Source organism: Centropristis striata, chromosome 1 (assembly GCF_030273125.1).
Source record: "Centropristis striata isolate RG_2023a ecotype Rhode Island chromosome 1, C.striata_1.0, whole genome shotgun sequence".
Classification (NCBI taxonomy): domain Eukaryota; kingdom Metazoa; phylum Chordata; class Actinopteri; order Perciformes; family Serranidae; genus Centropristis; species Centropristis striata.
Genome location: NC_081517.1, coordinates 7,156,743 through 7,228,831, shown reverse-complemented (window position 1 = coordinate 7,228,831; position 72,089 = coordinate 7,156,743). Strand labels below are relative to the sequence as shown.

General features: G+C 38.5%; 1 protein-coding gene across 2 annotated transcripts; it reads left to right on the top strand.

The window, feature by feature from the left end:
- The first annotated feature begins 52,355 nt into the window (after window positions 1-52,355).
- On the top strand, window positions 52,356-62,331 carry pcdh18a (protocadherin 18a). 2 transcript variants are annotated; one of them, XM_059337001.1, is made up of 4 exons: window positions 52,356-56,149; window positions 56,849-56,904; window positions 57,535-57,707; window positions 60,651-62,331. In XM_059337001.1, the coding sequence occupies exons 1-4, from the start codon at window positions 53,663-53,665 to the stop codon at window positions 61,493-61,495; spliced, it is 3,561 nt and encodes a 1,186-aa protein (XP_059192984.1). In that variant the 5' UTR covers window positions 52,356-53,662; the 3' UTR covers window positions 61,496-62,331. The 2 variants fall into 2 exon arrangements, with proteins under 2 accessions (XP_059192984.1, XP_059192992.1); XM_059337009.1 differs by having other exon boundaries at window positions 56,816-56,904.
- Window positions 62,332-72,089: the final 9,758 nt, after the last annotated feature.

Sequence of the window (72,089 nt, the reverse complement as noted above, 5' to 3'; positions counted from 1 at the left end):
CCCAAACAGTTCTCTCTACAAGGCCTAACCTAAATCCTAACTCCAACCGCGGAGGTGATGCTGTGGAGAACACCATTCAGGAAACATCATTTGACGGTAACAGATTTCAACACAACACCTGTATTTTGAAGTTTGGTCACACGAGTTAGTACTGTAGGTAAATATTGTTGTTTCTCCCGCTGTCCTAGTCATTCTTTGTTAAGTCGAGCCATTTACACACGTTCTTCTGGGCTTTGTAATTAATTAATCAAAATTAATCGCATATAAATATTTGACCTGAGAACAGTGAGAAGTAATTTTTTTCACATGGATTTTTAGTATACTATTGAATAATGACTGAATACATAAGCCATTAAGTGTAGCAATAGCATATTTAGAAATATAGTACATTTCATAAATTCAGGTAGCCTATAGGTAGGTAGACCTTCTGTAAACTATAATACTTTGGTTTTTTAAGGAAAAAGCAATCCATGCTAGCTACCACACTAGCCGCTAGCTGCTATATGTTTTGCATTGAGGTGATACTTGAGGCTCGATGTGCTGCGGTGATATGCGAATTCCTTGTTGCATAGCAACACAACCATGCTCTTATCGATGCTTCCATCCGTTGGTTTTTTATAACAAAATGTCCCATCATCCACGGGGCCAACCAAAGCGTCTCATCAGCTTCTTCCTTCATGTTCACTGTGGTTTGTTGTTGTCTGAACTCATGAATGCCCTATTATTAGCCGGGTCCCAAACTGATTTTATATTAATAGAAGCCCCGGCTACTAGTTGAGGAAATACGGTATATGTTTCAGATTCCTTCTCTTCTCTTCTCTTCTCTTCTCTTCTCTTCTCTTCTCTTCTCTTCTCCTTCCTTCAATCCCAAGAGTTTTCAAATGACCCAAGGCTGAACCCGTAAATTACTACGATGGTCTTCAACACACCAGGAACTAATTAAAAAACGAGAGCAGGAGAGAAAAATGGGGGGGTAACTGGGGAGAAGACGTTGCATATTTTTGGCCTTTCTCACACTTTGGACTTCACTGGAAAAACATGGGATGCTTTCACTGCCAAAATAGAAGAAGGGGGGTTTAGAGTTGAAAGCGAAAGAAGTATTGGTTTGGCATAAAAGAGAAGAAAACAATTAAAAAGCACAAGTGTGACACAGAAAGACAAACTTTGTCATTCTCCATTCTCTGTGTCTAAAAGATGAGTGCTATTGTTTTGTCAGCGTCGTCTAACTTATCCTGTTTTTCAGTAAGTACCTTTTTTCGTCTGCTTGTCATTTTGTAACAGGAATCTTTTTTTTTCCTTTTGTTTTTACAAGGGAAGGTGTCACTTCTTTTAAATCGGAGAAATTTCATTTTCAAAACAAAACTGTTCAAATTGAGAATGGCAGTGGAACAAGCGTCGAATCAGAAATTCAAAAGCAGGAGAAAGTAAAACAAGTCAAGAATGAGGCAGAGATGCCTGCGTTAAAACCTCCCTATCCTGAGTGCACATTTGTTCTTGGTGGGTTTTTTTAATTGCGTTGCCTTGACAACCAGAACAATGCTGAAAGGCTCTTTCACTCCGATGCTGGCTTAAAATGATTTTCTCCATCATGCATTTAGCAAGCAATTAGTGAGACAGACAAGGAATTTAGCTTAAACCCGGTGTATCATTCCTGCTTTCAGAAAATGGAGGGGGTAGATGTGGGTGGGAGGGGAGGCGGAGGACTGGAGAGTGGAGTGGAATTTTAATTTACGATATAAAGCAGAGCGCAAAAAAGGAAAGAAAGCGAGCAAGAGTGAGTAAAACAAAGTTGAAAGGCAGATAGAGACAGAAATATGGGAATGACAGGAAAGAAAAATCTATGTTTTTGGACAATGCTTCTCTTTACAGTGGATGTGTAAGTGTGTGTGTGAATGTGTGAATATACACCACATGAGTATATTCATCATACTCAGTGAGACGGCTCGGTTTTTTTTCCACCTCAGGGTTCAGAGCGGCTCTCTGTCTTTGTTACAGCGCCGTTCCCGTAGAGAGATCATCACATCATATTTCTTTGTTAAGCCCCTGAAAACAACAGGTCCTGTCAGAAAATTAGGGGAGAGAAGTAAAGCATGACACATGACGAGCAGCGAGAGGACACCGAGTCACAAAATACACCACTGTACGTGTTCCAGATGAATGCTGGGATGCCTGTCGTTTGGATTAGTTTGTGCAGTTTTTTGAGGATGCCTCCATCATAAAAACATGATAGTGTCTAATTGGCTCTCTCTGAGGAAATTGCAGCAGGGTCATTGCCGTGCTCTGCACACTGTTCCGAGGAAGGACACAAAAAAGTAATTTGAAGTTGAGGCAGAAGTAGTTTTCAGTGTTTATTCTGTTGAGCATTCTTGATGGGAGCTGTTGAAATACTCTCTCTCTCTTTGCACCTGCATATATTTCATTAGTACAAATGTGTTAGAAGCAGCAGTGATACATCCTGCAGGTTGGATGTTTATTCTGCATGCAACGTACAGGTGCATCTCAATGAATTAGAATATCATAAAATGTTTATTTATGACAGAAATTCAATTCAAAATGTGGAAATAACACATTATATAAGTCCATTACACAGAGAATGAAACATTTCATGTTTTATCCATCCATCCATTTTCCTCCCCTTATCTGGGGCCGGGTCGCGGGGGCAGCAGGATAAGCAGGTCTTCATTTTATTTAATTTCTTCTAATTATAATGATTATGGCTTACATTTAATGAAGAGCTAAAATTCAGTGTCTCAAAAAAATTCTAATATTACAAAAGACCAATTTTAAAAAGTATGTTTACTATGGAAATGTTGGAAAGTATGTCCATCTATATGACTCAATACTTGGTTGGAGCTATTTGACTTGAACTACTGGAAATTGACTTTTCCATCATATTCTAATTTATTGAGATGCACCTGTATATGCACTCACAGTAAACTCATTGTCGTGTTCAAGAACCCAGTTTGAGATGATTTAAGCTCAGTGAGTATTCTTGATGGGAGCAGTTGAAGTACTCTTTCTCTGCACCTGTATATATTTCATTAGTACAAATGTGTTAGAAGCAGCAGTGATACTTCATGCAATGTACAGGTGCATCTTAATAAATTAGAATATCAAAAAAGAGAAATTCAATTAAAAAAGTGGAAATAACACATTATATAGGTCCATTACACACAGAATGAAACATTTCATGTCTTATCCATCCATCCATTTTCCTCTGCTTATCTGGGGCCGGGTCGCGGGGGCTGCAGGAAATGCAGGGCCTTCCAGACTAGACGTCCCTCTCAATGAATTAGAATATCATAAAAAGGTTTATTTATGTCAGAAATTCAATTCAAAAAGTGGAAATAACCCATTATATAGATCCATTACACAGAGAATGAAACATTTCATGTCTTATCCATCCATCCATCCATCCATCCATCCATCCATTTTCCTCCGCTTATCCAGGGCTGGGTCGCGGGGGCAGCAGGATAAGAAGGGCGTTCCAGACCCCCCTCTCCCCAGCCACAACTTCCAGCTCCCCCCCAGGCCAGACAGGACATATAATCCCTCCACTGTGTTCTGGGTCTTCCCCGGAGCCTCCTACCAGTTGGACATGCCCGGAACACCTCTTTTTTTTAAAAATGTTTTTCTTAATTAACGAATAAACAAAAAAGAACAGTGGATGACTTATTAGGAGCCACAATATGAAAACAAGACACTAAAACATAATTCTAGACAACAAAGACTCAGAAACATATTTACAAATTAGACGTAATGTAAACACAAATAATATACATAGAATAATATAAAGGACAACCACAACAACAACAATGAAATGACCAGAACACCTTTAACAGGAGGCGCCTGGGAGGATCCTTACCAGATGTCCAAACCACCTCAGCTGGCTCCTTTCATGTCTTAATTTCATTTAATTTCTTCTAATTATTAATGAGTATGGCTTTCATTTAATAAAGAGCTTAAATTCAGTGTCTCAAAGAAATTGTGATATTACAAAAGACCAATTTTAAAAAGTATGTTTACTATGGAAATGTTGGAAAGTATGTCCATCTATATGACTCAATACTTGGTTGGGGCTATTTGACTTGAACTACTGGAAATTGACTTTTCTATCATATTCTAATTTATTGAGATGCATCTGTATATGCACTCACAGTAAACTCATTGTCTTGTTCAAGAACCCAGTTTGAGATGATTTAAGCTCAGTGAGTATTCTTGATGGGAGCAGTTAAAGTACTCTCTCTCTGCACCTGCATATATTTTATTAGTACAAATGTGTTAGAAGCAGCAGTGATACATCCTGTAGTTTGGATGTTTATACTGCATGCAATGTACAGGTACATCTTAATAAATTAGAATATCATAAAAAGGTTTATTTATGGCAGAAATTCAATTCAAAAAGTGGAAATAACATTATATAGATCCATTACACACAAAATGAAACATTTCATGTCTTATCCATCCATCCATTTTCCTCTGCTTATCCGGGGCCGGGTCGCGGGGGCAGCAGGAAAAGCAGGGCATTCCAGACCAGACGTCCCTCTCAATGAATTAGAATATCATAAAAAGGTTTATTTATGTCAGAAATTCAATTCAAAAAGTGGAAATAACCCATTATATAGATCCATTACACAGAGAATGAAACATTTCATGTCTTATCCATCCATCCATCTTCCTCCGCTTATCCGTGGCCGGGTCGCGGGGGCAGCAGGATAAGCAGGGCGTTCCAGACCCCCCTCTCCCCAGCCACGACTTCCAGCTCCCCCCCAGGCCAGACAGGAGATATAATCCCTCCACTGTGTTCTGGGTCTTCCCCGGGGCCTCCTAGCAGTTGGATGTGCCCGGAACACCTCTTTTTTTTCTTTTTTATGAAAGAAATAAACAAAAAAGAACAGTGGATTACTTATTAGGAGCCACAATATGAAAACAAGACACTAAAACACAATTCTAGACAACAAAGACTCAGAAACATATTTACAAATTAGACGTAATGTAAACACAAATAACATACATAGAATAATATAAAGGACAACCACAACAACAACAATGAAATGCCCAGAACACCTCTAACAAGAGGCGCCTGGGAGGATCCTTACCAGATGTCCAAACCACCTCAGCTGGCTCCTTTCATGTCTTAATTTCATTTAATTTCTTCTAATTATAATGATTATGGCTTACATTTAATAAAGAGCTTAAATTCAGTGTTTCAAAAAAAAGTAGTATTACAAAAGACCAATTTTAAAAAGTATGTTTAATATGTCCATCTTTATGACTCAATACTTGGTTGGGGCTATTTGATTTGAACTACTGGAAATGGACTTTTCCATCATATTCTAATTTATTGAGATGCAGCTGTATATGCACTCACAGTAAACTCATTGTCATGTTCAAGAACCCAGTTTGAGATGATTTCAGCTCAGTGAGGTGGTGCATTATCCTACTGGAAGTAACCAATATAAGATGGGAACGCTGTGGTCAAAGAGAGATGGACATAGTCAGCTTAATTGGTACTAGGGTACAAAGTGTGCCAAGAAAATATCCTTCACACAATTACAACAACAGCAGCAGCAGCAGCCTGAACGGTTGATACGAGGCAGGATGGATCGATGCCTTCGTGTTGTTTACACCAAATTGTGACCCTACCATCTGCAGAAATTAAATTCCAATCTCCCATTGTCCAATTTTGGAGTGTCCAAACCAATTTTAGCCTCAGCTCCTTGTTTTTAGGTGACAGGAGTGGTACCTGGTGTGGTTTTCTGCCTCTGTAGCCTGTAGCCATCTGCTTCAAGGTACAATGTGTTGTGTGTTCACAGATGGTTTTCTGCATATCTCAATTGTTGGAAGTTACTGTTGTGTTACTGTTGCCAGGCGATTAAATATATTCGTGAAGGAGCAGGTGACCAGTGTACCTAATAACGTGGTTGATGAGTGTGTGTGTGTGTGTGTGTGTGTGTGTACAGGTGCATCTCAATGAATTTGAATATCATAGAAAAGTTTATTTATGTCGGTAATTCAATTCAAAAAGTGGAAATAACACATTATATAGGTCCATTACACACAGAATTAAACATTTCATGTCTTATCCATCCATCCATTTTCCTCCGCTTATCCGGGGCCGGGTCGCGGGGGCAGCAGGACACAACGTCCAGCTCCTCCTGAGGGACCCCGAGGAGTTTATTTATGTCAGTAATTCAATTCAAAAAGTGGAAATAACATATCATATAGATCCATTACACACAGAATGAAACATTTCATGTCTTCGTTTATTTATTTTTCTTCTAATTATAATGATTATGGCTTACATTTAATCAACACCACCAACACCACCAAACTTGTGTCTCTCCAAAAAAAAAAAAAGAATGTTACAAAAGAACAATTTTAAAAAGTATGTTTAATATGTAAATGTTGGCCTCTGAAAAGTATCCAGTAGTCCATCTATATGACTCAATACTTGGTTGGGGCTGTTTGACTTCATATCCATCATATTCTTATTTATTGAGATGCACCTGTATATACAGGGGGCTGCAAATGTAAGTATATAGTGATGAAAAACAAAATGTGCACACAAAACATATTTTATTGATTACACAATCAATAATAAACACATTAATCCCTCAAGTGTTCGAACTGTTTGCCCCCAGCATTCATACACTCCACCAGTTGAGTTCCAACACTCAAGACACTCCGGCACAAAGTTCTTTATCATCTTTATCAATTTCTTGGCAACCCTCCTGTATGAACTGAATCATGGCATCAACAGAACGTGGCTTGCATGTGAAAACCTTATGTTTTAAAAGCCAATAGGAGTGAGATCATTCGCCTGTGACATCTGGCATCAACAAGACATTTTGGCTCTTTGGATATTTGCTCTTTTCGGACTATTCTCTGTAAACCCTCGAGATGATTGTGCGTGAAATCCCAGTAGATCAGTAGTTAAAAGTCACTTAACCCTCTATGGTACACATTATGATGTGTACACACTTTTTAAAAATAATTTTGTGTCTTTTTTGGTAATTTTGTGTCTTTTTTTGCTCATTTTGTGTCTTTTTTAAGTAATTTCATTTTTTTTCTGTCATTTTGTGTCTTTTTTGGTCATTTTGTGTCTTTTTTGGGTCATTTTGTATCTTTTTCTGGTCATTTTGTGTCATTTTTTGTTATTTTGTGTCTTTTTTTTGTAATTTAAACATTTAAATTCTGTGTATTGAAATATAATTTTCAAGATCAGATTTTATGTTTTCCTTTGTTTCTTTTGGGTTCAAAATTTTTCTCAAGTAATTCAAAGTTGAAAATTAATTATCAGGACATATAGGTGAGGTTGCACTAAAAAAAATGATCCTAACATATCATGGTAAGGAGTTTTTGACTGATTATTTTAAAGGACATAATAGCCCAAGATTTCAGAGGGTTAAATTGATGATATTCTGAATTATCGTGGTATTATGTTAATTTCCTGCTACAGATAACATGTTTTTTTTCATTCATTGGTCTAAATGTATCTTGTTTTCAGTAGAATGAATACTGCCATGGCAACATCTGCACCTCTTCTCTGTCTCCCCCTCCGTTTCTCCTCCTTATGCCCTGTTGGCACTGACTAGAACTAAGAAGGGGCCTCATGGGATTTAAGAATTTACCACCCATGTCTGTGTTTAGTGTGGCGCATTCGCCTAGAATAAACATAGTCTCTGTTTCACTCATTTACTGACCAAATCCTGAGGATTATCTCGATTGTAATGGGTCTCCATGCTGAGTAGCTGGATGAGCTTCTCAAATGTGCTCCCAAAATGGTCTTATTAATAATTTCCACTGCACCAGATGAATTCCTGACCCAAAATAATAAGGGAGAAAAACCAAGAAATACTATGAGATGCCAAATTACACAGAAGTAGCACTTTTTTGTGTGTTTTATGTTAAAAAAATAAAATAAAATGTGTTGCTCAGACATGGCAGCATTGCCTCATCAAGCACCTTATTTACTGTAAATGCAGTATTTATCTCACAGTGTCTGTCACAATGTCTTAACATCCTTAAAATAGGTTAGTGTGCCTGGTTGCTTCCCTGTTGCTGCTACCTTGTTTACCTGCCAATTCTACTGGCTACTGTTCCCTTAATTATAGTGTCTGAGTGGACAGCATGCATGGCCACCAACAGCAGCAGAAACTATAAACTGAATCATGCACTGAACATTCGTGTCCATTATGATACAATAAGAAATATAGTAACTGATTATGAAGACATACAATAGGATATGTATGAAATGTGCTTGCTTTCTTTAAATCAGGGGTCTCAGACTGAAATTACCTGGGAGCTGCTGGAGGCAGTATCAAAATGACCAAAAAAAGACACAAAATTACTAAAAAAAAGACACATAATGACCAAATAGAGACAAAATGACACAGAAAAATACACAGAATTTCCAAAAAAGACACAGAATTTCCAAAAAAGACACAAAATGACCAAAAAAAAAGACTCAAACTTATTTAAAGAAAGACACAAAATGACCAAAAAAGACAAAATTATTACAGAAAAGACACAAAATGACCCAAAAAAGACACAAAATGACAGAAAAAAATAAATTACTTATAAAAGAAACAAAATGACCAAAAAATGACACAGAATTACCAAAAATGACAAAATTATTAAACAAAAGACACAAAATTAGTAGTTGATGACGGGATATGACTGTCATTAACTTGCATTGTAGCGAAATCCGTGTCAGTTTCACTGAAATTTGAGTGATTCCGTGGCTATTCCACGGATTTTGAGTTAAGCGAATCCGTGGCTATTTCACAGATTCCTGTGACCATGTTCACATTAATACACATGAATAGCCATATTATTTATGAACAAACACAATTTATTATGTGTATGCCTCTGGCCCTTCCTGTAGACATCTTCAGAGTTCTTAGTCTCTTAGCTACGCCGCAAACTATGTGTATAGGGTGCTAATTTATGATTAAATATAATGATAATTCAGCTCTCATGGACAGTAACTGAAAATAAAGTTGGTCTTGTTGACGAACCAGATGAACATGCCATTCAAAATAATCTTTTTTAATCTCGATTTATCTTGGGTAATCATAACAGAATCTGTGTTAATGCATCAAAACGATTCGTGGCATTTAAATTGTTGGTGTTAATTTGAGTTAACACATTGTTATGGCATTAATCATGACAGTCAATTTATCTTTTATAGTGGAGCCAATCACCTGGCTGCTGTATGCTAAGAAATAATTAGCATGCAGTGTCCTTTCAAAGACACAAATTTGTCATTTTTCATTTCTTTGTGTGTAAATTATACAAAATAAGGCTAAGCTAAGCTAATGGCCTCTTGGTTCCAGCACCATACTTAGCAGACAAACATGAGCGGTACTTATCTTCTCAACTACTTATTAACAATTGAATAAGGATGTTTTTTATCTTATATGTATATATATATATATATATATATGTACATATATATTTGTTTCTGTTGCACAATATTTGAATTTTGACAGATATTGATGCCACTTTTGTTCCAGTAATGCTGCTATTACTGAGACATTAGTATGCGACAGTACATTTCATTGCATTACAGCCACTGTTCAACAATTAATTTACTATTTGAATAAAGTAAAACACGGCCCCAGAGCCTTCTTAAGGCAGTCAGCCTTTTAATCACATATTGTAGCTTCATACTGTACATCTGATAGCATGCAGATGGTAATGCTGATGCAGTATGATCACATTACAGCACCAGTGTTATGCAGCTATTAATATATTTTGTGACTCAACCTCAAAGGCTTTATTACAGATCTGAAGGAGTTAGTCATGTTTGGTCTTCTTTTTAAAAAGCGTATTAAATTGTATAATGGTTACAAAACATAACCTGTACATGACTGTGCAGCCTGTATGACACATAATGTCACACAGTTCACCAGCAGCCTTTTCATAGGACTGTATGTTTAAGTCGCTTTTGTTCACAGTTAAGGTTGCTTGGTTTTTACCTTCAGTATGGTTCATATGGTCTTTTTTATGTGCTGCAAGATGTCATCATGAGAGAAAATAAGCCATCAAGGCCATGGCTGAGCATTCCTGTCTTGAAACTCTAGAGTGTCCAGTAAGAGTCTCAGAATCATGAACATAGACTGTGTAAATAATAAAAAAAATGAGAAAAAAAAGACACAAAATGGCCAAAAACGAAACAAAATGACACAAAATGACTAAAAAAGGACACAAAATGATCAAAAAAAGACACAAAATTACCCAAAAAGACACAAATTGACCACAAAATGATCAAAAAAAGACAAATCTACGTAACTTACCTAAGAAAAATGACCAGCGACTCCTTGGAGTGTCTGTTAGTCCAACCAAACGCTGAACAAGATATTTAATGAACAAAACGTTCAGATAAACGGTCATTAAGTGAAAATAGAGTGAAAGGGTCAAAGTTATGAGACCAAACCACTAAACGTCCTGTTTTACACACACACATATATATATATATATATATCTATATATGTATATATAACTTTATTGACACGTTGCCGTGGATACGCATTGTTCTGCTCGCCTTGTTAGTGACCTGTCAATCAAAGATAGCCTGGCCCCAAATCATCCGATTCCTTATCTACTATTTTCTTCTAAATGGGGCCATTATTTACACGATTAATATTAAATTGTCACCAAATATATTTTTTATTAGCAATTGACACCATAGACTATAAATCAAGAGAGAAGTTTTCTCATTTTGTATTGAAATGAATGGACCAAAATGCTTCTGCAGCCACCGTAAGCGCCTCCTGTTTTTTTTCCGGTAGGATGCAGCCTAAGGCACTTCCTGGTTTGCCTCCCTACTCAGACCCGGAGGTTGACGCCTGATCATTGTGGCCAAATGGTAGAATTACAATTCCTTTTCTTTTTTTCCAACGCCACAACCCTTGTGTTTCACTTTAAGAATATGATTCATTGGGTCCAGTAACATTTCGAAAGTCTCGAAGAGCCGCATGATTACGACTTTTTATTCTCTTTTAATAAAAACAACTAGAAGTAGCCAGCTCAGCCAGCAGAAGTCTCAAGTGTGCTAACTCTGACCCCCATAGATGTGGTATTTTTATGCTTGGAAGTCAAACTTTTTTGGCCCCATGCACCACTTAGGAACTTTCATACGAATGAACAGGGCTGTATCCAGTTCTGTTGATACATCCATGCTCAAAACATGGATTCAGACAGCCAGGTTTCATAACACTTTACAATAACCATCATTTATGAATGGTAAACAGATAGTTTATTAATGTTTACTCATCATTTAGAAGCCGTATGTAGGCCATTTAGAATGGTAAATACATAATTTTATGAATGTTTAACTAACTAAATCATTTATAAATGACAAATAGATGGTATATTAATGTAAGTTTATAGTTACTTTACCATTAACAAACCAATAAATTATAATTAATAGTTTATTAATAGTTTTAGTTGCACTAGTTTTAACATTTTTAACACCATATTAAGTATGTTAATGCTTTTGAAATGATTCATATACCTTTAAGAAATTGGTTGAAAACATTTAAAGATTAAATATGTATAGCACTTTGTAAATGGTTAATAATTGGTTTATAAACCATCTATAAGCACTTAGAGGGACGTCTGGAATGCCCTGTTTATCCTGCTGCCCCCGCGACCCGGCCCCGGATAAGCGGAGGAAAATGGATGGATGAATATCTAAGAAACACTTACGTCTCTTATTAACATAATGTCACGGTGCATCAGAGGAGGAACCAGGTTTTACTACATATCGGTATGTTGTGGTATATAATATGTGACAATGTGAACACACTGTAATATAGTAGAAGATGTAATTGTATGTTTCACAGCCACTAATGCTGTTTGAGCCACTGCCAGTGGCAAGCTAACAAGCTTACGAGAGCAGAAAAAGGGAGAAGGGAGAAAGATTAGACGTTCTTCTAGACACTTTTCAGAGTGTTTTTTTAATGATTATTTACTTTTAACTTAATATTAGTAGAAGATTATTTATGTATGTAATATTATAATATGTGTGGAGTTGGACTTAAAAGATAAGGTTTACAAACACCAGCTTTTTATGGTCCATCTGCTTATATCCACTCTACATCATAATAACAATGCTTTGGCCTTTTAGTGTGCGTGTGTGTAGTTTCTGTCGTACTGAAGGCAACATTTGGGTACAAATCTTACACCTCACACCACTGGCGTAGCCAGAAAAAAGACATTGGGTGTGCACCAGCAATACTGGGTGTGCCAAATTTATTACACCTCCACAAACATTCAAAAGAATGTGTCTCTGGAATACAACATTATTAACACAACAACAACAACATATCCACACATTCTCTTCAGTAATAGTCAACAGTTAGTTCACAGCAGGTCTAAACATTCACTTGTGACGTGCTCTCAAATAAATCGATAATGCTACCTATACACCAGAAGACTTTGAAAAGATTTGGAAAAGACTCCTGGAAGACTATCAGCTCACACCTGCTCACATCTAAAGACAAGTGTTCAGAGTTTTTAGTCCCAGCCTAGTCTCACACTGAGATTCTACAAAGACTGTCAATCTTTCAGGGTCACTATGTTCAAGACTACAACTAGATTCTTTTAGCATTTTTTACCTACCATGCATTTTTTTCCTCATCATGCTCTAAGTAAAAATTGACTAAATGGAGGAGAAGCAGCTTTTGGCTCCAGCTGCTCTAGTGTGTGCAGTGGTTTGTGTTGAAAAAAAACAAAAACAATAAAAAGATGAATAGACGCCACAGAATGCCCCTCACAAAGCTGAAAAAGGGTTTCTGTTTTTCTGACATGAAAAGTTGACTATTTTACAGTAAACAAAATAGATGTAAGGAAGAATAAAGGAATGGAAAAATTATAAATGAATTCATGATATACATTTATGCCCTATTTAATTATGTGTTGAAATGAAGTCCATAATGCCTGCATGGCGCGCGCAATGCGTCCAGCTGGCAAATTGCGTCAGACGCAGGCAGCAGTGAGGCAGCAGCCTTCATTATTCCATTAGAGTCACTCTGAAAACGGTTGTTCAGTTCGACCAGCTGTCTGTCAAGGATCATAATCCACAAGGAGTGCAAATCAGAATCACTCCTGATGGGTGCACACCTGCCCAGGTGTCGCAACGCATCATCTGACGGCATTTTTTTGGGTGTGCCAGCTGCCTCTGTGGGTGGCACCGGCACACCCTGGCACATCCGTGGCTACGCCAATGCCTCACACTATTTAATTGGGGAGGTCTGATATAATTGGAGACACAATTGGTGTACCTCATTTGATTTCAGTGCAGTTGCATGGAGCACAATGTAAAATGGCTTCAGTCCTAATTGGGGTTAGGTTAAAGTGTGTGTGTGTATGTGTGGAGAGATTTCACAGAAGAAACACTCTATGGGAAGGTGTAAGCAATCAACTTTTATCCCTTACGTTTACAAAGATCAAAACAAATCCTGACCTAATTTTTGACTCTTTTACCCCTAATAAGCTTCTTTACCCACCAAGGGATCAAACATATCCAGACATATCCTGTCTCCACTCTGGGTATTATTTTTCATGAGAATAAAGCAAGTAGAGAATTTGTCATTGTGAAAAATATATATGCATTTAACCCTTTATCGGGCGAAGAACCGTATTTGGTAACTTCAGTGGATTTACTTAGTTTATTGACCTTCACCTTGAATGTAAAAATGAAATATTTAGAAAAAAAATCTGCAAGAAACAGACGTGTTATTCTTCAATGATTTGTACGACGAGAACTTGACTATGACAGCATATAAGGGCAAATTAAGTATGAATAAAAATACAAACCTGTGGGGGGGGGGAGTAAAACAGTTGCAAATTTACTAGATTAAAGTGGCAAATCTACAAGAAAAAAAGTTGCAGATTTAAGAGATTTAAAGTGGCAAATCTGCGTGAAAAAAGTAACAGATTTACGAGAAAAAAAAGTGGGGGAAAAAGACACTTTTTTCTCGCAGATTCACCACTTTAAATCTTATAAATCTACGTGTTTTTTTTCTCGTAATATTTCGAGAAAAAAGTTGCAAATTTAGTAGATTAAAGTGGCAGATCTACAAGAAGAAAAGTCGCAGATTTAAGCGATTAAAAGTGGCAAATCTGTGCGAAAAAAGTCGCAGATTTACGAGAAAAAAAGTGGGGAAAAAATACACTTTTTTCTTGCAGATTCACCACTTTAAGTCTCGTGAATCTACGCCTTTTTTTCTTGTAGATTTGCCACTTTAATCTTGTAAACTTTTTTCTCAAAATATTCCCCCCCTCCCCCGGGTCCGTATGTTTGTTTGTTTTTTACACATTTACACATTCTAGCAGTATTTAATATCCTCCAATATTAGGGTTGAAATTTGGAATCTGCATGTATTTCAATGAGTTCCCTATTAAGGGTTAATGAGTGTAGTTTTAAGAAAATGTTCATTCTGCTGTCCAACAGAGCAGAAGGCTCCCTCGCACCCTGAATGTGTTTACAACAAACACACATATGCTCATGCACAAACACCTAATACCCAAACTAACAGCACAGACACAGCACACTCCGAGACAGACAATAAACAGACCAACTGTCCCGCTGTCTATTTAGCGATGTTGGGTTTTGTCCACTGTAAAAGAGGCGATGGCTCAGGCCAGTCTGCAGGACAAAAGGCAACAGAAGTCGGGGAGGTGGGCAGTCGGAGAGTTGTGTTCTGCTAATAATGGGAGGGAGGGTGTTGGCATTCAACCGCATGGACCGGGGCCACAGAAACAGATGTGAAGGAGGGAGCGGGGCTGGGTTGGTGGTGGTGATGTGTGGGGGCAGAGAGCTGGGACTGAGAGTGATTTGGTGGCAGAGAAAAGCACAGAAGATAAGAATTAGAAAGCAATAGGACAGAAAATAGATGATAGTGAAGCAGAGATATGGAAAGGTAATGCGGGGCAGAGAGAGGGAAATGATAGTCACAGCTGCTGAGCAGACAAAAAAGAGAAAAAGTAGGTAGAGGTACTGTAAGTTTGCACAAAAAATAGTCAAAGAATCAGCTAATATATTAACGTTGTGGAAAAATATCTAGACGGAGAGGGAGGAAACTGCAAGATAAAACACTAAATCTGAGGGAAATTATCTTTCTGCATTGCTGCATTATTTTAAGCTTTAATTTATCTTGTTTTAAGAGTTATTATTAGTACTTATTTTAAGCATACAACATGCTTATTTCTAGATTTAATAATCTTAATTCAAGAAATCTTGTCAAGTGAAATTATCTGTCCATGCAGCAAGATCATTTCCCTCAGATTTTGTGTTTTTATCTTGTTTTTAGACACTGCTTTTTTGCAGTGTACTCCCAACCTCTCCTGTCCTCTCCTCTCAGCTCTGTGTCAACAGCCTGCAGTTCTGTCTGATTTTCAGTAAATATTTGTCACGTGAAAGTTGGTCTCGGCAGAATCAATCATGGCTTCACAGTGTCACTGAGGAGCAGAAATGTTTTTAAAATGTTTTTTAACAGGATCGAGTGATTCCAAACTGTTTATTTTTTGAGACGTTTCAAATGAGACATAAAAAAGAAAGTGATTTGAACAAAAATATCACAATTTGCTTCTTATTTAAGCATGCATTTAAGCGTTCAACATGCTTATTTCTAGATTAAATAATCTTAATTTAAGAAATCTTGTCAAGTGAAATTATCTGTCCATGCAGCACGATCATATCCCTCAGATTTAGTGTTTTTATTAGGGCCGGCACTTTAACGCGTTAATTAAGATGAATTAATTACAAAAAAATGGACGCATTTTAATCGCACTTATTTTTGCACCGCGGAACGTTTCTCACTGGATGAGTTTCAGGCGGACCGATTATACTGGAGCACCAACTAGCGTTCATGAGTTCAGACAACAACAAACCACAGTGAACATGAAGGAAGAAGCTGATGAGACGCTTTGGTTGGCCCCGTGGATGATGGGACATTTAGTTACAAAAAAACAACGGATGGAAGCGTCGATAAGAGCATGGTTGTGTTGCTATGCAACAAGGAATTCACATCAACGCAGCACATCCAGCCTCAAGTATCACCTCAATGCAAAACATATAGCAGCTAGCGGCTAGTGTGGTAGCTAGAGTGGATTGTGTTTTACTTAAAAAAACAAAGTATTCTAGTTCACAGAAGGTCTACCTACCTATAGGCTACCTGAATTTCTGAAATGTACTATATTTCTAAATATGCTATTGCTACACTTAATGGCAAAAATTGCACTGGTCTGTTGGACTTGAACAAAAATAAACAATATTTTTGTTGCTTAAGCTTATGTATTCTATCATTATTCAATGGTATACTAAAATCCATGTGAAAAAAATTACTTCTCACTGTTCTCAGGTCAAATAGTTATATGCGATTAAAATGCGATTAATTAATTACAAAGCCTCTAATTAATCAGATTCATTTTTTTAATCGAGTCCCGGCCCTAGTTTTTATCTTGTTTTTAGACATCCTTTTTTGCAGTGTGGTCTGTGTGAGGAGCAGGAAGCAAAGAGGGGGCAGAGGCAGTGAAAGGGGGTCTTTGTTTCTCATCTGTTATGACGCCAGAGTCCGAACCATTCATTCTAAAAGGCAACGGTGGCCAGCCACTAAACACATGCAACGTAGATGACAGGGCACAATCACACCTCTCTCACATTCTCTCATCTTCTACCACTTTCACACACACACACACAGACACACACACTCCCCCAGCTAGTGCCAATGCAGATACACACACACAATCAGCAGATAGTTCTCTTGGTGGTGGATATCCTTCCTCGTAGCCTTATCTATCTTATGCAACGCTGTGTAATAGTGTGACCATTGTGGAGCAACCGCGGTGACGGCTGCACTGGGTTAGTGGGAGCAAAACTGGCAGCAATCCCTAATGTCTCCATCGCTTTGGCTTGGCCTATTTTCTCTCCTTTGTACTCGTTGCTGTCTCACAGAGCTTTAGCCGCTTGCTGTCATTAAAGTCAGAGGCACTTACATGTATATGTGCTATTATTGAAGTCAGAGGCACTTACATGTATATGTGTTATTATTGAAGTCAGGGGCACTTATCGGGAAAAAGAGTTTTAGTTCTTTGCTCTCATTTAAATAAGAGGCACTTTATAAGCAGCGTTTTTGTACAAGCTTGCTTATCGGCACTCATCTGCATAGGATTAGAGTGACGGGAAGTGTTGGATCAGAACTGGGGGAGTTGTTGCTATTGCTAAGAATACACTCGTGCAATTTCATGCAAGGATGTGAAACATTTTTGACCAACTTTAGCACACATCAGCTGACAGATGCATACATGAAGACTTCATTTTGGTCAGAAGTCTTTAGTCAATTTGCTGCTTTCTGTGTTTAAAAGCAGAGCGTATCATACTGGCAACACTTCCAGCTGGTGTTAGTTTAAAATTAGTCTACAATTACCAAGTCAGAATCTTGAGAATCACAGCATTAAAAGAAATGGCAATAACTACAACTTGTGGAGAGTGTGACGCACAAAGCCAGGATGATGGAGGTTGATGGTGAAAAATGATAGAAAATTATAGCTATAACAGCATAGATGATTGGCCCCCGGCGACCTGAGCTCGAACAAATGGTTAATGATAATGATGAATCAATGGATGGATGGTTAGTCACCAGCCTTTTCAAAGAAGTCATTTACTACCTTCAAATACTAGCAGGAGCTTTTCTAAAAGTAGAACCCTTAGCACATCTACACATTCTCATTTTAAAAGCAAAACTATGCAGTATTTCCAGCTTAATAAAACCGGTTAGAAATCATTTTGATGGTAAAATTACCTGTTTGGGCGCCTCCGCTGCTGCCTCCTGGTGGAAAAAAACAGTCTGGTAAGATCTGTACTTGCATCCCGGCATTGGAGGATTGGAGAATCTCGTGAGAAGAGAGAATGAGCGAGAAAACGAAGCGCTTTGCGGCAATTCTACATACAAACACACATCTCAAGCACCGGTTAGCCACGCCGGCTAGCTATAAGAACAATCTGTTCATGTTCATCATGGCTGAGCCATCAAAAAGACGTGAGAAACGGTTGTCACCAGAAGAGGTGAGGATCCAAAGCAGATGCTGACCTGGAGATTCTGCTCATGAAATTCTAAGTATCACTTCGTTTTCTGCTTATTTCTTACAGTAGTGTTTGTAAATGTGTTCAATCCATTACCATCAGCTATCGCACTAGCTTGAAGCAAACATGTTTGTTTTGAGTATGGTAAATGGGATGGACCTGCACTTATACAGCGCTTTTCTAGTCGCTTTGCGACCACTCAAAGTACTTTACACTACAGACTGCACTCATTCACCCCTTCACACACATTCATACTGGTGGCAGAGGCTACCTTATACGGTGCCACCTGCCACCATTGGGAATTCATTCTCACACCGATGAACACAGCATCGGGAGCAATTTGGGGTTCATTATCTTGCCCAAGGATACCTCAACATGTAGGCTACAATGGTCAGGGATTGAACCACCAACCCTCCGATCAGTGGGCAACCTGCTCTACCAACTGAGTCAAAGCCGCCCTGTTGCTGGACTGTTGCATTGGGTTGTTGCTATCTATGTGGCAACTGAGGTTATGTATTTGTCTCTTATATGAGACTATTTCAGAATTGCATTTCACTTTGGGCTTTACGGTGCTACATAATAATGTATGCTAACTCTGACTCCAAGCCAGCGGTAGAAAGGGGGAGGGGTGCCACAAGTGAGTTTTTGTATGACAGTGTTCTAAAATATACACCCCAAACCTGTTGGGGGAGCTCCAAACTACCAAGTAAGCCTTTGGGCAGCTGTGGCTCGGTTGGTAGAGCGGCCACACACTGATTGGAAGGTTGGTGGTTCAATCCCTGACCATGGCAGCCTACATGTTGAAGTATCCTTGAGCAAAATAGTGAACCCCAAATTGCTCCCGATGCTGCATTCATCGGTGTGTGAATGCATTCCCAAGCCTCTGCTAGTATGAATGTGCGTGCACTGCACAAAAGGGGTGTATAAAAACGAGGGAACTGAGGGAAATTATCTTGCTGCATGGACAGATGTTTTTTCTTGACAATATTTCTTGAATTAAGATTGTTAAATCTAGAAATGCACGATGAACACTTAAAATAAGAAGTTAACTCTTAAAACAAGATAAATTAGAATTAGTTTGAGACCCATGGTATAGATCAGGGATGGGCAACTGGAGGCCCGGGGGCCGCATACGGCCCGCACCCTCACTTGAAGTAGCCCTCAGTACAACTACATGCATTTGAGCATGAAATCTTAAAACTGCAGTGTAAAAATGCACAAAATTACTTCTTGCAATTAATGTTGGTCTGCTATTCCTCCCTGTGGAAGTGTCCATGAAAATTGTGGACACCTGCAGCATTTAAGTTGCCCATCCCTGGTATAGATGTATATGTCAGCGTATTTATTATACATCAATTTATGCATTAGCCAACCTGCTATTTATTTAACAAGGTATTTACTTATTTTCTCTGCGGTTATATCCGTTTGGAGAATTTTATTGCATATCATCTTTGTCATAAGTTGTCAACTTGGAAGCAGAAAATTGCATATATGAAAATGATATTGGAAAAATCATTAAAAAAAAGAAGAAGAAAGAAAAACATCAGAAGTAATAAGAGGATATTTCGTTACACTTCCTGACCTGCTACCTCACTGTGTGCTCCCTGCTTTGGCTGTCAGATGTGGTTAATGAGAATCTGTCTGCTCCCATAGACTCCCATAGACTGGTGTGTTCCTATAGAGAACAGCCTGCTGGGATACACACACTTGTGCATATACGCACACACACGGAGACGCTCGCGTAGGACCCCGAGAGCCTTGTCATCACACAGAGAGGGACCTGCTGGCCTATTGTAGATCCCCGTGGCACAGGGATCACCTCATATCCCCCGCAAACACACAGCACACAGCGGGCAACCCGGAGCCACAAACACACATGCATGCTCCCTCCACACACAGTCCTAAGCCTACACTGTAAAAAAAAAGCTGTTGCTTTTACTGGGCTGGTTCGCATCAATGTATATTGCATAATGCAGCTATCATTTTGTTGTGTAAACTTTTTTATTTTATTTTTTTATTTTTGGTTTATATATGTATGTATAAATATGTGCATACGCAATATATCCTGTTTTTTTATTTTTTTTATTTTTATTTATTTAATTAATTTCTTTATATATTTTTTTAATGTATTTTTTATTATTATTATTATTTTTTGTGTGCCTGTTTGTTAATTCACTGTTAAAAATCAATAAAAAAAATGTTGAAACAAATGTAAACAACTTTACAGAACAACTTGTAAATTTTACTGGTATTCAGTGTACAATAAATAATAACTAAATGTTAATTTACTGGTATTCAATGCACAATAAGCCATATCTGTAAATTTTGCATAAATAATTAGTATAAAAGCAGCATCATCCTGTTAAATTAGCAGTAAAGGACGGTATAATCTACTACTTTAAAATGTATTACTACAGTTTAAGGATGTAAAATTTACAAGTTGTTCTGTAAAGATGTTGACATATGTACACTGTAAAACCCAATGTTGCTTGTTTGTTATAACTATTTTCTCCTTTTCAATACAACAAAGATTTGTGCAAAAAGTTGTTTAACCTAAAATATTGAGTCAAATAGCAAGATTAATTTGAGTCAACTGGGCACTCAAATATTTAAGTTTAAACAACAAGTTGGGTTTACAGTGTACTGTATTTTTTACAGAAATATTCTGGTAACCACAGCTGCCATTTTTTTTTCTGTAAAACAAAAACATTTTTACAGTGTATGTAAGCTAAGCACACATTTTGACTTATTTCTCACTTTCTCTTCAGCTCTCATTTTAATCACAGCTTCCTCCCCCCTCCTTCCTTTCTCCATCTACCCCCTGTCTTTTTCATTTTCTCTCTCCCTCTCTTAATCCCCCCTAACATCCATCTTGCTAATGCCCCCATCATCCAAACACCAGCACCTCCTCCTCCTCCTCCTCCTCCAGCACTGACCCCCTCCCTCCCTCCGGAGACGACTTCTCCACAGCTTCTGCTCTCCCATTCAGCCTGCCTTGTCCCCATGTATTCATAGAGATCATTGATGGAGTGGGGAGTCTTTGTGAGAGGGTCAGCCAAAAAATACAGTACAAATGTAAACAACTTTACAGAACAACTCGCAAATTTTACTGGTATTCAGTGTACAATAAATAATAACTGATTTTTAATTTGAACATGGTCTCACAGGAATCCGTGAAATAGCCACGGATTTGCTTAACTCAAAATCCGTGGAATAGTCACGGAATCACTCAAATTTCCGTGAAACTGACACAGATTTTGCTACAATGCAAGTTAATAACAGTCATATTATATATAGTCATAGGCTATTCCATGGATATTTTTTCCTATTGGTTTGTTCCAAGTCACGTGACTTTCAAGGTCCCGGCGGTCAGAACAAAAAACATGGCGGACAGTTCTCTCATTTTTAGTGAAAAAATCAATATTTTCATTTAGTTTCTGCATAAAAATGGATTTGATCACATTTCTAGCGAGAAATATATGTTTTATTTTCTAAATATTCACTCAGTGAATGTACATAATCACTTTGTATGTTGGAAAAGCCACGGTATATGACTGTCATTAACTTGCATTGTAACGAAATCCATGTCAGTTTCACAGAAATTTGAGTGATTCCGTGGCTATTCCACAGATTTTGAGTCAAGCAAATCCGTGGCTATTTCACAGATTCCTGTGAGACCAGGTTGGTTAATTTAGTGGTATTCAATGCACAATAAGCAAAATCTGTAAATTTTGCATAAATAATTAGTTTAAAAGCAGCATCATCCTGTTAAATTAGCAGTAAAGGACGGTATAAACTACAACTTTAACCCTCTGGAGTCCAGGAAAGCGCCGGAGCTCGACTTCTTCATGACATCACAACGTAAAAACTTCAGCAGCATGGAGCCCTGCTGTCAGCTTTTCTCTAAAGTTTTGGCTTTTCCACAAGTTTTCCATGTCCAATTTAATGCATTAACCCTTTTTTAGCAAAGGTAAAAAAATAAAAAAAAACACCTCGAAGTGAATTAACATGATTTTCCTTTTTTTGCAGAGATTTTTCAAATTTAGCTTTGTGCATTTAGCATTTGTAATGCAATCAAACACCAGCACCTCCTCCTCCTGCAGCACTGACCCCCCCGCCCCTCCCTCCGGAGACGACTTCTCCACGGCTTCTGCTCTCCCATTCAGCCTGCCTTGTCCCCATGTATTCATAGAGATCATTGATGGAGTGGGGAGTCTTTGTGAGAGGGTCAGCCTCCTATCGCCCCCCTCCCTATCTGACCCCGCAGACTAATCACACACACACATTCGCACACACACCGGAGCCTTCTCACTTGCCATATGGCATGGCCAATGAAGGGCTAACAAAAGAGAGCTAAAGAGGTGTCAGGGAGGTTTGTATGCATGTGTGTGTGCTGCATCAAAAGAAGGCTAAGCAGCCAGCTATGGGGCAGGGTCCAATAGATGAAATTGATTTCTGTTTTTTTGGACGCGGCGAGGAGAAGGAGGCGACTTTCCACCTTTTCTTCCTGCCGTCAAACCCATCGGCTCAATGAAGAGTAATGAGAGGAGGCCCTGATTGGAGCACAATGGGGGCACACTTGATGGAGTGTTGAGAAATGCAGATCTATCTTCATCGCCCGAGTGGATGTGTTGTTATGACAACAATGCCATGACTGTGTCATCATTGTGTCATCATCATAACGATTGCGATTTTCGGCATCAGAGTGTCGTCATAGACGTCATCTTTATCTTCATTCTTGCAGTTTTTCGTGGTAGAATGGCAGCTGTCTTTAACCCTTTGATCCAAAAACATTAACGCCTTTTAATGCACTAGAAGGTGCACTAATGCATTCATTTCCCATGTTATTTCATGCTGGCTGTGTGTTTGAATATCTTTTTTTTATTATTACAACAGATCATTATATCCATTTTTCCTTTCATACTTTATGAAGAAAAATAGTTTTGTATTATTAAATGAAGTTTACACACATGGGTGAAAAATGACCTTGTGCTTTAGAAGCATAGTGATACAAAAAGTGATTCACTGAATTAACAATTTGAGTATATGTATAACTATGTTTGTCTTATTTTGAAGGTTTAACTTTAAAAGAGTTGTCAGAACCAACAGATTACATTGGAAAATCACATATTTTAACATTTGAGACTCATTCGAGCCACCAAATAATAATTCCCATTGGAAAAACACCAATTTAACAAAATAGGATCGTTAATATTTGTGTCTTCTTTGTCAGGTTTTAAATTGGTGACAACATATAAACACCTTCTAATGCACAACATGGGTCAAAAATGACCTTGTGCATTGGAAGCTTAGTGATAAAAAAAAAGGGGTTTATTCAAAAAGTAAGAAATGAAAACAAGAAAATAGGATGTATGATGATCAAAAACACGTTTTTTTAGGAAAACCTGCAAAACAGAATGATGAAATGAATTCATTGCAAAGATATAGAATATAAAATCTTAGTCGGGTCACTTTAGACCCATGTTGTTATCTTTCTTCAGAGGAGAGAGGTGGTTTTCCAGCTTGTTTTTGAATTTTTTGGCAATCTGGTTATACTGGAAGTTATTTGTTGAGATCTGGGAATATGGCGACACTGCTAATAAGAAGTCTAATGGAGCAAGAAACACAAGCAGTCAGACAATCTGGCAGGTTTAAATACACATCCCCAAGTTAACCAAACACATTTGGAAATGAAAACAACAGCAAACTGTGAAATTATTACCCAAACTGCCCATTAATTGTGCAGTAAATGACAGATTTACCTTCAAATGAAGTGGTTTAGATAATTTGGCTACAGTGCTTGTTTTCTTTGTGTCTGATCACATGAACATTATTTTTTCTGACTTATTAGTGCCAATGTCGCTGTGTACCAAGATCTGAGCCATTACTGTGATGGCCAAAACTTTTAAATTAACACAAGTTTTAATAAATCACATCTATGCATTAAGCCAGTGGTTTCACCACTGTGATATAACTGTATCAGACGCTTGAAGTGAGACATGACAGACAAAAACATGCACAGGTCAATTTAGAGATTTAAAGCTATTTTGCCTCCATGTCTTATTTTAGACTTGTCTTGCATAGCCAGACCTTTTGCCATCTCATTATCAGTTTGCTACAGTGGTGGAAGAAGTATTCAGATCCATTAATTAAGGAAAAGCACTAATACCACACTGTGAAATTACTCCACTACAAATAATGGTCTTGCATTCATAACTTACTGAAGTAAAAGCACAAAAGTATCAGTATCAAAATGTTCTTAACTCTATGGAGTCTCTTTGGGCTATTTTGTCAATTTTTTAATCATTTTCATCCTGCCTGTATACACCACTTAAAACATGTTTAAATGCCATGTTGGTATATTTTTTTCAGCACAACCTCACCTATATGACCTGATAATAACTGTATTTTGGTCATTTTGTGTCTTTTTTGGTCATTTTGTGTATTTTTTTAGTCATTTTGTGTCTTTTTTTGGTCATTTTGTGTCTTTTTTTAGTCATTTTATGTCTTTTTGTGTCTCTTTTTAGTCATTTTGTGTCTTTTTTGGTCATTTTATGTGTTTTTGTGTCTCTTTTTAGTCATTTTGTGTCTTTTTTAGTCATTTTATGTCTTTTTTTAGTCATTGTGTGTCTTTTTTGATCATTTTGTGTCTTTTTTTAGTCATTTTATGTCTTTTTGTGTCTTTTTTTTTTTAGTCCTTTTGTGTCTTTCTTTTAGTCAGCTAAATGTAATGGACTAGAAAGTATAAGTACCTGTTAGAATAATTTGTGTGTCTGTCTCTGTGTGTAAGTCACTATCTGTGTATGTGCCCTCTCCTTCTGTATTTAATAAACCATAGTTTAAAAACAATATTAGCACATGAGCATTGTAGCAGAGCAGCTTGCATGATTAATCTATCTGCTTAAACTTCCTCTGCCCTATTAAGTGTAAGATTCTATTATCACAAAAAGTTATATTTTATATAGATATTGCAAAGTCTGTGTCTCCAGTAATATCTCTGCAGGTTGTTTGTGATTTGAAAGTTTGTTGCAGGTCAGGTCACGGGACATGATGTGCTGAGCAGAGAGATATATGACAGCTCTGCCTGGTGACATGACCGTGTCCACATATTGAATAAACTGACAAATCAGCGGATCGAAAGGAGCCGACTTCTGGAAACATCAACCTACATTTTTAGTAAACCTCTGTTAGGCTATAAAACGGGTCCAGGGAAAACAGACTGGGTCCAGACTTCACGTACTGACCAGCCTATGTGTTGTCAGGGAAATGTAGATTGAACCTAGAGACTCTGTAAGTGCACATTTCTTGACGTATCGTAATAAAATGAAGTTAAACTGAAGACTTTACCCAAAAAAACACACAAAATGACTAAAAGAAAGACACAAAATGACCAAAAAAAAGACACAAAATGACTAAAAAAATACATGAAATGACTAAAAAAGACACAAAATGACTAAAAGAAAGACACAAAATGACCAAAGAAAGACACAAAATGACAAAAAAAAAGACACAAAATGACTAAAAAAATACATGAAATGACTAAAAAAGACACAAAATGACTAAAAGAAAGACACAAAATGACTAAAAGAAAGACACAACATGACCAAAGAAAGACACAAAATGACTAAAAAAAGACACAAAAGGACCAAAAAAAGACACAAAATGACAAAAAAAAAAACATGAAATGACAAAAAAGACACAAAATGACTTAAATAGACACAAAATTACTAAAATAAAGGCACAAAATGACCAAAGAAAGACACAAAATGACTAAAAAAATACAGAAAAGGACTAAAAAAAGACACAAAATGACTAAAAAAACATGAAATGACAAAAAAAGACACTAAATGACAAAAAAAAAGATGAAATGATACAAAATGACTTTAAAAAGACACAAAATGACAAAAAAACAAACAAAATAACCAAAAAGGATTCATAAATGGACAAAATAGCCCAAGACTCCATAGACGGCTCCTGCTCATCATTCCCCATCGAATGATGGGCGCAGAGAAGTAGGTGAGGGTTTTGTGATGGAGTCAGATAATTTAGTTTTAAAGGTTTCCTCAATGTATTTCCCAACATACCTCAAAATTGTACTTAAGTATACACTGCAAGAACTGAAATCTAAGTAAAATGAAATATCTTAGATCAAGTTTTGGAGAGAAATATAAATCAATCATGTAGCATACAAAATGCATACTCGTACATTGAACAACCCTCCTTCCATTTTTTCAGTGCTCAAGTGACGTCACTTGAAGCAATTTATCAGACTTTACAGACAAAACACAAAAAAACCTATATAGTACTCCCTAAAACCTGTAAACAGACTTAGATGTGTAAAATCAGTGCAGTTCCCCATTAAACATGCATACATCCACAGCTAGGACTGGTAATGACACCAACCAGTTGCTGGTTGTCATAGTAACGCAACTCTCTTCCAGTTATTCGAGTTTTCCAGCTGCAAGACAGTCAAAAATAATAATGACTATTATTTAGTAGTGATGGGAAGATTTGTCACTGTAGGCAGAGCTCAAACAAATACTGATACTTTCAGCAGTCAGAGATCACCAATAGAGGTACATTAAAACTGTAAAGAAAAAAGTTTCCCCTTGGAAAGTTTGGATCATATATTTGTTCCCTTGCATATAATGTTTTGTTCTATATGTTTTTTTATATGTAGTTTGTACTTTATTGTTCCATTTATTGTCACTTTAAAGTGGTGTATTTATGTCTTCTGCAGAGCAGCGCCTGCACTTTGCTGCCTCAGTAATTAATTGAATCACTGTGAGGCTCCGCCCCTTAGTTTGCAGCTTGGTTTGCATTATAATATACCATCTGTGACTCTGTCTGCCCTGATGAACCTGTGTTGGCTGAAACATGTCAGTTTTACATCACTGCAGTTAGAAACATGACATTTGCTCACTTGTTGTGCTGAGTCACGTGACGTGTGGTCGTTGCCTTGCCCCCCTTGAGACGGTCAGATCGCTGTCACAGAGGTCAGGTCACGTCAAGTGACAGACACGTTATGTTTTGATATATCTTGCAAGATAAAACGGCCGTCAAAGCTCTCCGGTGAGCAGTATCAAAAGAGAAGAAAATTGGAGGAGGAGAAGAAGAAGTCCCAATCTTTTTTTAAAGCCGTTTTGTGTGAAGACGTTTCACTTGTATTAGCTTGCTAGCTAGGTTGAAATAAAGCAACGCTAGCTTAACACAGTTAAGCACATTTTTCGCACGGTTTGCGCTTTCATTGTCTCTCTTGTCTCTATCTTTGTTAGCGTTCTCCAGCTGTGCTTCTTTGCAAAATTACTTGTGAGTTAATAATTATATAGTCAGATAGTTGTATTATATAGCCTGGTTGGCACCATGGGCAAACAAAAACAGAGTTCCACTTTCCGTGATAAGCCAAGCGGAGCTGTTCAAAACGAATGGATCTCGCCTATGGCACCAAATGGGCTAGAGCCGGCCCTGATGCCCACAAATGTAATAAACCACAAACGTAATAAAAATCTGCAGCTTTTAATGCAATAATCCCACAAACATAATACATTCTCCACAAACGTAATAGCCGATGCCTACTACAAACATAACACGCGATTTCCCACAAATGTAATATTACGTTTGCAGGGACTTTGTGTGGGGAGTGAATCTCTTCAACTTTCAATATTGTAATAAGCTCCCACAACTGTAATAACGCAATGAATAATGGTTGTTTTTTGTTTGTTTGCCTATACACACACTACTAATACTGACCGTTGGTGCAAAATCCAGCTGCTGGCACACACACACAACGGACCCTCCGTTTTGCACGCACACACGCAAACAGCATTGTCATTCACTCTGATCAGAAAATTATTTTGTGTTAAACAGATTTATTTCTTTGTAGAAGCAAAATACTTCATGTTAATGAGGAGCATCTCTCTCTCTCTCTCTTTCTCCCTCTCTCTCTCTCAAACAGATAAACACACTACACACAAACACACATACACGCTTTGCCAATGTTGTTGTTGTGGCATTCATAGCAAAACATTTGAATTGAATTGAATAAGATTATTGATTAATGCCTGTGCAAAGAAATACATTTGTTTAAACAAAAAATAATTTTGTGAACTGAAAATGAATGACAATGCAGAGAGCCAGCAGCTGGATTTTGCACCCACTGTCAGTATTATGTGTATAGGCAAACAAACAAACAACAACAACCACAACCTCCATTATTCATTGCGTTATTACATTTGTAGGAACTTATTACAATATTGAAAGTTGAAGATGTTCGAGTAATAAGTCCCTGCAAACATAATAGTTATTACATTTGTGGGAAATCGCGTGTAACGTTTGTAGTAAGCAGCTGCAATTACTTTTGTGGAAAATGTATTACGTTTGTGGGATTATTGCATTAAAAGCTGCAGATTTTTATTACGTTTATGGGCATTATTACATTATTACAAATTACAAACACTTTTAAACTTTTGCCAGTAGAGCTGCCTTAGTGTTCTGCAGCCCCACTAAAGATCACTTTCTGGTTCACTGCAGGTATCTTCAGGTTCATGCATGAATGCTCTGTCTACTGTTATTCAAGAAACATCTTGAGACCAAACAGCCTTCCTTCAGCTAAAAGAATCAATACGTTTTTTGTTTTTTTATCTTTGAAAAAAAAATTTTTTTTTAATTTTGTTTCGTTTTAGCTGCAGCATTAGAGTGGGGCCTTGAAACAAACATCTCCATAAAGAGACTGGGGTTAAAGAAGTTTCTGATTCCAATCAAACCTTTTTACTGTATCCTTGAGAAATAGTTTATAGTTTCTTACCAAGATAAAAGAAGTTAGATTCAGAAGTGTTAGATAACTTGTTAAAACTAATCTTGTTTTAAGAGTTATTTTCTTATTTTAAGCGTTCAGCATGCTTATTTCTAGATTTAACCCTTTGATGCACAGCATATTGACCCCCCTTCTAATGCACAACATGGGTCAAAAATGACCCTCATTCATTCCCCATGTTATGCTGTGTGTTTCTGTGCTCTATCTTTTGATATCAACTTATTTTATGATTGAATATTCCAAGTATTCTTTAAATATCTTGTTTTTGATAACAACATATCATTATTTCCATTTTGCCTCTCATACTTTACGGAGAAAAAAAAGTTTTTGTATCATTACTACTTGGCTAAGTAGCTTGCTAAGCTAACTACTTAGCCAAGAAGTTAGCTAAGTAGTTAGCTTAGCAAGCTACTTAGCTAAAGACTTAGCTAACTTCTTGGCTAAGTATTTAGGTTAGCAAGCTACTCAGCCAAGAAGTTAGCTGAGTAGTTAGCTTCGCAAGCTACTTAGCTAAATATTTAGCCAAGAAGTTAGCTAAGTAGATAGCTTAGCAAACTTCTTAGCTAAAAAATGGATATGGGTCATTTTTGACCCATGTTGTGCATTAGAAGAGTAGTGACACAAAAAGGGATTTTATTAAAAAAATGAATAAAGGAAAACAAAAATTAGGATGTATGATGATCAGAAACAAACTAATTGAGGAAAACCTGGAATACTGAATGATAAAAAGATATAGATAAAGATATAGAACATAAAAACTCTGTCGGGTCACTTTAGACCCATGATGTGCATCAAAGGGTTAACAATCTTAATTCAACAAATCTTATTATTATTATTATTATTATTATTAATTTAGTGTTTTTTCTTGTTTTCAGACACCTTTTTTGCAGTGCACATTTGGAAAAAAAACCAAATGAAAACAACAGCAAACTGTGAAATTATTAACCCAATTGCCCATTAATTGTGCACTAGATTACAGTTTTACCTCCAAAAACCTTGAAACAAACATCTCCATAAAGAGACTGCGGTTAAAGAAGTCCAATCAAACCGTTTTACTGTTTCCTTGAGAAACAGAGTCAGTGTTTGTGTTCTGTTGCTTAACCTGCCTGCATCCACCTACAGGAAAAAGAAAGCGTGTGTGTGTGTGTGTGTGTGTGTGTCCTCACACATCTGTGTGTCCACAGCGGGGTGAGCCTCGTGGCCTATTTCAGTCAGGCCTGATATGATCAGACGTCAGATCGTGAGCTCCTCGTCTCTCTCTGGCCCTTGGCGTTTCTGCTCGGAGGTGAGAAAAGGTCTAAACGCTTACATAGTGCAACATTGCCTTTGATACCCCTGCACCACAAAGATACAGATCCACTGGAAACAAGCCTCAACAAATGTAGCAGTTGAAACACAGACATCAGGTTATAGCACATTGAAAGAGAATAAGAAATTCTGCTGCACACCACAGAAGAAGAAGAGGGAGGTCAAGTGGTCTTTGACAGCCTGAAAGCTACATAAATATATGAAGAGGATGCTTTTGTGTGGTCATTTAAAATGAGTATATGCAGGTGGGTTTTATCAAGGTTAACAGCATTACTTCTTAAAAATACCCTTTTTAACCCTAAATAGGGCACTCATTGAAATACTTTCAAATTCCAAATTTCAACCCTAGAGAATAGGGGAGGCGGGTAATATTTTTGAGAAAAAAGTTCACGAGACTAAAGTGGCAAATCTACGAGAAAAAATGTGCAGATTTATGAGATTTAAAGTGATGAATCTTTTTTCTTATTTTGCGCAGATTTACCACTTTAAAATGTCTTAAATCTGCGACTTTCTTTCTTGTAGATTTGCCATTTTAATCTAGTAAATTTGCAAGTCGCGCAAAAAAATTGCAGGTTTATGAGATTTAAAGTGGTGAATCTGCGAGAAAAACGTTTTTTTTTTCTCACTTTTTTCTCGTATATCTGCGATTTTTCTTTGCACAGATTTGCCACTTCAAATCTTTTAAATCTGCAACTTTCTTTCTTGTAGATTTGGCACTTTAATCTAGTAAATTTGCAACTTGCGCAAAAAATTTGCAGGTTTATGAGATTTAAAGTGGTGAATCTGCGAGAAAAAAATTGCTTTTTCCCACACTTTTTTCCCGCAAATCTGTGACTTGTTTTGCGCAGATTTGCCACTTTAAATCTCTTAAATCTGTGACTTTTTGTCTTGAAGATTTGCCACTTTTGCCATACAGTTCTTCGCCCGATAAAGGGTTAAATAGATTTTTATCATTATTTACCTTTGATAGCTGTAAATACATCAGAAAGGTGAAATGAAAATAAACACTTTATCTCCTCTCCTGTCTTTCTTTTGTATTATCTCATAGCATTTATGAACTTGAGCCATTCAAAGTCCATTACGGCATGTATTTTCTGTTTTAGTGAGACTATCATCAGGTCCATGCAGCAGCAAAACACAATTTCCTGGTCTCCTCAAGCAGGCGGGTGGGCTTATTATCCACAGGATGTACAGTTAGAAACAGATGTAGCGCTCTGATCATGGTAATGTGGCTACTTTGATGACAATGTGCAGCTTCAAATAAACGGACCCTTTTTAGTAATTACCACACGCTTATTGTGTCACCCTGAGCAGTGGGAGAGAGAGCAACATGTCCAGATTCTCCAGCAAGGTACATAAAAAAAAAAAAAACAGAAGTATTGAACTTTTTCACGATATTCTATTTTTTTTTAGATGTACCTGTACACATTGACTCACACTATGGCTGTCTAAATTGGACAAAAATGACATTTCAGTATTCCTTTCATAATAACACATAGGTTTGAACAATTTCAAAATCGACTGTTGTGCACTAATATGTGACATAATTGCTTGTATTGAGCCCCACTTGTCACATGATTAACAGGTTGGGAAAGCTTGAGAAAAACACATGGTGCTAGCATCGATTTAAAGCTGTTAGAATTCACTGTGGTCTTTATCTACAAGCACATTAAACACTATATTGAAAAACTTTATAGATTAAACATTAGTGACCCTTATATTGCCCAAGGGGTGATTTTTATGAGAACTGAAGAAGTGAAACAGCAAGAACACACTAAACTCCAGACCTGCAGTGTCTCTTCCTCATCCTACTCTGGAGAGTCTTTGAAAGCCTATAAAGCCTCGAGGCTAACAAATAGACTAAATCTGAATTTGTGATGAATATTCAGCTTTAACGTTACCGGTTAAAAAGTGCTTTGTAGTGGCAGTGGATGTTAGCATAAGCAACAGGCAGTGTAATGGAATCTGGTTGCTAATGTGTGTAGCACATTAGCTAGTCTGTATCTTTAGCAAAAGATAGGGGAGCGTGTCTATGTTCCCCTCTTTGTATGTGACCGGGGAACATAGGACCCATTTTCCCTGCTTTTCCCAAAAAGGGTCCTATGTTCCCCGGTCTGTTACTTTATTATATTACTATATTACTGCCAAATTCCATGGCAAATAGGCCTATGTAGGCCTACGGGCTGTTTGAAGCGCATATGCAAATAACCTAAACCTAACCCTAACCCTATACAAAAAGACATATGGATTTTAAGAAAATAGTGGCAAAATAAAAACAAAATATACGTACCTATTCTCTGTTAGCGTTGTACTGATCATTTTGCGCATTTTATTCATTTTACTCATTTTATTCACTTTATTCATTTTATTTAATCTCATTTCTTCTTAATCAAAGAATATGGGCCAGTCACATGAGGGAGATTTTAGAAAATATATATAAGGAATAGCTTGTGCCCATGCATGTGGCAAAGCAGTTTTCTGTTTTGCCACATGCCTCTTCTGCAATAACCTAACCCAACCTAACCCTAAAAGGGAAAAGCTAAGCCTTGATGCAAGACAATATACAAACATGAAGAAAAACATGAAGAACATAGGACCCTTTTTCAGAAAAAGGGTCCTATGTTCCCCGGTATGTATTGTTACAGGGGAACATAGGACCCTTTTTGGGAAAAACGGGGAACATTGGACCTTTTTTCTAAAAATGGGTCCTATGTTCCCTGAGCAGGAAACTCTCACTCTTTCTCTCTCTCTCTCTCTCTCTCTCTCTCGCTCTCTCTCTCTCTCTCTCTCTCTCTCTCTCTCTCTATCTCTCTCTCTCTTTCTGAATCATTCTAATTAAAGGCTGATAAAAAGGCAAATGAGGAAGATTTTTTTTTCTTGTCCCAGTGGTCAGCACATGGGTTATTGCGGTCAAATGTGTGTTAGCGTTAGCATGTCGTAGCATGACACATCATATTTGTCTTGTACACAACTTTCTCTCCACTGCTGTTGTAGCTGGCCAGGAACCCAGAAGCTTTCAGAAGTTTTCAGCTCCGCCATTTAATTTTCGCGTATCATAATGTGTTTATTGCATGCCTGTCCGCTAACGGGAAGAGTTTTCCGGGCGAAACTCAAACTTGGGAGTTTTTTGGTTCCCCAGCACTCCACTTGAGAACACTGGAGGCAGTCAACCGCGGTCATGCTGCTATTTTTTGTCACGATCAGATATTTTCACATTCATACGTCTTTTTTTTTGTGTTTTTTTGACAACTCCAATATAAATTCCCTCACTCAAACATTATGTTATGAACACAAACATGGAGTCTCTGACGTCTGGAAAATCAGAACTCCAAACACAACGATGGAGAAAATGAGTTTACCTACAAGACGTGGACATTTAATTGATATAGAGCTTTTATATAATGTATTTTCATGGCGGCTCATGTGATTAGCTGGTGGTGATGCAAGCACAGGATTTGAAACAGTGTAGGGACAGAAATGTGGGGAAATGTTAGCTTTTCCCAGCACCGACGACACTAGGGGGAAGAAAAGAAGAAAGAAATCGGATTATTCAAGAGGAATGGCAGACTTCAGATCAGCTCCATCCCCTTAGATACCCACTGCAGGGATTTCTCTTCCCATTTCTTATACATTTCCCACACATTACACTCTTTAACTCAAAACATTTTCTTTTAGAACAGTCTGTGCTTACTAAGTCACTCCCACACGCTATACTTAATTTCAAAGCACTCAGGTGAAAAGAATAGATTCTTAAAAAAAGGGATAAATTAGACTTCTTACAACAAAAACAGACTTACAACTTGTATAGCTTTCCTGTTCTCACATCTCCCCTTAGTCAGTCATTTCTCATTCTCTTCTCTCTCGTACTTAATTTACACAATCACACAATCAACTAAGAGAAATCAATTTTAGCTTTTGCATACGTGCAATATTTATCGGAAGCTCCGGAGAATTGTTTGCACATATGAGCAGCTGACTGGTTGCATTTTGTCTCTTCTGAGACTTGCACATGCAGAGTGTAAGACAGAGGTGCATAGGTATTTTTATGCACTTTTATATATAAATATATATATATATATATATATATATATATATATATATATATATATATATATATATATATATATGCACGCACACACAAACCCACAAATCACAGGTCTCATTTAGTTCACTTTCTGTGTTTTAATTAGAGCCGAGGCAGGCTAATCACCTCCTTAGTAGACAGCATCACTAATGAGACGGAGAGGGAGGAGCTGAGAGGGAGGGAGCAGAGATACACATAATTGAGAGGAGCAAAGAAGAAGGATGGTGGAGGGGAAAGTGGCAGGGAATAAAGAAATAAGACATGAGAGGTTGTTAGGAGTAAGTAGATTAGATTGAAGGAAGGAAGCAGGGAGAGGGATGGATATGTGATACAAAGAGAGTAGAGGAGTAAGAAGAGGAAAAATAAGAGAGAGGGAGAGGTGGGTGGATGAAATAAATAGGGACCGTGGAGAAAATGAAGCTGGAGTTGACAACAAACGGATCGACTCAAAGAGAGAGACGGGTCTGGAGAGACTCAAAGAGAGGGAGATGGACTTAGAGGAAGCAAACACAAAACAAGAAAAGCAAAGGGAAGTTAGAGAGTGTAGCGGGATGGTGAGAGAGGAGCCTGAGAGAAATAATGAGAGTCCCTTACCTCCCACAAAGACAGCCATGTCTGCCCCTAACTCCCCCTTCTCCTCCCCCCCTCCCTCTCTGTGGCTGCTCCTTTCATGCTGTCACACTGTGAGTGTCTGAATAGCCTTTTATTATTCAACAGTCTGGGCAGGTTGCGGGGTCACGGCATGGCCCGCCACCCTGCCACCGGCAAACATCCAAACACACTCTCAAACGTGACCCCGGCGCGCATTCTCACACACAAAAGGGAGCTATTTGAGATTGCTAAAGATTGCATTATTGATGCAATCTTTTGGGTTTGCTGTTTTTTTGTGTGATTTGGGGGTATTTTTTGTGTTTTTGTAATTTTTTCATTTTTTTGTTTTTCGTTTCTTTTTTTATATTTTTGTGTTTTTATGTGTGTGTTCTGTGTGTTTTCATGTGGTTTTTTGTAATTCTTTAGTGTCTTTTTTATTCCTGTTTTTTGTAATTTTGTGTGTGTGTGTCTTTTGTTTGTTTTTTATATTTTTTTTGTATGTTTTTTATGTGGGTTTTTTTGTATTTTTTTTGGTTTGTTTTTTATTTGTGTTTTTCCTAATTTTGTGTATGACTTTTGTATTTTTGTGTTTTTTGTGTGTTTTTCATTTGTTTTAGTTTTTTTTTAATTTGTGTGTTTTTTTCTGGTTTTTATGTGTGTGTTCTGTGTGTTTTTATGTGTTTTTTGTACATTTTTAGTGTGTTTTTATGTGTGTGTTTTTGTATTTTTTATTTGTGTTTTTCATAATGTTGTGTGTGGTTTTTATATTTTTTTGTGTGTGTTTTTGCGTGTTTTTTTGTGTTTCAAAATCTTGATCCAGTAAGTCAAAATGACAAAATAATAATCAGGTGAAGTTTTGCTGAAAAAGATGACACCAGCATGGCATGGTGACTATTATTTAAGTTGCAGGCAGAATGAGAAAAAGAGTCAAAAACCACCAAAAAGAGCTATTTGCGGATTGCAAAACACACACAAAACTGCGAAATGGCGCCTGTTAAGCACTCAAATGCGACGCTAACGTCAGCCGCGCCGAGCTGACAACGTGTGACAGTCCCTGATGCATTCATTATAACACTTGTCCACCCCTTGTTAGCCTACTATATCTATCTGTCCGATGCATCTGCAGCGCCGGGAGATAGCACCCTGGCATTTTCCCCGAGCGTGAGGCCGCGTCTGCGCTACGTGTGAAGGTATATGTCTGTTTGTGTGTGACAGGAGGAAAACAGAGATAACAGTAGCCCCGTGGTATCAGCTCCATCTTATCTCCTACACAGCCAGAAGCAGGTATACAAGCTAATTGGAAAGTGCCAGACACACAGTAGACTGGTGAAACACACGCTCACCTTTCCAGCGAGTGAGGCAGACGAGAGAATTGGCAGCTGGAGAGAGAATAAGAGAAGCAGGGAAGAAACAATTGATGGGAGAGACCGGGATGATACGGCGAAAATGAGACAAAAGGGAGAAGAAGAAGTGGAGGGAGGAGTGACAGAACAAGAGGAAGAGATAGAGATGGAGATAGAGACGCGGAGGGAAAATTGTAGGGAAGACAGCAGAGCTCGCAGATACAATATCACCGAGACAAACGGTAACTAAGGCACAGTTCACTTCTGAGATAGCGCAGGTTTGTGCCTATTCTGTCTGTAACTGTATTGTCAGCACTGAGCAGAGGGAAAATAGGAAAACAAATAGCATCTCCTGCATTACGCCACAGTGTGTGGCTCTTTCCACTCCACTTGGTAATGAGTCACTCCGTCAAATCCTGTCTCAAATGCCAGGCCCGACGTATTTACAGTGTGACATCTCGGCCCGTATACTCTCCCTGTGATGTGTTTGCAATAGATGTCACAGTCTATCCGAAAAAAAGCAGCTCGGATGAGCCACACACATCACAGTTGACACACACGGTGACTAACGGGGCTCCAGACGCTGCACCCTTGGCCCTCTTTGGCTAAAGAGTGCCCCAATGGGTGAATTATATCTCAGTAGATTATATTGTACTAGTGCAGTGCATGTAGGAAGTATGTATTCATATAGTGGGAGATTAAGTAGATTTTTCAATTCTGGCCAAATTAGTTTGTGTGTGAAAGTGGGATGTACAATGAGAGGTAATACTCTTGCGTAGTGTTAACCCTCTGGAATCCATGGAGAGGACAGGAGAGGCTGGAAAAATCACTATACTTCAATATGTACAATATGTGAGGAAAACTTTTGATAATTTTGTGGGGGTTTTTTAGTCATTTTGTGTCATTTTTTTGTCATTTTTTGTAATTTTTTTGGTCATTTTGTGTGTTTTTTTAGTCATTTTGTGTCTTTCTTTGGTCATTTTTTAGTCCTTTTGTCCTTTCAAAACACTATCATGCTCAATAAAGAATTTTAAATGTTGCAAATGTGAACAAAGTTTGCAAATATAACATATGAGAGGGTTACATCCAGTTCTATCATTTTATACTAAATACATTTGACTTTGTCTCCAGTTTTACTTATCATTTTGTGTCATTTTTTGGTCATTTTGTTGTTAAAATGAATGAATAATTATCAGGTCATATAGGTGAGGTTGTGCTGAAAAAACTGATACCAAGATGGCATGGTAAACTGTTATTAAGTGGAAAAATTATTTAAATTTGTATTTAAAAAAACAGAGAAAATAGCCCAAAACTCCAAAGGGTTAAAGGGGAATTCCAGGATGTCTGAACTTGGTGTATTTCCCATAAATGGGGCCATTGTGATTTTCTGGGTTGGACTGATTTTGCACTTCATTCAACAAGGACTCATTCAGTGCCACCAATCCAATGCAGGGTAGCTGTTATTTGATAGTGCTGTTGCACATTACACTGATGACTAGAATGGCACTCCTAAAGCACAATCCTCTGCCAAAGCCAATGGAGCCTCATGTTCTCCCTGGATCGCCCCGTTTACTGAGTTTGAAAGTCATTCTTCCGACTTTAGTTTGTTTGTGAGCTTTGAGTCATAACGTGGAAACTACAAAGAAGATTTGTTCTACTTTATTGCCCAGCAGGTTGAAGCACTGTGATAGCTGTCAGTAGAAAAAACGTTGGCGGAGGTAATAAAAACTGGTTTCACATGACATTTTTAAAATTCAGTTGTGAGTCTATGGGCAAGAAGTGCATTTTAAGAGGAAATACAGAAAACTTTAATTTTGTAAGGTAAGGGTAGTGTTTTTATGAACACCACCCCCACATGTCGTAAAGATCTTGATCTGGCTGCATGTGTTAAAGAGTATCATATTTCTCTTATTAAACACACTTGTTTGCAGGATACATATACATACAGTCATGGAAACAATATTAGACCGCCCTTGTTTTCTCTATATCTTGTTTATTTTAATCCCTTGTACAAGTAAAGTTTCAGATTTCAGATTTGTCTTTTCTTAGATTGTTTATTTTCTATCTTTATCTTAAAGATTGTGTGAAACTTTGCGGCTGTAACAAAGAAATTTCTCCACTGTGGGATTAATAAAGTCAAATCTGAATCTGAATCTGAAGTTACATCTGTTTGGACAAATATAATGACAAAAAACAACAAAAAAGCTCATAACAGTTTATTTTAAGAGCTGAGATCTAGACATTTCCATGGTTTCTTTGATAATGATTTTGGTGTTTATCAAGAAAAACATGGGAAATTGTATTATTTAAGTTGCATATACAGGCAGAATGAAAAAGAGTCAAAAACCAACAAAATAGCCCCAAACGCCATAGAGTTAACATGCACAGAGATATTACAGTGTGAATGGGATTGCCCCGTTTCTTATATAAATTGAGTCATTCCCCTCAAAATGTCTGTTAGTGTTTCCTGCCCCACGTTATCCAGCTAAATAATGTTTTCCCTCGCTGTATTTCCATTTCTCACTCTTTCAATCACATGAGTCATGATGGTTTATCTCCTCAGAATAAATCATCAGAGGCTGAGCAGGCGTAGAAGCAGGTGAGAAGTTGTGATAATGGTTATTGATTAGCACGCTGTGTCCTGTCTTGTTTTTATTACAGATGAAAGCTGCGGCCCCTCCGAGGCAGCCTCGTGTGCTCGCTGGAGAGGAATGTGTGGGAGAAAGATGTTAAATTGGAGGTAGCTATAGCTATATATAAAAGTAATCAAGCGTGAACAAAAGCTGCTGTTGATGATGATGTGGTGCATGTGGGAATTAATTTGGCTAATTATGATGGATGCTTGTTTAGCTGCTGTTTAAAAAAAAAAAGAGAGGAAATGCAGAGGGCAGGATTATCACCAAAATATGCTTTTTCTGGATTCATTTTGAAAGCGTTATTGTGTGTAACCTTACTTTGTAACAGCATGTGTTTGGTTATTTTTGGTAATTCTGTGTCTTCTTTGGTCATTTTGTGTCTTTTTTGGTAATTCTGTGTCTTTTTTGGTAATTCTGTGTATTTTTCTGGTAATTCTGTGTATTTTTTGGTTAATTCTGTGTATTTTTTTGGTAATTCTGTGTCTTTTTTGGTAATTCTGTGTCTTTTTTTGGTAATTCTGTGTCTTCTTTTGGTAATTCTGTGTCTTTTTTGGTAATTCTGTGTCTTTTTTTGGTAATTCTGTGTCTTTTTTGGTAACTATGTGTCTTCTTTGGTCATTTTGTGTCTTTTTTTTTGGTAATTCTGTGTCTTTTTTGGTAATTATGTGTCTTTTTTTGGAATTCTGTGTCTTTTTTTGGTAATTCTGTGTCTTTTTTTGGTAATTCTGTGTCTTTTTTTGGTAATTCTGTGTCTTTTTTGGTAATTGTGTGTCTTTTTGTGGTAATTGTGTGTCTTTTTTGGTAATTCTGTGTCTTCTTTGATCTTTGTGTGTCTTTTTTGGTAATTCTGTGTCTTATTTTTTACTAATTATGATGGATGCTTGTTTAGCTGCTGTATTTTTAAAAAAAGAGAACATGCAGACGGCAGGATAATCAACAAAATATGCTTTTTCTGGATTCATTTTGAAAGCGTGATTGTGTGTAACCTTACTTTGTAACAGCATGTGTTTGTTTTTTCGCCTGCTCTCCTCCGCTGCCTTTGATGAGGCCCCTGGGAGCGACGGTTTGCACTTCAGCAACATGTTTTCTCCTCCCTTGTATCGGAGTTTGTCGAAACTAAAACCATGAGAGAGCCTCGTTGCCATTTGCTGTTTATTTGGCACAGGGTAAAGCTCTGATGTGAATTAATTGCTTGTTAGCCGAGAGGAGCCAATAATAACAGACTAGGAGTGATGCAGACTTGACAAGACTCGTGTGATGATTAGCCACGCTGATGAACGTTTCCTTTTTACCGCCATTCATGTGCTGCCGATCATTTTTTTTATAGCAGATGAATTTTAATGAAGGAAATTGCATTTTTCATTAGCATTTTTTCACTTAACCCATTAAAGCCGGGAAAGCCGATACGTTGTTTTGTAGTATTTGTATTTTTTTTTTCCAACAATTTTCGGTCTCTTGGCCAATGAAATGCATCAGAATACATTGGGGGAGTGTCGCAATGCAACATGGGACTTTTCCAGAACTTTGAAATCATCACCAAAAAAAGACACAAAATGACCAAAAAGGACACAGAATTACCAAAAAAAGATACAAAATTACCAAAAAAAGACACAAAATTACCAAAAAATTATCAAAAAGACACAGAATTACAAAAAAAGACACAAAATTACCAAAAAAGACACAAAATTATCAAAAAAAGACATAAAATTACCAAAAAAAGACACATAATTACCAAAAAAGACACAAAATTATCAAAAAAAGACATAAAATTACCAAAAAAAGACACAAAATTACCAAAAAAGACACAAAATGACCCAAAAAGACACACAATTATCAAAAAAGACATAACATTTTCCAAAAAAGACACAAAATTATCAAAAAAGAGGTTCAGAGACTTCAGGTTTTTGGGGCTTATTTTAAAGTCGCCCAAAGGTTTTCCAGGCATTTTTTCCAGGCGTTTTAGGCCTTAATGGGTTAAGTGAAAAAATGCACACTGGCCCATCCACAGTAAAATTGGTTTGGAACCACCGCTGGGGGAGTTTAAAAGGTAAGGGTGGGAGGGGGGTTAGAGGGGAGAGTGGAATTAGACGCGGGGGGAAACAAAGAAGGAATTGAAAGAGTTGAGAGGAGAGAAATGAAGGGATGTGTGGGAGGGAGAAGCGTAGGAGTGAAGGAAAAGACGAGATGGCGACTTCTCCTGCGTACCCTCTGGCCCCTCAGATGTTCATGATTAAAACCTCTTTCCACTCTCATTCACACACTCCACTTCTCACCTTTGCTTAATGAAAACACAACTCCGGATTGATTTGTGACAACCTTGAGAGTGCTGGGAAGTGTGTGCGTTAGGTGTGGCTTCCCTTGTGTGTGTGTGTGTGTGTGTGTGCAGTATCCATTAGTTATACACCAGCTTAGCTGCACCTGAGCTCCTGTTGATTTGGTTTGAAAAAAAAAAAAAGCACCTTGGAAAAAGGTTATTCAAAGTGGGGAGATAAAGTGGATTTAGACAATCATTTCTTTGCTGGGAGGCAGCGTTGTTACAAACATGAACAAATTGACCACATATTTCACAAGCTGTTGGACTCCATTGAGGGAATGCTTAACATGGTGTTTCAGGTTTATGTGGGGGGATTTGGGACAGGATCCAAACAGCGAACAGCAAATGTTCAATCAGCTCAGCAGGCAGCCAGGGCTGCAGAGGGAGAGGGAAGGGGAGGAACGCTCGCAACGGATGACTGGAAAGACAGACGAGGAATAGAAAATGGACAAAATATGGAAAAGTTGACGGATGGAAGGATGGAGAAATGACATCCCGTGAAGTGTAACCAATTTTAGACAATTTAACTCCTCATTCTCTTGGCAATTAAAGTGGAATTTCCGGCGTTTCGTTTGATTTCATCGATTTTTATCACCTCACCTGAGAGCATTCGTATCGATGCATGTTTTACATTACTGTCAGATTACTGCCAATCACTCAGAGATATGGGAGACATCGCCAAGAGATTATCCGTCAAAACCTGTCATTTACTCAACTGTTAGCTCATCCACGCTTATTAGCATGGACAGCATTAATTTCTTTGATATTATAATGGTTTTATGAAGAGAGAAAGATCAAATAAATGTCAAGGAATGTATAATTTTATATGCAAAGTGATTAGAGACGTGTCAGTAAACTTAACGAACTGCAAAATGAGCATTCAGTTGCTCCGCCCCATTGTGTGATAGGCCTACACCTGGTCAGAAACACAAGTCACTCTGGATTTACACCCTGACTCATCTCATCTGTAAGTCTATTCAGCCTACCTATCTTTAGGAGTTTTAAAGTGCGCTACAAGGTTCGATTTTCCAATAATATTCAAATAGTTTCCAGCGAATATCAATGTTCAATGTGTGTGTGCTGGATGGTGTGGTACCTTATGAAAAGTAAGTGTTTTATGGAGTTGCCGACGAATACATACTTCTTACGGGCACTGCACTCGTCTGATGAAAAACAATGTTGTAAAAGGGACCAAATAAGACACTAATGACCAAAATGACACAAAATGACCAAAAAAAGACACAAGATGGCCAAAAAATGACACAAAGTGACCAAAATAAGGACACAAAATGACAAAAAAAAGACACAAAATGACTAAAAAAGACACAAAGTGACTAAAAAAAGGCACAAAATGACTAAAAAATGACTCAAAATGACAAAAAAAATACACAAAATGACTAAAAAAGACACAAAGTGACTAAAAAAAGGCACAAAATGACTAAAAAATGACTCAAAATGACAAAAAAAGGCACAAAATGACCAATAAAAGACACAAAATGACTCAAAATGACTCAATATGACCCAAAAAACACAGAAAATGACTAAAAAAAGACTAAATGACCAAAAATTAGCAAAAAAAAGATACAAAATGATAAATAAAAAAAAAAAATACAACTGAATGCTTATTTTGCAGTTCGTTGAGTATTTTTTTTTGTAATCATTTTGTATCGTTTTTGGTCATATTGAGTCTTCTTTTAATCATTTTGATTTCAAAGTTCTGGAAAAATCCCAGAGGAGGTCCAAGGAGGGGCCAGTGTTTAATCAGAGGGGCACATTAGCACATTACAAAATGGCAAAGATGATATTTAAGCATTCAAAACCTTTATTATAGCTGATTCAAAAATCTAATTTAAGTATATTTGGAAGATACAAATACATTGAGAAACAATGAGACTCACCAACAATAAAAACATTTTTGTATGACAATGACATTTCTCATTTTTGTGCAGAATCACTTTTTTATTTTGAAAGTGCAGTACAGTCAGAATGATCTTCATATATATATATATATATATATATATATATATATATATATATATGTATGTATGTATTATACACAGACACACACACACAATATTTTATTGCACAATTAAACTATTATACAATATACACATTATGGGTTCCTTTTGTGTACAATGAGATATTGTTTGAACAAAAAAAGGTTACAACTGTTCCATTGTTGATCGTTATAAATTGATCATTTTATTATTAATTTGACACAGGGGCCACAGCAGGGGCCAAAGGCTCCTTCACAGGGGCAGTGGCCCCTGGAGGCCCCTGTGTAGAACCACCACTGAACTCCCCCCTCAGCTACTTCTACACTTTCGACCCCTTTCCTCCTCCCTCCCTCCCTTCCTTACCTCCCTCCCTCCATCCAGGCTTTTATCGAGCCCGAACATATTTCAACTTTTGCCTCCACCTTTCCACGCTCCCGTCGCTTCATCATCCCTCTTTCCCTCGCTCCTTCAACCCTTTCCATTCCTCGTTATCATGCTCACCCCCGCCCCATCCACCACCCTCATCCGTTCCTCCATTCCACAGCTGCCAGCTCTCAGAACCGCAGGAACCGTAAATCTGGTGCAACCCCAGGAAGTGGGTCACAAGGGGACACTTAAACATGTAACACTCTAGTGAGGGCCTAACCCCTGCCGCAAAACCGGCTCATGCGTGTGTGCGCGTGCACTTTCTTGAATGTCTCTTCTGTGGGGGTTTTTTTTTAATTCTGTCTTCTCATTTTGTGTCTTTTCTGGTCATTTTGTGTCTGTTGTTGTGTCTTTTTTACTTATTTTGTCTCTTTTTTTGTCATTTTGTGTCTTCTGTGGGTTTTTTTGGTTATTCTGTCTTCTCATTTTGTGTCTTTTTTGGTGATTTTGTGTCTGTTTTTGGTCATTTGTGTCTTTTTTGTGTCTTTACAGGTCATTTTGCGTCTGTTGTTGTGTCTTTTTAAGTTATTTTGCGAATTTTTTCATCATTTTGTCTCTTCTGTGGGTTTTTTTTTTGTTATTCTGTCTTCTCATTTTGTGTCTTTTCTGGTCATTTTGTGTCTGTTGTTGTGTCTTTTTTAGTTATTTTTGTGTGGGGTTTTTTTTATCATTTTGTGTCTGTTTGTGTGTCTTTTTTAGTTAATTTGTCTTTTTTTGCATTTTGTGTCTTCTGTGGGGTTTTTTTTGTTATTCTGCCTTCTCATTTTGTGTCTTTTTTGGTAATTTTATGTCTGTTGTTGTGTCTTTTTTAGTTATTTTGTGTGTTTTTTTTGGTCATTTTTCCCTGCCGCAGAATCGGCTCATGCGTGTGCGCGCGTGCACTTTTTCGAGCACACACACGCAGGATTTTATGGATGTCTGGGCTTTTAAAACAGAGCGGTCTAAGTATAGGTCTGTGTTTTTACAGCTCATGTTCTTACCTCTAATCAATCCAAGTTGTGAAGGTTTGAAACAACAGAGGCTTTGTGTCACACAGACCAGGCAATGCTGCAGCACGTTCCCTATTTCTGGTTTCCTCCTACTTGAACCCACACCCATCAGAGTGTGGTGTGTGCCAGCAAGTCTCTTGAGCTACTTATGGTGTGTTTATATGTGTGTGTGTGTGTGTGTGTGTGTGTGTGTGTTCTTGTACGTCCTACATAGTGAGGACCACAACATGTTTTTAACTCTATGTCTTATAGGGCTATTTTGTCAATTTTTTAATCCTTTTCATGTCTTTTCATGTCTTTTTTGGTCATTTTGTGTCTGTTGTGTCTTCTTGAGTTATTTTGTGTCTTTTTTGGCATTTTGTCTCTTCTGTGGTTTTTTTTTTTTTGGTTATTCTGTCTTCTCATTTTGTGTCTTTTTTTTGGTGATTTTGTGGGGTTTTTTGGTCATTTGTGTCTTTTTTGTGTCTTTTCTGGTCATTTTGTGTCTGTTGTTGTGTCTTTTTTAGTTATTTTGTGTGGGTTTTTTGTCATTTTGTGTCTTTTTTGGTCATTTGTGTCTTTTTTGTGTCTTTTTTAGTTATTTTGTGTTTTTTTTTTTGTCATTTTGTCTCTTCTGTGGGGTTTTTTTTTTTGGTTATTCTGTCTTCTCATTTGGTGTCTTTTTTGGTGATTTTGTGGGGTTTTTTTTTTCATTTTGTGTCGTTTTTGGTCATTTGTGTCTTTTTTGTGTCTTCTTTGGTGATTTTGTGTGTTTTTTGGTGATTTTGTGTCTTTTTGTGTCTTTTTTTGGTCTGCATTGTTTTTACGTCTGGATGTGATGAAGAAGCCATGCTTTGGTGCTTTTAGAGACTCCAGAGGGTTAACCAACAGAGTGAGGACATTTTTGCAAAGTGAGGACTAACTGAATTTGAAAACAAAAAAATCACAACAAAATTAAAACTAATGAAAAATCCAAAACTATGATAACATTGCAAGGGAATTAACTGTTCCAATGCGAGTCCTCACAAACATAGAAGTACAAGAATGTGAGTGTGTGTGTGTGCTCCAGGGATCTGGTTCTAGTTAGACTGTGTTTTCTAGCTATTTGTTCTCCTCCTTTAACACTGTTACTTACAAGCTAACATTTCCTAATTCAAACATGATGGGAAAACCCCTTTAAACTCTTTGATTTAGCTTCAACTTTGCGGCAACAACACACATGACCCTGACCTCATTACAAGTTCTTAATCACAACCAAACTGGTAAGCATCAATCAAAAGTGATCCTGTTTCTTGCAGTCTTTTAGTAGTGCTAATGCAAGTGTTCTGATACTGTTCACACATGCTTAGTGACATGTTCAAAAAGCAGCTGTCACTGTGTGTTCAAAACAGATATCTCGGGGATGATGGCCGCCTTCTTGTGTGGAAAAAATAAATAAAAAAAGCAAGAAGCTTGGCCTGTCCTCATTACCAGCCTGACACACATGTTCTGTCAAAGGAAATCGCACCAAATGGGACCGATTCAGTTCGGATGCGGCGCTTCTTCCAAAAGAGTTCCCTTTTCTAAAACACTAATCTCTGGACCACAAATTAGCTGTCAGTCATCAGCTGTAGACAGACATCGTATCGGGGAAAAGGCAGTCCCCGACAAATCAACAACATGTCAATCAAACACACAAACACGTGCGTGAGCACACACACACACACAGGGAGGCTGGTGCGTCTTATGTGATAGCATTAGCTCCTTTAGACTAATAGGCCCTAACTCTGTTTTCTCCATTAATTCAAGGTGACTCCTGCAAGGCATTAGAGGAAGGATATGGAGCTCAGGGCTCTCAAGTGCCCTCCTAATTAATATTAATTTGCAATTTATATTTCCTCACTGAATTGCAATGTAATTTTATAAAAGCTCTCTTATCTCCAAAAAGGAGCCATTTAAAAGTCAAGGAAATGCTTCTAAGCATCCAATTGACACCTGTGTCGGCAGATATTAGACAGAGTCTTGACAGGTTGTTGGAGTTTAATGGCATTGAAGCAGCATTAATTAATAGTTAAATCTTTCACTTCAAGCAAGAGAATTTAAAACCACCACACAGGAGTCATGGGATGACAATGGATGCATAATGGATGTAGAGGTGTTGGCACGGATTTTGTCGGAGACACAGAACATGTTTGTTTAATTCATACAAAAACTGGATCGGGTAAAAAACAGAAAGAGTTTTCATAGCTGGTGGAAGGGCTGATTTCTTGGCATGGCACTGTTGCTTCATGAAGTTTTGTCTTTGGCATGCTGTCGCCAGGCAACCGGTGGAAACTCAAGAGTTTCAGGGATTTTTGTTTTTTTACCTTTGTAGCACATACTTTGAGTAGTTACAGGCCTCTGGTATTGTTTTGTGTCTGTAGGTGTTACACATATCTCTGTGGTCTTGTGTCTCTTTGTGATCGTTTTGTGTCTCTTCATAGTTGTTCTGGGTTGCTTTGAAAATTGTTTAGTGATTTTGTAGTTATGTTTTTGTCTGTGGTGGTTTTGCTTATTTTTGTAGTTGTTTTGTGCCTCTTTGTAGTTGTTTTGTGTCTTAATGTAGCTGTTGTGTGTCTCCTTTTAGTTGTGTTGTGTCTCTTTGTAGTTGTTTTGTGTCTCTTTGTAGTTGTTTTGGTTATCTCCGTAGTTGTTTTGTGTCTCTTTGTAGTTATTTTGGCTCTCTTTGTAGTTGTTTTGGCTCTCTTAGTAGTTGTTTTGTGTCTCTTTGTAGTTATTTTGTGTCTCTTTGTAGTTGTTTTGGCTATCTTCGTAGTTGTTTTGTGACTCTTTGTAGTTATTTTGTGTATTTATGTAGTTGTTTTGGCTATCTCCGTAGTTGTTTTGTGTCTCTTTGTAGTTATTTTGTGTCTCTTTGTAGTTGTTTTGGCTATCTTCGTAGTTGTTTTGTGACTCTTTGTAGTTGTTTTGTGTCTCTTTGTAGTTGATTAATGCCTCTTTGTAGTTGTTTTGGCTCTCTTTGTAGTTGTTTTGTGTCTCTTTGTAGTTGCGTTGTGTGTCTTTGTAGTTGTTTGGTGTCTCTTTGTAATTATTTTGTGTCTCTTTGTAGTTGTTTTGGTTCTCTTTTTGTAGTTGTTTTGTGTATTTTTGTAGTTGTTTTGTGTCTCTTTGTAGTTCTATGTCTCTTTTGAGTTGTTTTGGCTTTCTCTTTATAGTTGTTGTATTGGTCTTTGTAGTTGCTTTGTCTCTCTTTTTGTAGTTGTTTTGTCTCTCTTTTTGTAGTTGTTTTGTGTCTTTGTAGTTTTCTGTCTCTTTGTAGTTGTCTTGCTCATTTTCACAGTTGTTGTGAGTATTTTTGTGTCTCTTTGTAGCCATTTTATGTTTTCCTACCGTCATGTTGAGTCTTAATGGTTGGTTTGGGTCTATTTGAGTGATGGCCAGTTGGGCCCCTGACACTTTGGCCGATCTGGGCCTGTGCCCAGTAGGCTCGTTCAGTATTCCACCCATGAAACCAGGCTAGCTGTTTACAACGGTTTTCAGTTGTTATGCTAAGTTAAGCTAACCGGCCCCACTGTGTCATATTAATAAACAGACATACAGCATAAGCCATTTTCCCATTCCTCCAAAATACCTCATAAGTACCTAGAACTTTCAAAATACTTTGTTATGCCATTTCTTATTTCCTCTGAAATTGTACCAGGTACTTACTAAATACTTAGTTATTGCATTTCACCCAGTACTGTCGAAATACCAACAGTTTAAGTAACTAGTCATTTTCTTAAATTACTCTGTAGGTACCCAGTATATCCAATATAACTTATGTCTCTTTTCCTACAAAATTCTCTAATGTTCTGCTGTACCTTCACTGAAGTAGAAGTAAGAAGGACTAAGTATTTTCTATGTTCGTCATACTCATATGAGAAAAATACACCATAAGTTAGCAGGACCTGAACAGTAAGTGTTGGTAATTACACAGTAAGTCCTTGGCTGTATAATAAAAGGTTATTCTTTCTTACCGCATCTGACTTTGATGTAGTAATGTCAGTTTCTAGACCGTTTTCATACAAGCAAAATAAATGTTTTATTCACCTCAAAAATAAGACCTGAATTGCAATGCATGACTGAAAGAATAAGAATAAAAGTAATTAAAGGAACTAGTGATGTTTCCTATTAAATGTGAGGCTGAGCCTTACTTACATGGAGACAGTGAGAGACAGAGAGAGAGAGAGTTTCGGTGCTGAGAGCTGTGGTGCTGATTGTGTGTGAAGCCTTTGTGTTTCTCTGTGCCATGTCTTGGTGGGGCAAAGCACCTCGCTGTCACTGCCATTCAGTCAGATAAAAGTGTGTGTGTGTGTGTGTGTGCACATAAAGTCAGCTAGGTATGAATCAGAGAGAGAGAATGAGGCCAAGGAAAGAATGACTGGATGATTAGACACCCAAACTGCTCCTTCACGGGATGCAAACAAACATGAGCGTCATCCCAAAAAAAACTACAATAGAATAGAATAGGAGTTCTCTGATTTGACAACACAGAAAAAGGTGAGTTCTACTGGGGAAATTGAACTGCCAAAACTCAAAGCCAAGCACTGTCAGTTCACAAACGTCCAGTCACCACGGTCCTCAAGAGTAGAATGGAGTAGAATAGTAAATGCATTGGTCAACCTTACAGTATATCCATGCCAGAGTTAAAATGACACTTTGTACTGGTCCTGCAGAGAGAAGGTATGAATATTTTATACACCTCTCCTACCACATAAGTCAGTAAAAAAAAAAAAAGTAATAACAACCTGTTCTATTCATTGGGTGCTGTGCTGAGGGACTGGCAGGGCACTGCAGTAATGCGCTCACTTTAAAGGTGACCAGACACATTCTTTCTTTGCCCCATAGTTCCGCCTGGGCTATAAATTTGTCGCCCAACTGTTGACATCGCTTGCAATATGCTGCGCTCAGAGTGTGATCACCACATGCACTGTGAACAAGAACAAGGCAGTGCACTCTTTCTTGTCTGCTCGCACTGATACACACACACACACACAAGCACATGCACACACACAATGGTGGCCAACGAGTCATAAAGTAATAAAGCTCTATGGACCCCCCTAATGAAAGCAAAAAGGAGAGGGGGAGAGTGAAGAAGAGACTCGGATGAATAACAATCATTGCACTGATGGGGGTGGTTGTTTGTGTGTGTGTGTGTGTGTGTGTGTGTGTGTGTGTGTGTGTGTGTGCGTGTGTGTGTATTCTTGTAGTTCCTACATAGTCAAGACTGGAACATGTTTTTAACCAACAGAGTGAGGACATTTTATTTTTGCAAAATAATAATAATAATAATACCTTTATTTATATAGCACCTTTAAAAACAGCGTTCACAAAGTGCTTTGACAGAACAAGCATGGATAAAACTCCTGCGAAAATAAGAAACCAATAATGAAGAAATATGAAGCCATGCTTTGGCGCTTTTGGAGACTCCAGAGGGTTAACCAACAGAGTGAGGACGTTTTTGCAAAGTGAGGACATTTCGGCCGGTCCTCACTTCTTTAAAGGCTTATTTGAGAGTTCAGACTTTGTTTTAGGGTAAAGGTTACAATCAGGTTTATGTTAGGGTTCGGGTTGGGCATTTAGTTGTGATGGTGAAGGTTAGGGTAAGGGTTATAAAAGGGGCTAGGGAACAAGGTTATTATAGTTAACAAAAAAACAAAACGAAAAATAGAGTTGAATAGAGTTTTTTAAAGAAATATTAACTGAAACTATTGTATGGTTACAAAAGTAACTAAAATTATAGTGAAAATGTCCTTCGTTTTCATCTTTGTCAACTTTTTCATTCATAATAAAAACTAAACTAAACCTAGCAATCTCACTCTAAAACTAATGAAAAATTCAAAACTATTATAACCTTGCAAGGGAATTTACCATTCCAATGAGGGACTCACAAAGATAGAAGTACAAGGATGTGTGTGTGTGTGTGTGTGTGTGTGTGTGTGTGTGTGTAGGGGGTGGTATCAGCAGTGAAAGTAAACCCCCCCATGTCTCTCTGTGGTCCTGCTCCTCCCCTCTGGACTGGAATCCACCAAATCGCTGCTAATTGAATAAGTGACAATGAACGGGCAGACGAGGCGACAGATGCTCGCGTGCCTTTACAACCCAACCACCAGCATCAGCGCGCACGCTTTACGCACGCGCGCGCACACATTCCTCTTGACTCCAATCTGAACCAGGGGTCCAGAGGCGCATTTCTATGGCCTCCACCTGCTCTTCCTATTGACTCGGGGAAGGAGGGAGGGGAGAGAATATTGCAAAGATTGCCATGAATGTTCACGACAGACGTTTAATTCACACTATCACTTTATGGCTACAAGGCCCGGACACACTGAGGCAATAACGAGGAGAGCTGCTGCACCGGAGCTGTTTGTTTGTTTGTGCTGATCGCATGCATTTGTGGGGATCTGGGCTCCAGAGCCGCCTATGGATCAATAAATTATCTTTGAGGAGCTGGAAGCAGAAAATAAAATATCCAAAAAGACATTGCACCTGCTGCAGAGGATGCATATTTTAAGCTCAATTATTGGAGTTGTTAAAGGCCATGTTTGTTCGGCTCCTCTGGTTATGTAGCGTGCCTAAATGTATTAAGTCTCCATCTGCTTTTTACTTAGATTATACCCCCTCTATACATTAATTGTTTTATTCTCCGCTGTGTTTAAGACCCCAGCTCACCCCCCTCCTCCAACTCTGTCTCTTTCTTTTGCTCCCTTCTTCCATAAACTCCGGAGCTGACTTTGTTCTCCAAATGTGATTAGCTTCTCTGGGACGCAGGGAGTAATTGCATTACTGCATTGTGAGCATTTGGAGCTATGGAAATGTTGGGCGCCCATATCAAACCTGTTTAAATACCAAGCGCAGTATGGTGAAAGATGTGCAAAAAGGAGGAGTGAATGCAAACATTTAGCAGACATGGCTCAGGCCATGAATAGACACTGGGAGTGGGAATAAAGGTTTTTCCGCCAATTTAAGCCTCTCGGTTTTAAAAGAAGAGCTTCTGGTTTGTGCACGTTTGGAATATTTAATAAGCTATTGTTTCACACAAATGCGCGGAGAGCTTTAGAAAGCTTTGCAGATGCGTTAAAAGATCAACACGCATTGAATAACCTGCTTCAAACGGATAATATCAAGTCCTGGGATGTTTTTTTTTTTTACATTTAATTTCTCATGCAGACAGTTAGAAGCAGCTGGTGGTAAATTATTCATTTGTTTTTGGGATTCTGTATCTATCTATTTTTTAAGGTTAATTATGATCTTGGAAAATGGTTCCAAAAGCGGGACAGTTATGAGTTTAGTCTTCTTCAGGGAAATCTCGTGTTCTCCTGCTCCAGATGGCCACCTACAGTCATCTTCAACTTGTACTATAATGTTTGACTTGAATATGTATGAGGGTTCTGGTAACCTGTTATTGCAATAACTGCAGTCTTGAGCGCTTTTTCTACCTCTGCGCGTCTTTTTGACGCACACACAAGCGCATCGCAGCCTTGTGCACGAGCGTGTGAATGGCTCTGGAAAAGCTGCTTGGTGCTCTACAATCCCCCCATGACAACTCATTTCCTCACAGTTGTGTGGGGTTCAGGGCTCCGCTTGAGTCTTGTTTGGTCGTGCTGTAATCGCCGGGTCCTGGTGCCAAACAAACCAGCGCCAGATGGTCTCCAGAATGCAACGGGTCCCAGTTGTGCACATTCGTTAAACCTTAGATGTCTCTCTCTTTCTTTTTCCTCCTTATTCGCTTCTCTGTGTGCATTTACACGACTCTTTTTCTGGGGAAGTAAAAAAGAAAAAAATCCTGCCTGAGCTGGTTTGTTTTGGATGCTGCGCTCGTTATCAAGAATCGCATCCTGCGGGGAGTTTGAAGTGATGTTGAACAGATTTGTGCACGGGGACAGAGCTGTTCCTCGGCGTGACCAACTCTTTAAAAGCATTCATTAGAGTCCGGCTCCCTTTCAACGCGATTCTCCACACAGCTTACCCGGCTTATACTCTCACCCATAGACAGCCACAGATGCATGTGAAAAAATATATATATTGCGCTCAAAAACAGCCACCACAAAGTGCCTGTGCATGAAGAAGAAGGGGAGTCAGCTGCCACTTGAAACGGACTGGATACAGTAAAAGCTCGTGGCATGCATACACACTAATGCCAAGGCATCCAGAGCTTCATACAGCAGGAGTGAGTGGTGGCAGCTGCTTATGTCTGGGTTGTATATCAAAAGTGTGCCTATCCAGGATTTTTAAGGTGGTGGGGACACTGCTGGTGATTGAGGTGACTTGTCTTGTCTAATGAGGATTTAGTCTGTCTCCACGCAGTCTGAGGAGAACAGACCCGAAGCGAGAAACTCGTAAACCTTCCTGTGGTTTTTTACAGCAATGAAAAACGGCAGGGTAAGCTGTTTGAATGAATGTTTTCTTCTCTAGTTTATTTTCTGTCCATTGTAGGGGCATGCTCTAAAAAAAAAAAAAAAGAAGAGGGGAGAGTGAACCCCACAGGGCGGGGTTTTCTTTCTTTTTTTACCCCCTACTTTCCTTTTCCTCCCCTCTTGCGCCTCCTTCTCCTCTTCTCTGGAGTTGTTTGAGTGGCCACCAGCCCAGCTTTTGATTTAAGAAGCGTTTGTCTTTTCCCGGGATGTGAAAAAAGAAAGGGGGGCCGTGGCTGATGTACAACTAGTTGGTTTGAGGCGGGTTATTTTGGGCAAGTCTGTGTGCAGAGGCACCTCAAACGGAGAGAGGGAGCGGAGGAGAGCGCACGGCGCACAGACCAGACGCAGGGAAAGAGAGAGGGAGAAAAGCGCACAGATTTCAGTGGCATTCAGATGGTTCTCCCGCACACTGGATGCACATACAGATCTGTATGACGAGGAAGGACAGATAGACGAGAATTTGGATGTTTTTATGGAAATGAAAGCAACTTGTGCGAGCTTACATTGAAGATTTGAATGTTTTTCTCCTCATCGCTGCGCGGACAGAGACATGCAGATTGAAGGAGCACAGCATTTACTAAGTTAAAACTGGGATTGACCAGCATTTTGGAGCTATTTTTTTGGATCTGTTTTTGGCTTCTGCAAGACAAATGCAACCAGGAAAAATGAAAGGACTATTTTTGACAAGAATGTGGAAAGTTGTGGCTGTTTTGGCGCTGGCGACACAACACGTCTCCGGTAAGACGTTAAAATATCAGATTCACGAGGAGCAGAAGGTTGGCACGGTTATTGCCCGTTTGAAAGATGATGTTGCGGATGTTTTGGCGAAACTTCCGAGCTCGGTGTCGCTCCGCTTCAGAGCCATGCAACGAGGGGGATCGTCGTTTCTCTCGGTGCGCGAGCAGGACGGAGAAATCAGCATCAGGACCAAAATCGACCGAGAGAAACTCTGCGAGAAGAATCTCAACTGTTCTATTCAATTCGACGTGCTGACGCTCCCCACGGAGCACCTGCAGCTGTTTCACGTCGAGGTGGAAGTGTTGGACATCAACGATAACGCACCCCAGTTCGCCCGTGCCGTCATCCCCATTGAGATCTCCGAGAGCGCGGCTGTGGGAGCGCGCATTCCCCTGGACAGCGCCACGGACCCCGACGTCGGGGAGAACTCCCTTTACTCGTACGCCTTAGAGCCCAACAACTTCTTCAAGATCGACATCCAGTCCAGGACGGACGGGGCTAAATACGCAGAGCTGGTGGTGCTCAGGGAGCTGGACCGGGAGGTGCGCTCCGGTTATGAACTTCAGTACACGGCCTCTGACAGGGGCGTTCCCCCGAGGACGGGTTCGACCCTCCTCAAAATCAGTGTCACCGACTCAAACGACAACAGCCCGATTTTTGACAAGTCGTCATATGTCATTAACCTGCCTGAAAACGCACCTGTTGGCACCCTGATCATTGACTTAAACGCAACTGACGCAGATGACGGCACCAACGCCAGAATAGTCTACTCATTCAGCAGTCACGTGTCCCCCAAAATAATGGAGACGTTCAAGATTAACCCCGACAGCGGGCGCCTGACCCTCATCAGGCGTGTGGACTATGAGGCTGTTAACTCTTACGACATTGATGTCCAAGCGCAGGACATGGGTCCCAACTCTATGCCAGCCCACTGCAAGATCCTGGTCAAAGTGGTAGATGTGAACGACAATAAACCAGATATAAGCATCAATCTGATGTCCTCGCAGGGGAACGGGGACGCAGCCTATATATCAGAGGCGTCTCCTTTGGACACGTTTGTGGCTTTGGTGCGGGTGGAGGACTTGGACTCTGGGTTGAATGGAGAGGTAGAGTGTAAACTTCATGGTCAAGGATACTTCAAACTGCAGAAGTCGTACGAGAACAACTACATGATTTTGACTAACGTGTCTCTGGATCGAGAGAAAAGGTCAGAGTTCAGTCTGACGGTGGTGGCGGAGGACCGGGGGACTCCCAGTCTCTCCACCGTCAAACATTTCACCGTGCACGTGACGGATGAAAACGACAACCCGCCACGTTTCGAGAAGGGGCAATATGAGATCTTTAAATCGGAGAACAATGCCCCTGGAGCGTACCTGACCTCCATCATGGCCACTGATCCTGATCTGGACGCCAATGGGCAGGTGAGTTACTCCATCTTGGAGAACTCAGTTCACGGGAGCTCCATCTCCACCTACGTCACCATTGACCCCTCCAATGGCGCCATTTACGCCCTTCGTACATTCGATCGTGAGGACGTTAGCCGCATCTCCTTTGTCGTGCAAGCTAAAGATGCGGGGAAACCCCCGATGGTCAGCAACGCCACTGTTGTTCTGAACATCCTGGATGAGAACGACAACCCTCCGGTCATCGTGGTCCCCCAGCTGTGGAACTTCACCGCCGATGTCCCCGCGTCAAAGTTCACAGAGGCCGGACACTTGGTGACCATGATCAGGGCGACGGACCGCGACACGGGGGTCAACGCTGAGCTCATCTGCTCCATCGTGAGTGGCAACGAGGAGGGCTTCTTCATCATTGACCCAAGAACGTGTGAAATCCACGCCAACACCAGTTTGGAGAACTTCCCCCATGACCACGTGGAGTTGACCGTCGTGGTCAGAGATCAGGGGCGGGAGAGCCTCAGCGCTAAGGCGGCGCTTAAAATCACCCTCTATGAGAACATGGAGAACCACGTCCAGGTGATGGACCCGGGGGAGTCTTCCCTCGACACATCCCTGATTATCATCTCCCTGGGGGCCATCTGCATTCTGCTCCTGATCGTCATGGTGGTGTTCGCTGCTCGCTGTAACCGTGAGAAAAAGGACACGAGGCACTCCTACAACTGCCGGGTGGCGGAATCGACCCACCAGCACCACCCCAAGAAGCCGTCGCGCCAGATCCACAAAGGGGACATCACCCTGGTTCCCACGGTGAACGGCACCCTGCCAATCAGAGCCCACCACCGCTCGCCGTCCGCCACGCCCCCCATGGATCGAGCCCAGATGGGGAGCCGGCAGAATCACCACAGCCGCCAATCACTAAACAGCCTAGTGACCATCTCGTCCAATCACATTCCAGAGAGCTTCGCCCTGGAACTGGCGCACGCAACTCCACCAGTGGAGGTGAGCACACACACACACACACACACACACACACACAAAATAAATTACTCTCTGAAATTTCAAATGTGGTCCCTCAGCCCCTTTCCAAATTTTCTCTCTCTCTCTCTCTCTCTCTCTCTCTCTCTCTCTCTCTCTCTCACACACACACACACACACACACACACACACACACACACACACACACACCAGCCTTCACACAGCTGTCTCGGTTCGAGCAAATTAACTCATCTCCATGTGTGACAGTGACTTAATCAACACTGGCCTGTAGTTCAAACTGACTCTCATTAAAACTGTTGATGATTATAGATGTGTCTTTGTCTTTACCTTGTTTACACCCTGTCACCATTACCTCCATCATAACCACCACTCATATAGTCATATGTCTCCATATTCATGTAGACCCCCCACCCCGACCCACCCCACCTTTTTTTTATTTTGTTTTAACATCATCCATTTTGTCTCATCCATTTTCAGCAGCCTTTCCATCATCCATTTTGTGTTTACTCATCCATTATTTTGTCTTCTGTGTTGTCTCTCCTCTTTTTTTTTCTCTTCCCCTCCTCAATTTCCCATCTGTTATTCACCCCCCCCCCCCCCCTCCCCCCCCTTTTTTCTGTTTCTTTTCGTTTGTTTTTATTTTGTTTGTTTTGTTATTTTTGGATGTAGCAAGTCTCACAGCTTCTGTCCATGCTCCATCAGGGCCAGTACCAGCCCAGACCCAGTTTCCGTGGCAACAAATACTCCCGCAGCTACAGGTAATTTACCCCTATCCCTCAGTCCCCCCCTCCCCTCCCCTAAAAGATTATCTTTTGTTTACTTTTTAAACCACTTGTTTTTCATTGTGTGTTCCAACAACCTGTTGTGAAGTTCTGCCTTGTCAGTTGCTCAGTTACATGTAGATCATGGTTTGATGGCGTGTAAATGTATTTTTTTTCATATTCCAGTTGTTATCATACCAATGCCATTCAGTTCAAAAGTATGCAACTCATCTGTCTGAATGTCACGACAGTTTTCTTGGTAGTTCTTATAAAAAAATAAAAAAAATGGGCTCAGGTTGTGAAGTGTGCATCCATCATAACTTTCATCATAATATCCCCTTATGATCTCGGGGTGATGGATTTATGGATGCCCCTAGTGGCTGTTGTGATAGATTTATTGATGGTATCTACCTGCATGTAGGATTTATGGGCCGAGCCTTGTGCAGAGTTTTGACAGATTCCAGAAGCAGCCTTAAGTTTTATATGATGGATTTATTTCACCACCCTGCAGAACACAATACATTCGGAGTTGAATTTATAAAAATGTGAACTTTTCAGATATCCCATTGGCTCGTACCTCTATATGTTTGTAATCTTTTTTTTTTTTGTTGTTGCCCTCACCCTCAGATATGCATTACAAGACATGGACAAGTTCAGCCTGAAGGACAGTGGCCGTGGGGACAGCGAGGCGGGGGACAGTGACTGTGACATGGGTCGGGAATCCCCCGTGGACAGACTGCTGCTGGGGGAGGGTTTTTCTGACCTGATACACCTCGAAATGCACCATCGACTCCACCCAGGTGAGCTTCCGTTGATGTAATCAAGCTGCAAACTCCAGAGCTGAAAAGTGAAGCCAATGAGGAAGTGCTGAAACAAATGCAGAATTCCTTGAAAGGCCACTTGAGGCTGGCTCCAAAAGTGAGTCAATCCCCATAGAACCCCATGCTAAAATGCCCAACTTTACAGCAGAAAAAAACACGAAAAGCTTGTTGACCAAGTTGCTATTTCCAGGGCTCAAAAATCAAAAGCCAACAAAGAAGTTCCTTCCAATAACTGCAGTTCCCTGATTGGCCACTTGAAGCTGGCCTCCAAAAGTGAATCAATCCCCATAGACCCCTATGCTAAGATGCCAAACTTTACAGCAATAAACACAAAAAGTGTGTTCCTCATGTTGCAATCTCCAGGGCTTAAAAAAGAAACGCCAACAAAGAATTTCCTATCTAAAAACTGTTGTTCCTTGATTGGCCACTTGAGGCTGGCTAGTAAGTTAATCCCCATAGACACCCATGTTAAAGTGTCCAACTTCACAGCAGAAACAAACACAAAAAGCTTGTTCACCAAGTTGCAATTTCCAGGGCTAGAAAAACCCTTTGGTAAGTCTTTGTTGGCTTTTTTTTTTTGTTTTTTTGGGGGGGGGTTTAGCAGAAACTGGTTCTGGGCTGGTACTGGCCCTGATGGAGCATGGCCAGAAGCTGTGAGATTTGTTACATCCAAAAATAACAAAACAAACAAAATAAAACAAACAAAAATAAACAGAAAAAGGGGTGTCTATGGGGAACGACTCACTTATAGATTCAACCTCAAGTGGCCAATCAAAGAGCCTTGGATCCTTACAAAATGCAGTTCCTTGATTGACCACTTAACTCCAAAAGTTAGTCAATCCCCATAGACACCCATGTTAAAATTTCCAACTTCACAGCTGAAACAAACATGTTTACAGCCTGGTGGAATAAAAAACATATTTTTGTGTCTCTATGGCTAATTTCCCCATTCATGATAACTGTGAGAAGGTGACTCGTGTCTAATTTATAAGGCTTAAAGTTATGTATTACTTTCTTCCACCTAGTTTTGCACCCTTTTTACCCCAACTTACCAAACTGGCTCCATTCAGGTGATGCCTAACACCATCAGCAGCACCTCACACTCAACTATCACCTCAACCGCCAGGCACAATCGCACCTCAGCACATTTGTACCTGGCAAAAATTGTGAAGTTATACTTTCTGATGGATTTTACTGAGGTTTGATCACAACATTAATATTCCCCGTCTGTTAGAAATTACAATATTGAGCTCTATTTTTCTCAGGTTCCCAACCTGGAAAAAAAAATAGCAGTGTATTTACCGGAGCTGTGTTCCTCCTAGACCACACCCAGCCCTCTAATATACCTCCAGCCTGACACATTTCAGCACCACGGACAGCGACAGGCCTAAGCCCATTATTTGTCTGTACACCTGCCTATACAGCCACTCCATTCACCCTGTTACCAACACAATCCCCATTGTACTCAGCCCCATTCTTCCACACAGCCCTCATTTCCACGCTCGTTATCACACTGAGAGAGGTTACAGCGTGTCTGGCCGCTTGTGTTACTGTGTGTGCGGTTGTGTGTGTGCGTTATCTGCCCCTAAGTTAGAGTCGTGTCTGTAAAATCCTCCCTGGAGCGGAGATGAGTCGCCTGTCACTCATCGGTATGCGTCTCAGTGTGCTGTTTTTTTCTTCTTCTCCTTCCTTCTTTTTCTTTTCTTTTTCTTTTTTTCCCCCCGGTGAGTGACAGTGGTGCGCTTTCATGTCTGAACTGAGGAGAATTCATAGTAATTGCTTTTAGAATGATGTTATTCTCTCTCTCTCTCTCTCTCTCTCTCTCTCTCTCTCTCTCACTCACTTACGGTGTCCCTCTCTCGCTCTCTCCTACATGCCTGAGAGCTCCTCAGCATCTCTCTCTCTCCTCTGTACTTGTTAATGTATTCTCTATCTTTATTGAGATGGATAAAGGGAGGGGTGGCGGACATGGACGGTCTTTTCTGTATCTATTTTTTTTTTCTTCCTCCCTTTGAGAAAGACTTGGAGGTGTTGCTCACCTCCTACCGCCCCTTCTTTTCCTCTATCTCTTATGCTAATATGAAAAAAAAGGGGAGGGGAAGGAGATAATGGGCCGAGAGGGAGGATTATCCCTGTTTCTCTTCAATAGATTTAATTTGTTTAGATTTTTCTATTTAGATGGGCAAATGTGGCTATTCATGCTAGATATGATAAAAGAACTAAACAAGCAAATCCCTGCCTCAGCCGTGTATAGTCGGGGAGATGCGGGCATGGTTGGCAGAGCAGCCAAATATTACATTAACATCTGCCTGTAATGTCATTTGGCTGGGATTTTGCAATTATTCATTTATTTATCTACTTCCTGTGATTGTTTTCATACCTGGCACTACCCGGATATTTGCGCTGTAAGCTGTAAATATCAGCAATCTGGTGCTCCAAGCAGGAATATGAAGAGATCAGGGGGAGGGGGGGAAAAAAGGGAGAGAACTAACCACTGCCAAGCTGAGCTGTGATTTTGATATTAATGCAGGACTGAAGCACTGTCATATGAAATATTGAACAGGTTTTGCACATGGAGTATTAATACGCTATAGGCATGAGAGAGGCATCATTGCCCTTGTCTCTATGTTAAAAAACAGAACCTTGACCTTATGTTGAACTGTGATTCCCTTCAAAGGGAACACTACCTCACCCTCCTTACTGCTCTCTCACGGTTTATGGCTTGTATTATTCAACTATATTGACATTTCTTCCCACCACAGCAACAAATATTTTTAACAAACCCCAGAGTTTTGAGCATCTGATTTATCCGAGTTTCTTTGTTTTGCAGTCCCTATTTTTCTTCTGTATTTATTGTTCTGTGTAAAAAAGTTTTTTGCAAGTTTTCTGCAGCTCCTAACTCTTTCCCTCCTTTCTTTCCAGCTATGAGACTGTGCACAGATGAATGTCTCGTCCTGGGACACTCGGACCGGTGCTGGATGCCCCCCCTCTCGTCGCCCGCTTCCTCCGACTACCGCAACAACATGTACATCCCGGGGGAGGAGTCCTCGCAGCAGCAGCAGCCGCCCCAAATCGACGACGACGAGTCCTCGGTTGACTCGGAGCGCCGCAAGAGCTTCTCCACTTTTGGCAAGGAGCCTGGGAGCGAAGAGGCCGCAGCCGGGGGAGTCGTCGTCGCCGGCGGAGGAGGAGGAGGAGGAGGAGGAGGAGGAGGTGCAGGGAGCGACGCTTGTGCTGCTGGAGGAGGGGCTGGCTCCCTCCTCACAGAGATGAACTCTGTTTTCCAGCGGCTCCTACCCCCTAATATGGACTCGTACACAGAGTGCACTGAAACAAGCCCACCCTCGTCTTCCTCGGCCGCTGAGAGGGGAAGCGGGCGCGGTGCGGGTGGCAACAACGCCGTTCCCCAGGACAACCGGAGAGGGTTGTTGCCAGGTGGGAAAGGCCCCGCCTACCCCCCAGGTGTGGCTGCATGGGCGGCAAACACCCACTACCTAAACCCTGGAAGTGGATCTGTAGGAAACAATCACGTCTCTAACCCTCCGACCTCGTCCTCCACCTCCACGTCCACCACTAACGGACAGCCGCCACATCTCAAATGGCTGCCAGCCATGGAGGAGATCCCGGAGAATTACGAGGAGGACGACTTCGATGGCGTCTTCCACCAGGGCGGGAAGCGGAGCGAGAGCCGCCACGAGGCCGGCATGGACGCTAGCGAGCTGGTTCACGAGATCAACAAACTGCTGCAGGACGTCAGACAGAACTAAACGAGGGGGAAGCGGGAAAAAAAAGAAGGCATAGCATGGTTTCACATTTCACCACATTCTGGCAAATGCTTGTTCTTTGTGCCAACGTATATAAACTTTATGATGACAGTTTTCTCGTTCACTGTAATGCTTGTCTTGTTTATTTTACCAAATATCCTCTCGGTGCTGAGAGAGACTCGCAGAGAGAGAACAATAAAACACGGCACTGAAGTTGTGATTGAGGTGACTTAAAGGCATCAAAGCGAGCGCACCAAGAACAGATTGCTCATTTGTTATTACCGTCTCGGAAAAGTTGCTTGAATGAGTGATTTCAAACGGAAATCCACCAACAAAAACTGTACCCTTTCTTCATTTGTAATGTTTACAGCAGCGTGAACAGACTCCACAGGGAGGAACCAACAGTTGTGTGATCTAATTTCTGCTTTACAGTGTACAATATTGTACAGCGTCTGTAGAAAAAGGCAAAAATCACTTGAATATTGTGCTATGTCTCCTGTTTTGTTATTATGGAATGTAACTGTACAATTTGACCTTTGTATTTTAAAAATACACTCTTTTTTACTTCTATATATTTATATGTGTCCATGTATGTTTGTACAGAAAAAGAAAACAAATGTCTATTTTTTATATTTGTCACTGCATGTCTTAATATCACTTAATGTGTCTCTTCTCCTCTGCCCTGTTTATTTTATAAAACTACTGTATTTAATTTTGGTATTGAATGTGTGTGTGCGTATTAAAAATAATCACATTCCAATGCAGTTCCATGTTGGAAGTCGGTTTTGTATGGTAACATTGTGACCATTGGATAATAAATAAAGTGGAGGGATTCATAACATGGTCTGAGAGCTCATTTGTAATGATTTTTTAATTAATTTCATGTCTTCTCTTATTCATTTCTCATATGTTTTCCTCACTGGGTGCATCCAGTTGCCCCCCTGTGTCTTAGCACCCCCTAATGTCCAGTATCAGAACTGCAGCAGCACAGTTTGAATCTGCTGTGTGCTTTCTAGGCCTCATTATACCACAATTCACATGCATGACTCTGCTAATAAACACGCCATTAGCTGTAAATTTATTCCCAAATGATCTCTTTAGATTAAAATGCATTTAGCCGTTAATTTAGTTTCTGAGTAGGGATCCTCTGTCTCAATGTTTCTCTCATCCATGACAGCATCACGCTTATGGTAAATATGCTTAGCAAATGAACAGCATCTGATAATAGCTGCACATGATGAGAAATCAAAAGCATGATATTGTACACTGCAGCCATATGGGCTAGTAATACAATTAAACAGTAAGTGGGTGGTGAGCCCCCCCTCCCCTCACTCACTCTGCTGATGATCATGAGGGCTTAACTTGGGGGATAATACACTCACGGGGAAGAACACACAGTTGGGTGAAAATGGAATATTGAGTTGCGGAAAAGTGGAGAAATTCAACATCGGAGGCTAAATGAAGCAATTAACCTCATGAGACAGAGCTTTAATAAGGTAAAGGTTAGAATTTGCATACACACAGACAAACATTCACATCTGCACAACAACACACACTTATAGACACACATGAGAACATACAGTAGAGCAGCAGATGCATGTAAGGACACACACACACGCACTTAATCTCACATGCACATGCAAACACTTAATAATGAGCTCGTTTGTCTTCATCATTAAAGAGGCCAAGCCTCAATAAACAACAAGCACTGCCTCTGTGTGAGTGAAGGAAACTACAGCATGCTAGCTGCTAGCTTAGCCCCCTGCTTAACTCTATGGAGTCTTGGGCTATTTAGTCCATTTTTTAATCCTTTTTATGTCTTTTCGTGTCTTTGTAAGTCATTTTGTGTCTTTTTTGGTAATTTTGTGTCTGTTGTTGTGTCTTTTTTAGTTATTTTGTGTCTCTTTTTTATCATTTTGTTTCTTCTCTGGTTTTTGGTTATTCTGTCTTCTCATTTTGTTGATTTTTGAATCCTTTTCATGTCTTTTTGTGTCTTTGTAAGTAATTTTGTGTCTTTTTTGTGTCTTTTTTGGCAATTTTGTGTCTTTTGCGTCTTTTTTAGTTATTTTGTCTCTTTTTTTGGTCATTTTGTCTCTTTTTTCATTTTGTGTCTTCTGTGGGTTTTCTGGTTATTCTGTCTTCTCATTTTGTGTCTTTTTTGGTCATTTTGTGTCTTTTTTTCATTTTGTGTCTTCTGTGTCTTTTTTTGGTCTGCTTTGTTTTTATGTCTGAATGTGATAAAGAAGCCATGCTTTGGCGCTTTTGGAGACTCCAGAGGGTTAATATCTAATTGTAGTGGAGCAGCAGTGGGCTAATTCTCTGCTGATGAATATCGATGAGATGTTGGTCATGAGGGGATGTTACTGTTTTAAAGGGATCGTCCAACATTTTTGGAAATGTGCTTAAAGTTAGATAACAAGATTGTTATCACTCTCATGTGTACAGTAAATATGAAGGGTCATTCCTGTGTTCCCAGGGTTCTACATTACCCAGTAAGAACATAGATGTACTCCCAATATGAAGCTACAGCTACAGCTTAGCTTAGCATAAAGACTGGAAACAGAGGGAAAGAGCTAGCCTGAATGTTCAAAGGTTGCCAAACCTGCCTATCAGCACCTCTAAAGATCACTAACACTTTATATATTATATGCTTGGCTTGCTGTTTCCACCAGTTTCCCCTTGTCTTGGATTCAGTCTTGCAAGGCTACAGTGAGCAGCCAGTTAGCATGAAGACAAAAATGACAAAAAACACAAAATAATTACAAAAAAACGGATAAAATTACAAAAAAACACACAAAAAATAGCCCCAAATCACACAAAAAAACAGTAAACACAAAAGATTGCATTCAAAATGTTGAAACGCACACTGCAAAATCTGAAAAATCTCTGCAAAAAAAGTAAAATCATGTTACTACACTTGCTCGTGGTGATTTTAACCATTGAAGAAGAAGAGTTGACGCACTAAATTGGACATGGAAACTGGACTCCGGAGGGTTAAGAAATAGGCAAGGCTATAAAAGATGTGACTTAATACTTGTGTCACATCGATGTTAATACAAAAATAATTAGCGAAACAGCGATTAGGGAGGAATCAGACAGTGACGAGATCAGATGAGATGAAGTCGAGAGTGGCAATGCAAATTCTAATGTCTGTGGGGACACGGCTGTGATATGAGCTGAGAGTGCTGCTGGGATTTGGATGTGTGTGTGTGTGTGTGTGTTTGTGTGTGTGAAGGAGAATATTTATGGGCCTCTGTGTGTGCATGTGTGTCTCAAACAGACAGATGGACAGACAGAAATAGCCAGAAGATGAGAGTGCGATATGGAGGTATGCAGGAGGGTGGAGAGAGAGAAAAAGATGGAGGAGAGAAGCAGGTTTTCACAATGAGAATGAGTGAAATGCAAGTGAGACTGACAAACAATTTAATGGTGGATTTGCTAAGACAATAAAAAGCTGGAGTTCATATTTCAACATCACATCAGTGCCACAGTTGTATTTGTGTAAAATTAATTACCTGAGTGGTAATAAATGAGCACTACCGGATCTTTCACCCGGCAAGTTTTTTTCTATTACACACACCATTACCCTATGCCAAAGAAATTTGTTGTTGCTAAAGATCATCCATCATGCATTGCCAATCTAATTTTGAAGTGACACACACACACACAGAGACACACACACTTGGTAAAATACTGTACATTCTGCTAATGCTGCTTTCTGGAATTTTTTTAAACTTAGTCAAAGCAAAAGTTAGATTAGTTTTACAAAGTATGCTTTTTTTTTTGTCGAGTTTTAGAATATGCAGCTGAAGGCAGCAGCTGGCTAGTTTAGCTTAGCATAATAACTGGAAGCAGGGGGAAACTGCTAGCCTGGCTGTGTCCAAAGTTAAAGTTAAGTAATTGTCAGAACAGCATCCTTAAAGTACTAAAGTAAAGCACTTATTCAAACTATGTAGCTTGTTGGTACAAAAATGATTGTGTGTGTGTGTGTGTGTGTTTTTATGTGTTTTATGGGGTTTTTGTATATTTTTTATTTGTGTTTTTTGTGATTTTGTGTGGTTTTTTTTTGTTTTTTTAAGTGTTTTTTGTATTACTTTTTGCGTGTTTCTTTGTAATTTTATCCATGTTTTTTGTAATTTTGTAATTTTTTTGTGTTTTTTGTAATTTTTGTGTGTGTTTTTGTGGTTTTTATGTGTTGTTTTTCGAGTGTTTTTATGTTTCTTTCTGTGTGGGTTTTTTGTAAAAAAAAAAGTGTTTTTTTTATATTTTTTATTTGTGTTTTTTGTAATTTTGTGTGCAAAAACACACAGAACACACTCATAAAAACCACAAAAACACACACAAAAATGACAAAAAACACAAAAAAAATATAAAATTACAAAAAACACGGATAAAATTACAAAAAACATTTTTTTTTTACAAAAAACACACATAAAAACACACAAAAATTACAAAAAACACAAAAAATTACAAACAAAACACAAAAAAATCACACAAAAGATTGCACACATTTGAAACACACACTGAAAAATGTGCATTTTTTAACGTTTTTTTGTATTATTTTTTTGCATGTTTTTTTGTGTGTTTTTTTGTGTTTCAAAATGTTGATCCAGTAAGTCAAAATGACAAAATAATAATGAGGTGAGGTTGAGCTGAAAAAGATGATACCAGCATGGCATGGTGATTATTATTTAAGTTGCATATACAAACAACCAACAAAATAGCCCCACACTCCATCGAGTTAAGCTCATTTGAGAATCTTAACAAACTCCCTCCTCATCTCATATGTGTTGATTGTAATGTGACAGGAAATTAAGAAGGTGACAGTGTGTGTTATGCAGGGTTATTGGGTCTGCTGACATGAAGTCAACTCTCATCTGAAGTCAAACACATCACACCAGGCTGACCCTCAGTACACACACACACACACACACACACACACACACACACCACTAGTGTCAAGGAAACAGGATATTGGCCAGCCTGTAATATAAACAGAGCTCAGGTGTTGTGTGTCCACCACAACAAGTCACTGTGATAAAACCACTGTGATGGAATGCCGTATGTGTCTTATACCTTATTGCTAAAGGAATTTCATAGAAACATCTTCTGGTCAGTTGGTTCTGTAATATATTTCTACTGTTAACTCTATGGAGTTTGGTGCTATTTTGTTGGTTTATGACTCTTTTTTATTCTGCCTGTATATGCAACTTAAATAATAATCACCATGCCATGCTGGTATCATCGTTTTCAGCTCAACCTCACTTCATTTATTTTGTCATTTTGACTTACTGGATCAACATTTTAAAACACAAAAAAAGACGCAATAAAATAATACAAAAATATGTTTAAAAAAAACACACACAAAATTACAAAAAACACAAATAAAAAATATACGAAAACAGAAAAACACACACATAAAAACACACAAAACACATAAAAACACACAGAACACACACATAAAAACCACAAAAAGACACACAAAAATGACAAAAAACACAAAAAAATTATAAAATTACAAAAAACATGGATAAAATTACAAAAAAACACACAAAACATATACAAAAAACACATTTTTTTAAACAAAAAAACACATAAAACACACAAAAATTGCAAAAAACACAAAAAAATACAAAAAACATGGATAAAATTACAAAAAACACACATAAAAAACACACAAAACACACACAAAAATGACAAAAAATTATAAAATTACAAAAAACACACATAAAATTACAAAAAACATACAGAACATATACAAAAAACACACCTTTTTTATTTTTTTTTACAAAAAAACACAAAAACACACCAAAAAAACACATAAAAGACACAAAAATTGCAAAAATCACAAAAAAAATTACAAAATTACAAAAAACATGGATCAAATTACAAAAAACACACATAAAAACACCAAAAAATTACAAAATAAACAAAAAACATGGATCAAATTACAAAAAACACACATAAAAACACCAAAAAATTACAAAATAAACAAAAAACACAAAAAAAAACACAAAAAATCACACAAAAGATTGCATTAAAAATGTTGAAACGCACACTGAAAAATCTGAAAAATCTCTGCAAAAAAAAGTAAAATCATGTTACTACACTTGGTCGTGGTGATTTTAACCATTGAAGAAAAAGAGTTGACGCACTAAATTGGACTTGGAAACTTGTGGAAAAGCTAAAACTTCAGAGTCGTGCTCCAGCTCTTTCCTGGACTCCAGAGGGTTCATTCTTAACTGCAGTCATGTGTTGCTCGGGGCTTTCTCTCTTTTTTCTTCCTAACTTTTTTTTGCTTTATTGTTCCTGAGTGTTGGAGATATCGGTTGTAGAAATGTTTGCCATCTCGAGAATATAATGGCTTTAATCAGGTTGTGGTGCTGAAAGCCAAAAATGTAGATTTGGAAAATGAAAAATGAATGCAATGCGTCTTTGTAGAAATCCTGACCAGGTTAGTGAAGATGAGTCACAGATCTGGCTGTGAGCAGTTTCATGAAGCAACTATGAGAACGGGTCATTATGTCTGGAAAGAGACACTGCTGTTGAATTTTTCAAATGTAATTCTTTTTGGCCCTTTGAGCACCAAAATTAAATTAAATAAGGACATGAATTTCTTGTTAAACCTATAGTTGTTATATGTTACAAGATCATTCTCCAGCAGTCTGCACTCAATCACTGCTTTTCATGTTGTGTATAATGTACACGGTCACCCATAAAATTGGAATAATTTAGTTTTTAGACACAATCCTCTGTTAATTGTGGTTCCATTTTCATTGTGATATGTTTGAAAGAGATTGATTTATACAATTTGAGAAGATTTACACTTTATCTGTCAAGAATAAATCACATTGTCACAATCATTTCATGGAAAGATGAAGAAAAAATCACCACGACCAAAAACATGATTTTTTTGCAGAGATTTTTCAGTGTGCGTTTCAACATTTTTAATGCAATCTTTTGTGTGATTTTGTGTGATTTTTTTCGTATTTTTTTGGTGGTTTTTGTAATTTTTGTCTGTGTTTTTTTGTAATTTTATCCGTGTTTTTTGTCATTTTTTATTTTTTTTTGTGTTTTTTTAAAAAATTTTGTGTTTCATGTGTTTTTTTGTAAAAAAAAAAATGCGTTTTTTTTATATGTTTTGTGTGGTTTTTTTGTAATTTTATCCGTGTTTTTTTCTAATTTTATAATTTTTTTGTGTTTTTTGTGTTTTTTATGTGTGTGTTCTGTGTGTTTTTATGTGTTTTGTGTGTTTTTATGTGTGTGTTTTTTGTATATTTTTTAGTTGTGTTTTTTGTATATTTTTTAGTTGTGTTTTTTGTCATTTTTGTGTGTTTTTTTTACGTGTTTTTTGTATTCTTTTTTTGCACACAGAAAAAACACGGATGAAATTACAAAAAACACACAAAACATATACAAAAACATTTTTTTTTTTTACAAAAAACACACAAAAACACACCAAAAAAACACATAAAACACAAAAAAAATACAAAATTACAAAAAACATGGATAAAATTACAAAAAACATGGATAAAATTACAAAAAACACACATAAAAACACACGAAAATTACAAAAAACACAAAAAAATCACACAAAAGATTGCATTAAAAATGTTGAAACGCACACTGAAAAATTTGCAATTTTTAACGTTTTTTTGTATTATTTTTTGCGTATTTTTTTGTGTTTCAAAATGTTGACCCAGTGATTCAAAATGACAAAATAATAATGAGGTGAGGTTGAGCTGAAAAAGATGATACCAGCACGGCATGGTGATTATTATTTAAGTTGCATATACAGGCAGAATGAAAAAAGAGTCAAAAACCAACAAAATAGCCCCAAACTCCACAGAGTTAGGCATCAGGGTTGAAATGATGGTTTAGATAGATTCTGGTTCCCAAACTTTTGCTGTCATAAACTTTCACGCCCACCACATTGACTTGACTGGCATGTTTGCTTGATGGCCGTCACTAGTCTTTGTTTTTCTGTCAACATTATCTCACACTCTGTCATTTTGTTGTCTGCGAGGCTGCAGCCAGAACTTTAGAAATGTAAGGTCACGAGGGCCCCAGAACATCCTGACCACACAACAAACACAACGTTGTGATTATTTGAACTATTAATGTCTTATTTAACTCTTTGATGCACAATATATAAACACCTTCTAATGCACAACATGGGTCAAAAATGACCCGCATTTATTTCCTATGTGATTTAATGCTGCTGTGTTTTTGAATATCTTTTTTTTTATTACAACAGATCTTTATATCCATTTTTCCTTTCATACTTTATGAAGAAAAATAGTTTGGTAACACTTTACAATAACCATAATTTATAGAAGGTAAATAAACCATTCATAAATGGTAAACAGATTAGAGTTTATTAAAGTTAAATCATCATTTATACACCGTATTTAGGCCATTTATAAATGGCAAATAGATGGTTTATTAATGTAATTGATAGTTACTTTACCATTAACAAACAATTCAATTATAATTAATAGTTTATTAATAGTTTTGCTCTCATTTTTAACACCATATTAAATATGTAAATGATTTTGAAATGATTCATATACCTTTAAGAAATTGGTTTAAAACATTTAAAAATTAAATATGTATAGCACTTTGTAAATGGTTAATAATTGGTGTTACCGATAGTTTTTGAATTATTATGACGTCAAGTCTACACACATGGGTGAAAAATGACCTTTTGCATTAGAAGCATAGTGACACAAAAAGGGGTTTTATTCAAAAAGTGAGAAATGAAAACAAAAAATTAGTACGTATGATGATCAAAAACAAGTTGAGGAATTGAGGAAAACCTGGAATACTGAATGATTAAATTAATTTATTGCAAAGATATAGAATATAAAAACTTAGTCGGGTCACTTTAGATCATGGGTCTCAAACTCAATTATGGCCCTCGTGATGATATTTTGTGGCCCTCACCTTGATATGAAAGTTTAATGTGAGTTTTATATGAATGGCACTTTGTCGTGCTGTGTGGTGAAGGTCCCTTTAATTACTTTTTTTGGTAATTTTGTGTCTCTTTTGGTAATTTTGTGTCTTTTTTTAAGAATTTTGTGTCTTTTTTGGTAATTTTGTGTCGTTTTAAATAATTTTGTGTCTTTTTTTAGTAATTTTGTGTCTTTTTTTGTTAATTTTGTGTCTTTTTTTCGTAATTTTGTGTCTTTTTTTTCGTAATTTTGTGTCTTTTTTGGTAATCCTGTGTGTTTTTGGGTAATTTTCTCTCTTTTTTGGTAATTTTCTCTCTTTTTTTAGGTAATTTTGTGTCTTTTTTTGCTCAGTTTGATACTGCCTCAATTTGAGACCCCTGCTTTATGATGATGCACAACCCATGTTGTGCATCAAATGGTTAAGTCAGTGGTTCCAAACCTTTTAGGCTTTTGACCCCTCACAAGCACAGCACTATGTACTGTTATTCCCCCTTTTCAGTCTATTTCTTCTTTCTTTCCAGAGGCCTAGAGAGAATACAAGGGAAAAAGTAATAATTTTTTAATCAGCTTGTGACAAGGTCCCCGTTTTAGAATCACTGAGATGAAGCGACTGTTTGAAGTGGGGCCATATAAACGCTTATCCATAACCTACAGTAGATGGAGGTCGGAACAGGCCCAGTTTTGAGAAATAGCCAGGCAATACCAGCATGGTAATGTACTGCTGTGGATGGGGGGAAGAAAATCAATATCAGGCTAAGTGTATCCTATATTTAGACTATTTTCACTGCTTTATGTTGCTGTCAGAGAGCTCTGGCGACTTTGGTGTTTTAAAGGGTGAGTTTCGATTTATTAAAGCAACAAAATAACACAAACAAACTAAACCATTGGGGCAGTGGTGGACCGGTAAAGTTTACAAGATTAAAGTGGCAAATCTACCAGAAAAAAATGTGCAGATTTATGAGATTTAAAGTGGTGAATCTACGAGAACATTTTTTTTGTTTTTTTCACTTTTTTCTCGTAAATCTGCGACATTTTTTCACGCAGATTTGCCACTTTAAATCTCTTAAATCTGTGACTTTTTTCGCGCAGATTTGCCACTTTAAATCTCTTAAATCTGCGTAAATTTGCAACTTTTTTCTCTAAATATTACAAATCCATGTGGTTCTACGGCCTCACAGAGAGACATGGGGACCCCATTTTGATATCCACTGAAGTTACCAAATATAGTTCTTCGCCCGATAAAGGGTTAAACTGATATTGATTTTTTTAAGGTGGTATAAACGTGTTAGCCTGTTTCCCCCGTCCACAGTGGTACATTTCTTGAGCTTCTGGGTCTGTTCTCCTGCCTGCTTCTCCAAACTGTAAAAACATATAAATACGTACATCATACAGTACCCAACTTCAATAAATTCAGACTATCCCGGTAAATGTTGAATTCAATTTGCTGCAAATGACTCCTGACAACAGAAATTCTGTTTCAAAAGTCCTTTAACCATTTGGAGTTTTGGGGCATTTTGTCCATTTTTTGAATATGTTTCATTCTGCCAATTAAAAATGTTTCGTCAAAAAGTCAAAGTCTACTTTATTGTCAATTTCAACATATGCACAAGACACAGAGACATTTACATATTGTTTCTAACAGT

Excerpts from the sequence above, each read along its gene's own strand:
- pcdh18a (XM_059337009.1), top strand. The coding sequence starts at position 53,663 with ATGCAACCAGGAAAAATGAAAGGACTATTTTTGACAAGAATGTGGAAA. Across the intron at positions 56,150-56,815 it reads ACGCAACTCCACCAGTGGAG|CAAGTCTCACAGCTTCTGTC; the intron begins GTGAGCACACAC and ends TTTTGGATGTAG. Across the intron at positions 57,708-60,650 it reads GCACCATCGACTCCACCCAG|CTATGAGACTGTGCACAGAT; the intron begins GTGAGCTTCCGT and ends CTTTCTTTCCAG.